The sequence below is a fragment of the Vidua chalybeata genome, chromosome 4 (genome assembly GCF_026979565.1).
Source record: "Vidua chalybeata isolate OUT-0048 chromosome 4, bVidCha1 merged haplotype, whole genome shotgun sequence".
Lineage (NCBI taxonomy): Eukaryota > Metazoa > Chordata > Aves > Passeriformes > Viduidae > Vidua > Vidua chalybeata.
Genome location: NC_071533.1, coordinates 69,856,976 through 69,927,430, shown reverse-complemented (window position 1 = coordinate 69,927,430; position 70,455 = coordinate 69,856,976). Strand labels below are relative to the sequence as shown.

The following is a 70,455-nucleotide window of genomic DNA, read 5'->3' as shown; positions in this document are numbered from 1 at the left end:
TGTCCCCAAGTTGGAACACAGATTTAGTGATCCTGTGACAGCCTTGCAGATTTGCAGCTGGAGAGTCTGAAGGCTGGAGGTGAAGGCACAAAACACAGGCTGAAATTTGGAGGGCAGGAAGAGATTTATACAGTACTTGGTGTCCGTCATTGCATTGGGAGCCTGAATCTCTCTGATGCCTCTGGGCATCATCAGTGAAGCCACAGCTGAGCAGAGCTGAAGGTGGCATTTCTTACATCCCAACTATTCCACTGGGACACCCCAGCTTCAGGTCCTTCTGTCCCTTAGGCTGACAAAAAATCATTTTGACTCAGCAGTCTACTTCATGTTTACCTTCCCAAGAGCTAAAAGGAGGCGTTTCTGCCCAAAACTCTCTGTGCTGCTCAGATCAGAAATGCCTGCAAGTTCCCAACCCATTAACCTTTGTGGCAGGGCTGGTGTGGGAGCTGCAAATCCAGCAATCAGCCTGTTCAGAGCTAAAGGACTTTATTGGGATTCAGAGGTGTGAGGTTCATAGGCCATTTTCATAACAGATGGAAATTTTGAGTAGCTGCACACTGCAGCAAATTATGTATTTAATTATAATCTATTACTGCATTTTCAAGTTGATTTTCAAGTCGATTTTAAAGTTGAGATATCAGAAGCCTTTGTAGAAGGAGAGGTGACCCAGTGTTCAAACTGCTGTGTGTTCCAGACCCATTTCATCTGGCAGCACAAAACACTCTGGAGGTTCTTCTGCTTTACCAGGATGTGGACACCATGAACTGAGGGTTCAGGAGTCCAGGATTCTTCACCCTGATCAGACCTTGACTTTTCTTCTCTTCAATTTGTACAATATGTTCTGCCAAGTGTCACTAAGGAATCACCTGAGATTGGTTTGATGAATTTTCTAATAGCAAGTTAAAACCATCCCTCGAGTCTACCCCAGTTTAGGTGTGCTGCTCAGTCCATGCCCAGGCAGGACATCTTGGGCTGAATGCCTGAAAAAAAATCCGCTTCCTCTCTGAGGCCACATTTTAGTTTTGGATCAAACCAAGTCACCAGATTGACAAGAGAGGTTTGTGTACGGCAGGAGGGACTCTGAATTGCTCTGAAATTGTGGTCCAAAGGCTGTCATGGTTTGTAGTTCTGACCTTTGCTACACACTGTGCTCCAAATCTGCTCTGCTTTGGTGCCTAAGTGAGACCCGGACCCTTTGGATGGGGAAGATGTCGGTGTGTGACAAGGGTGTGTGTGCACAGGGTTGCAAAAACGTTGATTCCTCACAAATTTGGCTGAACTGAGGTGGAGCTGAAGGATGGTCATGCCTCTCAAGATGGTGATTTCCTCTTGTTTTCTTTCAAAAGCCCAGAGAAGGATTTGTTTTCACACCTTAGCCAGAAGCCAGACCGCAGCACCCCGAGTCCTGCCAGGCCCTGCCAAGGCAGATGGTACTATTTGACCTTCTGCAGTCACTTCCATTTTCATCAGCAGCTTTGTAAATGTTTCTGGGCAAAGGGACATAATCTTCTTCTATGATACCTGCCAGGAAAATCCTCCTGGAGACAGCCCCACATTATGTGCCTGCTCCTAAGGCAGAGTCCATGCTGGGCTCTGCCTAAGGAAAGGGATGAGTCTGTCAGGTTGTGCATCCTGGTTCTTCCTGGGGAGCCTCCTCAGCTACTGATTTAACCAGACAAAGTCACTCCAAACATGGGGCTCCCAACCTCCCCAGCCTTTTCCTTTGGGCTTTTCTTACTGCGATGTAAACTGAATAACTCCTGCTTTATAAGGCAGCAGAAAGGCTTCAGCTACAGATGAATATACATGAAAGCTTGAGTGAAAAAGGTACTTCATGGTAAGCACTATTTAATATTTACATGCAAAGACTTTCCATCAGGATTAATTTCCATTACTTTGATCCCAAAATGGTTTGGGTTGGAAGGAGCTTAAAGACAATCCAGTTTCACCCCTTGCCATGGGCAGGGACACCTTGTGCTAGACCAGGCTGCTCCAAGCCTCATCCAACCTGGCTTTGAACACTTCCAGAGATGGGGCCATACTTCTGGCCATATGAAAGTCAGGAATGGAATCTAAATGTTGCCCAGGCTCAGAGGATGGGCTGAGATTTACTCCTGTGCTTGAGACACTGAAGAATCAATTCCCTGCTCCAGCTGTGGTCTGTGTTGAGAAGGTCTCTGCAGTGTCCCAGGTGTGTGTCCCACCTCTGGCTGGCTGCTTGCTTTGGTCTGAGTTTGTCCCTAAGGAGATGGAGGGGGAGGAAGACGACTTTTATCTTTCAACCCACTCACCCCTGGGACTGCTGTCTCTGCTGCTGAACCCAAACAGCAGCCAAAGGTCGCAGCCTCAGTCCTCAAATGTCCCAGAAGAGGAAGTGCTGTACATGCTGAAACTGTCTCCTCGACAAAACAGCAAGACCAAAGCTGCAGCTGGGGTTTAAACGGCCTGACCTTGAGTAACACAGGCTTGCCAGCATGAAGAGAAAGGTAAATGTGTGATTTGGGGCGGGAAGGCAATGGTGGGAGGGAAATATTTGGCTTCCAGAAGGGTAAATCTCTCTGGATCCTAGTGAGAATTTCTTCACTGCAAGAGTGGCCAATCATTGAAACAGGCTTCTCAGGAAAGTGGTGGCTTTCCTGGGAGTGCTCAAAAACATGTAGGTGAGGCTGCTGGGACATGGGTTAGTGCTGGGTTAAGAGTTGGACTCAATCTTAAAGGATTTTTCCAACTTAAATGACCCTGTGATTCTGTGGTGATGCTCCACATGGTGACAGCACAAGGAAAGGAGCCTAGGTGCCCTGCAGAGCACATCTGTGCCTCACATGGGCATTGCCAGGACCTCTGGGACAGCCAGGCTGGGTGGGGGCTGAGCTCCCAGCAGTGGATGTAGCTACTGGATCTGTCCTGGGGTCGGGAACTGATCCCTGGATTGAGACCAGCAACCTACTGGGCGTGGTGACAGCTGTGAGCTGCAGCTTGTAATGGGCACTGACACAATCCCTGATCATGGGGACGTGTCCTGGCACATGTTTGTCAGCTCTGGGCTCATGCTGGGGCTGAGGGGCTGCACACAGCCTGTGGCTTCATTCCATTCCTTCCTCATTAGGGCATCTTGGCTGAAAGCATTCGAGTTGAAGCCTGGCTCTTGCCAACCTCCCGGGCTCTCCAGCACCACCCCAGCATTCCTGCACCATCTGCCATGCCCATATGCCCAAGGTTTTGTCCAAGGGCACTCTGCACATACCCTGGACACCACTCCTGGGGGGGTTGAGGGCAGCCTCACAAGGTCTTTGAGCTGAAGGAATAACAGTAATTTCATTTTGCACCCAAAAAGAGCAGGTGACCCAGAAAAGACATGCAGCAATCCCAGTTCAGAGTGGACATGGTTAATCTATTCCAGGCAAGAATAGACAAGAGCCCAAAGCATTTAACCAGGAACTGCTTCCTGGGGAGGGTGACTGGCAGTGTGACCATAGTCCTGGTTAATGAGATCATTTGTAGCTGGTTCAAAAGGTGTGAAGGACCTGCTTGACCTTTTGCAGTGGAAAAAGTCCATGGCCTTGTTTTACACAGTGAAATGGGAAGGTCTGAGCCCTGGAGAAAGTAGCTACAGGCAGGAAATGTGACTGGACATATGGACAGGTGGCTGTGAGGACCTTGTTTGCAAAGAGAGGCTGGACCAGGGTAATGGACTGGCCTGGCCTGATTGGTTTGGGGGTTTCTGTGTGCTGTCTTGTGATGGGAGCAGTGGGAATAGGGGAAGGATAGGGATTTTTAAGAGTAAAAGTGCAAACGGATTTAGGTCTGTTTTGGTCGTTGGGTTACCTGACTGATGGGGCAGGGAAGCTCCCCACAGCACAGTCCAACAGCTTAGGGATAATGTGAATTGGGATGAGTTTGTAGGTGCTCCCGGGCCATGAACTGCCAAGATGATCTCATTATTTGACCAGGAGCTGCAGGAGAGACTTTTGGAGAAGTCTTGAGCTCATCAAGTCATCAGCCTGGGATCCTGACTGCAAATCAACAAGCCTGGCTCTCTGGGAGTATGGAGGAATTGGTTTGTGAGGAGCTCCTCACACCATCCCATGAACTGGCAGTCAGCTTCCTGACAGAAATTTGTCCTGTCCAGTGGTCACATGTCCCTGGCTGTGCTGTATCAGAAAATCAGCAAATGCAATGTGTTTTCCGTGAAATGCCCAGCATTCCACAAATCTGCACATTCTGGTGGGAAAAAAAAAAAATTATTTGCCTGGAAAATTCCAAAGCATCCTGACAGGCTCTGTGTGGTATTAAGAAACATGACAGCATTATGCTGTCCATCCCATCCCTTGGGTGTAACCTCATCCCAGACCTGAATAACCTGTCACTCTTGGAAAAAGCCTCTGGCTTTCTGCCCTGGCTCCCCTGTCCCCACTGAGCTTGTTTCCATGATTTCTGCCATGAACAGGGCTTTATCTTGGTCTCCTAAGGAAAGATAACTTTCGTGAGCACACTTTGCACAAGTATAGAAGATGCTTGGCTTCATCTGTGACCTTTGTTCTTTGCCTTCCCTTGAAGCATTTGATCAACTTCCACTGGATTTCATGGCAAGAGCCACAGATACAAGCTGGTGATTGACTTGCACCAGAGTGGGATCACAAGGCACAAATCCACATGGAATCATTAGGCATTGTCAGCTTTTGAACTATTGTTCATGCTGAACTATTGTTCTCTCTCCACTTCTCTTTTTGTCCCTGCAGAGATTGAAGGGGCCAAGGAAGGTGCATATGGCTGGAAAGAGGAATTTGCAGTGTTATCTCCTTTTTGCCTTCTATATGGGGTTTGTAGTAGCTCTCCCCAACCCAAAGTCAGGGTTGGGTCCCTCTGCTTTTCCCTCTGGATGTTTCTCTGCAGAGCAGAGCCCATGAAGCTGCTCTCCAGATTCTTCATCGGCCTCCAAAAGTCTCTGAGATTCAGCTGCTTTATAAAAGGACAATTTAATTTTTCATGTTAATGTAGTACTTTTGACTTGGCTGTCCAGAAGCCTACAATGTGGAAACAACAAACATTCCTGCTGTAAAATTCATGTGCTCCTCAAGGGATTGCAGGGAGGCTCCAGGAGCAACCTGCTCACATGTTTGGAAGTCATAAGTCAGCCCTTCAGCTGAAGGCTAGAAAATTCAATGGATTTTGGTGTGTATGAGACTCGATAAAATCTGGGTTTCTCCACTTATTGAGCAACTGCAAGGGTGGGGCTTAGGAAGGGTGATGTAGATTTGGACACTCCTGATGACAAGGTGTGAGGTGGCGATGTCCCTTGTCCTAGAAACATCCCAGGTGGACAAAATGCATCAACACAGAAATGAGATGTTTTCTGGCATCTGATAAAACCTGTGAGCTCTGGCATCCAGACCCTGCCCTGATTGTAAAATGGCCACAGCCACCACCAAAAGCAAGAGTCATGTGTTGTCCACACGTAGGCAGGATGCCTGGAATAACCTCCAGGAATCACGTCCTACAGGGATGTCCTTTGAGGATGGAGTCCACTCTGCTGGGAGTGTTTGGGCTGAACCACACCTCTTGTCCCACCTGCATCCTGCAGGAATGAGAGACTCTGTAATGGAGCAGCAAGCTCCGTGCTGCCAGCCAGGGGCATCCTTGGACAAATCCAGGTGCTGCCAAGCCACCCTCTGACCCTGCTCTTCTGGAGACACAACATCTCCTTGCACTCCTGGTTTGGAATAGGAGTTTCCTCCCCAGCCACCCAAATATGCAGCTGTGGTGCCAAAGAGGCTCTCACAACCTCCTGTGTGGCAGTGGTAGGCGTGGGGAAGGTGATGATGTCAAGGGTGGTTGCTGCAGCAACTCCAACATCAGGGTGTGTGCACCCTTTCCAAGAATGTGGCTGTGGGGTGGATGGATCCCCTTGGATGGGGTGGATGGAACACGGGGATCAAATCAATATTGAACCAGGAAAAGCAGGGGGAGGAGAAGTGTAGGAAAGAGCCACAAAAGGAATTTGAGGGGGACAATGGGAATCCATGGAGAACAGTATGACTGAAGGCCTGATCCTGCTGCTACGTGCCACCTCTGGGAGTGGCCACCAGCTGGCATTGACCACCAAACACTCAGTTTCTTGCTGAGTTGGTTTGACCAAGCAGGGAGACCCCAGTGATGGAGGGAAGGCCACAGGCTGCTCTTGCACCCCTGAGCTATGTCAAAAGCAGAATATAAACCTCTGTGTCATTAGAAGAGCTTTAATTTTAAAAAATCCAGGTGAGGGACCCTGGTCTCTGTCTGGGGGTTCATGGAGAGGATCCCATTGGAAGGCAGAGAAAGACCATGGAGCAGCAGAGACTGGTGCTCTCTTCTCCTGGCAGGTTTGAATTTCCAAGTGCAGAGTGTGGTGGGCACAGGACAGTCAGCACATGGTGATGGATAGCATGATTATGGATAGATGGCATTGTTATGGATTATTGTGTCTGCCCCATCCCTGGAAGTGTCCAAGGCCAGGTTGGACAGAGCTTGGAGCCACCTGGGATAGTGGAAGGTGTCTCTGCCCATGGCAGGGGTTTGGAACTAGGTGGCCTTTAAGGTGCCTTCCATCTTAAGCCATTCTGTGATTCTAAGATTCTGCGATTTCCTTGATGGTTTACCTCAGTGGCAGGTCTGCAGAAAGGTCTGGGTATCCAAAGGGATGAATCTTTAAGCTTCAGGACCCCACTGCACCCCCCTCTCCTGTGGGAAAAGCACCCTGGTTGCCCTTAATGTGGAAAGGTGTCAAAATTCTCTTTTGCACCTGAGGAAGAGCCAGGCACAGCACTTAAAAAGCTGCATAATTCAAGACGATCTCCAGGTTCTCCCCTGGACTGCAGCCCAGAGGTGCTTTGTCTGAATTTAGCAATGCTCTCTGATGTGTGGGATTTAGTAAAAAATAAGGGCATGTATCAAATTCCCTGAGTGCAACAAGGAGAGGGGTCAGCACGTTCCTGCTTCCCAACCTCACAGCTCAGTGCTGTGGAACAAGGATGTGTGTTGGAATGAGAGAGGTGGGCCAAAGGCCACCAGGCTCACCCTGATTTCAAATCCCTCCGTTCCCTTACAAGCCCAGGGAATCTCCAAAGGAATTCTCTGCCTCCCAAACACACAAGAGCAACAAACTGAAAGGCCTCTCTCTGAGTCTCTCCCACCTAAAAACTATTAGCCAGATAAGCCGAATATTCTTCTTTTAATTTAATTTTAATAGCCAAAACATACAATGCAGGCAACAGATCCGATGTTTCTTGGCTAGCAGGGATGATTAGATCTCTATAACTATATGCTACGAAGTGCTCCTGCTACAATAAATAAAGGTCAAAGGCAAGACACTTCCTGCTACTTTTGCTGACACGTGGCTGCCATTTAGTGATTCATAATCTCTACACACGGCTTGGCACACGCAAGGGATTTTTTTTTTTTTTTATAGGAGCTGTTTTCCACTTGTGCAAACACAACAAAGGATTTAAAGGGACCTGCTTTGAGCCACCTCCACCCGCAGCAAGATTCAGCGAAAGGTAACAAAGATGAGCAGGACCATGGGCTGAAGGTTGAGCTATGCACAAGTGGGAGCTGGTTCTCCGCTGGCTTTTAGGGGTCTTCGAGCTGAAAAAAGTTTAAAGCTATGCCTGGTTTTGATTTTTTTTAATAGTTTTTTTATTTCTGTATATCCCAGTGCCTTGTGGAACTGCATAAACACTGGGAATGTGGCAGATAAGAAATGCTGGGAGATAAGAAAACCTGATGGTGTTTGGGTAGGATTGTGGTGGGCTCTGGTCTTCTGGTCCCCAGGCTGGGACTTAGTTCTGACATGGACTCTGATGAGATAAATTTTATTATCTGGACAGAAAAAGGAAAAAATAGTACAGGAATCAAGTGTTTCGCCATGTTGGGTCTGACCTGTGGTTTGTACAATGTGTTGGTAGCAGGTGTACAGGGGCAATTGCAAAAAGATGTGAAATGCCCTTCATATTTAGGAAGAAAATTGGGCATAAGCTGCTTGCTTCATGCATCAGGCATTCTTAGTTCTGAAGAGTTAAGTTGTGTAAGGCTGTGGTTATTTTATTTGAGACAACTTTTTTTTGTTTTCTTTGGAAAATATCTGCAAGATTCAGACAAACCTGAAACGTCAGGACGTGGAGAGCTGCTGGGTATTTGGGTGTTTGTCCTGAATGCTGTGAAAAGGAATGACTTTTTAATGCACTCTCACAATTTCTCAGACTGCACTAAAAATCTGCCTCATCTCCCTTTTTGATTTGTTGCAATGAGCTCATAAGATGCTTCCAGCTGGAGGTGGACTGGGAGATGTGCATCTGTGAGCAAGTAATTCCATGAAGGATTGTCTGTTACCTTTGGTGGTCGGTCCACTTCATTTCCTTTTGGTAACTTTATTTTTCTACTGTGTATTCATGAAAAGTTCAGGGAAATGGTTTGAATTCTGTTGTTTGAGTGAATTCACCATGCAGTCATGGAACTGTAGAATCATGGAATGGTTTGGGTTGGAAAGGACCTTGAAGATCATCTTGTTCCAATCCCCTGCCATGTGCAGGGACACCTTTCACTAGCCCAGGTTGCTCCAAGCCCTGTCCAACCTGGCCTTGGGCACTTTCAGGGATGGGGCAGCCACAGCTTCTCTGGGCACCCTGTGCCAGGGCTCCCCACCCTCACAGGGAACAATTCCTTCCCAATATCCCATCTAAATCTTCCTTCTTTCAGTCGCTTTGGGGTTTGCATAACAGCCCAGCTCAGAGATTACTTCGTTGTGCAGCAGGAGCCAGTCCTTGCATGAGAGCCAACGGCTGAGGGGCACAGGAGAGAAAAAACTGGCTGGGGAAGGGGAATCTGAGTGGGAGCCGTGCAGTCCGTGGTCCTACTGACTGAATCACGCTGCTGATGTCATTTATTAGGGCAGTTTCCTGCTGAGGAACAGACTCAGCACCACACGGGTCTCCAGCCACTGCTGGCACGCTCTGGAGCCGTGACTCACCGGTGCTGTTTGCTGAGCTGAGTCACTTGCGTGGACAGAGACCTCACAGAAAATATTCCTTGGTGAACAAACTACTCCAGCATCTCAGTAAAAAAAAAAAAAAAAAAAAAAATCCAGGTTCCTTTCTGGCGTTCTTTGCCTGATGAAAGGAGAATTTTTCTCAGTGGAATATCTCTGCTCTGAGGTGGTGTCTGGGTGCAGAGTGACCTGTGTTCCTGTGTTTCCAGCTGGCAGAACAAAGGCAGGGATCGTGTTTGAAGGCTGTTTGTTCAGCATCCCAGTAACGAGACTTTGGGCACCTGGGAACTTTGGCAAGCAAGACCTGTTTTTTTTTTTTTGGTTTTTTTTTTTTTTGGTTTTTTTTTTTTTCTTTTTTTCCTTCTGAATTCTAAGGAAACAGAGGGGAAAAAAAAGAAAAAAAAGTTTAGGCTTTTTTTTCCTTTTCAACCAAAAAGGAAATTGTGCAAAGAGGGGGAAAAAGTTGTTCCAGGGCCGAATTATCACCTGCTCACTTTAATATTGGTTCAGATAAGTAAAAGGAGAACTGAAGGAGCACACAAAGGAGGTCTGGAAAAATCCCGTGTTCAAGGGACTGGGTAGTGAGGAAACAGCCAGCCAGTGTCTTGGCTCTGCGGGAACTCGTGGCCAGCAAATGAAATTAGTGGGATAACTCCATGAAGGTGGGTCCTCATGCAATGGGTAGCTGAACTGGAAACGTCTTTCTGAAGGATATTGTGGATACAAAAAGGTTCAAGAGGTAAATGGACAACTGGGATATGATGGATTTTACTGAGAGATATTTTCTGGGATTTACTAAGCAAATAAATCCTATCAGGCTCAGGACATCCCTTGAGGTGAATATAAAGAAGGCAAGGAGAGCTTTGGGGAGAAGTGTTTTGTGTGTTTGACTCTGTGGTAATTTACTTCTGGGGAACAAAGTTCTGAGAGTTCCTTGCATTTCAAGTTCCAACAGACTCAACCTCAAGCAACTGCTCGTGGCCACTGGTTTTATTTTTTTTCCCCATCACTTTAACCTGAGGCAGCAGGAAGGAAAATGAGCTTGGCCACTAAAGCCATGGTACTTTGCACCATGTAAGCAGAGTTGGGAACAGCATCCCTGGGCACAAGGGGCAGGAAAGTGTCCTTTAAAGGTTTGAGGTGCCTCAAATGAGAGCACTTTATGAGGATGCTCAGCTTTGCCTTACATTTTCTTTTCCAAGCCCCTTCCTACCTTCACCTGCAGCAGCCAAAGCAACTTCCCAGGCAAGCTGGAGCCTGAGCACTGTGGCTCTTTTTATTCTCCTGATGTGTCCCAGCAACACTGGGCAGCCAGCCTGGCATTTTGACTGAGATTTTAAAGGCTTGCTATTACTGATTTCTCTTTTTTCCATTTCTCTCCCAGCAACACTGGGTTATTTTACCTTTTTTTTTTTTTTTTTTTTCTTCTTTTGTTAAGCTCTTGTTTTGCCCTTCCTTTAGGGACTGGGACAAGGGACGTAGCTCCTCAAAAATTATTTGGGTGCAAGATCCCTGCTAGAACCCATCACCAGCTGTAGTGTGCTGCTACCTCTCTTCTTCCCCACCTCAGAGTCAGGCAAACACATTCTGCTCTTTTGAGATTATATCCTGGAGATCTGAATGTCACAGCAGGCTGTGCAGTTTAACACAGGAAACATTTGTGCCTGCTATTTAAGAGAAATAAGTTGCTCATGTTTCCCTGGGAACCAGCCCGTCAATCGAGCTCACTTGACTCCCCTGTTATTAAAATAAAATGTGAAAGAGTCAATGGATATATTTCAAGTTGTGGAAGGGCAAAAATGCTATCTGGGTGTATTTTGTATCCAAAATACGCATCCCTATGTAAAGAAGAAGTGTTTTTTCAGCTTTTTCAGTTGGATTGCTGTTCTTTCAGATTACTTTTGCTGGCAGTGTTGTGTTGTCACAGACAGAACTTGGAGCTGACTGTAAAAGAGCCCCCTGTAGCTCAGCAGTTGTTACATTACCAGGTTATACACAACACTTGCTCCCCAGACCCCCTGGCACTGCTTTTGTGGCTGTACCGAGCCTGTGTTCTTTATTACCCCTCTTAGGCCGGTCCTTCAGAGCTTTCCTCTCCACGCCAGGAGTGTTTCTCACCTCATTTTTTCGTGGCTTTATAGGAGGGTTTATCTTTAAGACCTGCCACTCGGCGAGGCGGCAGGTTATCCGTGGGGCAAGGCTATTTTTAGGGAGCGCAGTGCCAGGAAGGCTCACAGCTCTTGGCAGCGAACACGTGCGGAGCACAAAGGCAGCCTCTGTGCTCAGGGCTGCAGAACTGGGCACCCTCAGGAGCTGGGAGCCAGGCACGGGCAGGGAACAGGGCACAGCAGGAAAACGGAGCTGCTCTGGGCAGGGAGAAGGGCTGAGGCTGCTGTGGGCACCTCGGTGCCAAGGCAGAGGAGGGGAGGCAGGGGCTGCAGGGACTGGGATGGAAACAGGGGAGGTCCTCAGGATCATTCTCTGGCTTTTGCAAGTATCAGCCCTTGGCTTTTGAAGGGAAATATCCAAACCAGTAACATAATGCCTGGAAGAGACCTGAAACACCTGGCCAGTGCTGGAGGTCCACAATGGGATTAGGCTGCATTTTCCCACCGTGCTTTCCTCTACCTGCTGTGAGATAAAGGCAGGAGCTGCGCTGCTGTCAGTGGCAAAGCCTCCTCCCAGATTTCCACATCCAGCCCTGTTCCTTTGCACCTGCCAGATTTTCATTTCCTGGATTCTTTTTGCGTTCAGAATAGTTTAAGTGATTGTGCTTTTATGCAAACTGTGCTGAATTGGCGACAAAGGGGTGTAAGTGCTCATAGCTGCTTTCACAAGAAGGCATGTTGGGTGAGATAAAACTGGTTCTCCCGGGAACAGCTTGTGAAGGATGTGCTAGAGGTGCACAAAAAAGTCATAAGTTGCTGAGAATCCAGCTGGTCACTGTGTCACACAATATAAGGACATGAGAGCACTGAGGGCTGGAGCACCTCTCCTTCAAGGAGAGGCTGAGAGAGCTGAGGGTGTTCACCAGGAGAAGTCTCCAGTGAGAACTCAGAGCCCCTTCCAGTGCCTGAGGGGCTCCAGGAGAGCTGGAGAGGGACTGGGGACAAGGCATGGAGGGACAGGACACAGGGAATGGCTTCCCACTGCCAGAGGGCAGGGATGGATGGGATTTTGGGAAGAAATTCTTCCCTGTGAGGGTGGGGAGGCCCTGGCACAGGGTGCCCAGAGAAGCTGTGGCTGCCTCATCCTTGGAAATATCCAAGGCCAGGTGGGAAGGGGCTTGGAGTGACCTGGGCTAGTGGAAGGTGTCCCTGCCCATGGCAGAGGATTGAAACAGGATGATCTTTCAGGTCCCTACCAGTCCAAACCACTCCATGAATCTACGACTCCATGATGAATGGAAATAGCCAGCTCCATGCAAATTAAAGGATGTGCCACTGATATTATTCATTGATTCATTGTCAATATTTACCTGAAGAAAGCAGACCAGCTCATGGAAAAAAAAATCCAAAGAAGGTTATTAAATACAGAGGAACCATGCCTACTCCACAAAGCCCCTGAAAGAAAATAACTGGGAGCTGAGTGGTGAGTCCTGGTGAGACTCAGGTTGTTCCCTGGCCAGCACACAGGTGTGTGGAGAAGATAGTGCCAACTTTTTAATCTGCTTCCTGCCTGTGCTCCAGGGAAAGCATTTCCAATTTTCCTTATCCAAATGAAACCAAAAGGGCACTTTAGGTACAAGAACTCATGGAAATGGAATCATGAAGGATTTTTAAATTTAGCAGAGAGAAATTTGTGGTAAGAATAAGTAATTGGGATTGAAACTTGACAGATATAAGCCAGGAAGGGCAGCGCATTTCAAGTTTTCAGGGTGTGTGCTTGCTACCCCAATTTATTGAGGATTGCACATGGATTTTTTCCTATTGTTGAGACTGGATATTTTTCTAAGCAGCTATATCCTTCCAGAAATCCATGTAGGAAAGTGTTAAAGCCTGTAGCTCTCAGGATATTAGAAGAAATTACTGCTTGAGCAGTCTCATTCCAGAATTTGCCTTCCTAGAAGGGAATAAGGATGAACAAACATGGGAGGGGAATTTCTCCTCACCTGGACTAGTTTAATTTCTAACCACAAAGGTGAGCTGGGTGTTTGTTCTGTGTCCAGATTGTTCATCATCAGGGGGAAATATTTATGAGAGAGCTCCCTGTCACTTGGACAGCCTGTCAAATAGCAAAGGTCATTGTTACTCATTCCCATGAACTGCTGCAGCTACACTGGGATGACTGGAAGGTCACAAAGGTTTTTTTAGCAAAGGGCAGATTCTCTGAAGTGACTTTTGAAACAGCCTGTAGCCTGAATTTACTTTCAAAGGGAGGCTGCTGGGCTTTCGGGTTCCCTTTGTAGTCTTGGTAAAACCTTTAATTGACTTATTGTCAGGGGATTGTGAGGAAAAGGGGAAAAACACCACAAGAGGCGATACTGTTTGATCTCTGTCCTTCCTTGTTGTGCCTGTGAGCCACAGCCTTGCTTCAGATAAAATTTCTGGTGGGATTTTGTATTTATGTTAGAATGTTTCTGTCTCCTGCACCGGACGTGGGTTTGGTTTTTCTCCTGGGAATGTATGTTTTTGTTTGAGTGCTCAAGTGTTCCTCAAGTGGGTGAATGAATCATGGAAATTCTGTATTATGGACGGATGGAAAGATAATAAAGCATTATATGTGGGCCTTCGTGGTAAGTTTGCTTTGCAGGTAAAAGGGATTAGTCTTTCTCTAGTAAACAAACAGTGCAGAGGATGGAAAAGCCAGCTGGGCTTGTTTGGAGTTGCTGTAGTTATTTAACACAGGTAATTTTTTCAGGCCGTGTGTGGTGTCCTGCTTGGGGAAACACAAGCAGCTTTGTCACTGTGTGTCACCCTGCCCAGAGCAGGAGCCAAAATCAGTACCCAGGTACCCTCAGGATAATAATTCCTGGGTTAGAAAACTGGAAACCCCTCTTCTGACTTACAGATTTTCTGTTCAAGTTATATTTTAACTTCATGAGGGTTCTGCCAGATGTCAGTGTGCGAGTGTATCCCCCAAAAACTTGAGTCTAACTCATGAGGCTTTTTCACTGCAGACATGCTCGTAATGCCAAAGCCAAATGTTGGCAAGAGTGGGCAACCTCTGAAGCACAGCACACCCTGTGGCTCATATGAGGGGTCTTTGCACTGAGATTCCTGATTTCAAGTAGATAACAGCACTTTTCCCAACATTTTTAAATCTGAGGTTGAAAAATGCTGTGCAACAACAGTAAAAGGCAAAACATTTTTATGCCAAACATCAGGAATGTGGTGTTTTGGAGCACTGAGGGGTACTCTGGGCTGCCTGTTTTTATCTGCTATCCCTGCTCTCTTTTCCAGCCAGCTGGATCCTTATTTTTCTAAAAAAAGCTTCATGCCAGGCTTAATGCTCATCTCACTTGACAGTTCTAGGAATGGGGCATTATGTTGGTCAATAGGAATCTAGAGAACAATCACTTAATGGCCTTAAGTCATTATTTTGCTTGGCAGAAAATAATAAAAAAAAAAAAAAAGCAGCATCAGTCAATCCAATAGATCTCTTTGGCCAGACTTCAAACCTGAAATACAAACTCCAAACCCAGAAATACAACTTCACAGAGTGCCCAGGTACCCTCCCACCCTCCACGTGCCCACCATGAGCTCTCCTGATTTGTTTTCTGGAATTCCTTCCCCATCTGAAGGTGTGTGTTGAAGGACATGAGACCTGAGCTAGTTCTGTCCATTCTGTGGTGCAAAAAAACCCTTCCAAAAAGAGAGCTTCCAGGCAATCCTTCACTTTTCTTTCTTCACATTGATTATGTCTCTGGATTGCAGCTCTGGACAATCTTTTCAGGTGTGTTGCACGAGGTCTTTGTCCTCCCTGTTTTTTTAGGTTAGGCTCTCCAGGCTTTTACCATTTGCTTTACATTTCAGTCATAAACCTGTCCTTCAAGAGTGCTTCCCATGAAAGATGCTTTATTCACTGTGTGGTCTGCTTATAGAAAACAAATGTCAAAGGCATAAAAAATGCTGATTTTAGGATTTTATCAAATTTCCTTGGGACTACTGTCTGCAAAAGGCACCAGCCCCAGTCATGTCTGTCAATTACTCTTCCTTAATGCATTGAACACTGTATTAAACGTGGGCTTGCAAGATATTTTAGTTCTATTTTCCCACAGGTAATGGCATTTCTGTCTACCCTTAAAATGCCTCATAAGCATTCCTAGGGTTTAGGGCTGACTCTGTTGCCAAATCTAAACTGGAGAAAGAGGGTAGAGCCCAGGGGACTCCTAATACCCAGAGCTTTCTAGATTTAGTTCAAATCCTTCACATTGCAGCCAGGCGAGCTCAGAGCTGGTGCAGCCCTGCAGCGCAGTTGTTTATTTGCTGTGGAGGAAATAGAAGTGCCTTTCAGTAGGAATTGGCTCCCCAGCTTTCCCAGCTGCTGGATGACAAGCATCCCTCATGGTTCAGCTTTCCTGTGGGTACAGGGGCACCAGTCTGTCCTTCGTGGCTCCTCTTTGCCTAGGAACAAACACAGCCTGGAATTGAGGCAGCCCTGAGGGGCAGGTGTTGCTCTGTGAGAGATGCTGAGTACTCCAGGCAGGAAATCCTGGCTTCCCTTCCATCCTCTGCAGATAAGGATCTCTAAGCTGGACCATCAAACTGTCCCTATTTCCTTATCACCTCTGACTTTGTTCGGTCTGGTGGGAAAGGCTGCTCTTTCCAGCCTCGCTGCCAATTCCTCTCTTTCCAGATATATCTGGTTAGAACAGGGATATGGCTCATTTCCCTGAAGTCCTTTAATTTGCAAAGCTCTGCTTCCATCTGTAGGCTTGGTGGAGACCCAATGCTGAGGCTGTGAGGCAGGTGTGGGAGGGCAGAGTCCACCACCAGCCTGGCTCCTGGGGTGTGCTGGATGGGGACAGCCACCCTGACGGCTGGCAGGCTCACAAACCACATCCCAAACAGCGTGTGGCCATAGAATCATAGAATATTCTGAGTTGGAAGGGACCCAGAAGGACTAACCAGTCCAATTTCTGACCCCTCTGGCACATGACAACCCTAACAACCCCATCCTCTCCCTGGGAGCGTTGTCCACACTGTCCTGGAGCTCTGGCAGCTTTGGGGCTGTGCCCATTTCCTGGGGAGCCTGGTCAGTGCCCAGCACCCTCTGGGGGAAGAACCTTTTCCTAATATCCAACTAAACTCCACCTGAAACAGCTTCATGCCATTTTCTTGGGTCCTGTCAGTGGCCACCAGAGAGCAGAGATCAGAGCTGCCTCTCTACTTCCCTTCATAAGGAAGCTGCAGACCATGGTGATACCTCCCTTCAGTCTCCAGCTGAACAAACGAAAGGACCTCAGCCACCCCTTGTAAGGCTTTCCCTCTAGAGCCTTCCCAAATTTCATGCTGCTCCTTTGGATGCTCTCCAAATGCTTTATATCCTTTTTAGAGTGTCCCTTGTCCTACACTGATTGTCAAACCATTACAGTGGCTTCAGCATCTGGGTGCTTTGAGGGGCTTTGAAGGGTTTTAAGTCCTGTGGTGATGGCAGCACTGAAGGGCAGTCAGGGAAGCTCAAAGTCTGGAGAAAAACAACCTGCAAGCACTGCAAATATGAAATTGAAAAGTTTGCACAGTTGTCTGATACCTGATGGAAGCTGGGAACCCCAGATCCATGTTATTCTTGCTGTTTTCCCCAGATGTTTTGGCTGGCTCAGCAACCTCAGCCCAGCCGTGCAGGTGCAAACCTCTGGCAGGCGGCTGAGCGTGTTCTATAAAACCTTAAAACGCTTGAAGGCAGCGTGCAGACATGACTGATTTCCATCCAAGGCGCAGTCTTTCCTCCAGACTTTCCCTCCAGGCATCCAAAAGCAATTTCAGCCAGCATTTAATGGGAAGGCTGCGGGATGTCTGAGTGCTCCAGCTCCATGGTGGACCCGCATCCCGTGAGTTACACATTGCTCAATCCTGGTCACAAACTTTTTCTGGAAAGAAGCTGTAATTTAATAAAACATGTGTTTACAGGGCTGCTGCTTGGATAAAACCTGTGTTTATGGGGCTGCTGCTTGGAGAGGAGACTTTTACCCTGCAGTTGCATGAAAGGCATCAGATTCAGAAGGAACATCTTCCCTTTGCTTTAGGGCTCTGAGTGCCAGCTCCCAAACTGTGACACTGGAACTGGATTTTTTTGGCTTTCCCCTCCATTTGGAGGAAGTCTCCATGGCACAGGCTCTGTGCCCAGAGCCACTTAAGAGTATTCTTATTATACACAGAATTGCAGAATGGTTTGGGTTGGAACGAACATTAAAGATCATCTTGTTCCAATCCCCTGCCATGGGCAGGGGCACCTTCCACTAGACCAGGTTGCTCAGAGCTTTGTCCAAACTGATCTTGGACATTTCCAGGGATGGGGTATCCAATATACATTTAGTGTATATATATATATACACATACATGTATGAAACATATATATAGACACACACAAAATGTTTATTTTTTATAAATACAAATATAAATGTGTATTATAGTATATATGTAGTACATATATATATTATGTATACATATATTTAGATTGCATATACATTATATATTGTAGAGTGTGTATATATATATTGGAGAAGGCCCTTTGCTAGCTTTTAGGGGTCTTCAAGCAAAAAAAAAAGTTTAAAGCTACGCCTATTTTTGATTTTCTATAACTTTTTTTTTTAGTATATGATACTACCCTATGCAACTGCGTGAACACTGATATCAGTAAGCGGCAGAAACCAGATGGTGAGAGATAAGAAAGCAGGATGGTGTTTGGGTAGGACTTTGGAGGGCTGTGTTTTTCTGGACCACAGGCTGGGCTTTAATTGTGAGGTGGACTCTGAAGAGATTAATTTCATTGTCTGGACAGGAATAGGAAAAAAAAAAAAACTCGTGCAGGAATTAAGTTATTTTCCACAGTAGGTCCGCTCTGTAGTTTGGTGAACGCCCCCGAGCAGGAGTATCAAAGCAGCCTTGAAGTACAGCGGCAACAGCAAAAGGTGAAAAAGATCCGTCTCGCTTAGGAAGAAAATTAGGTTTAACACGCTTGCTTCACCAAACAGGCGCTGATATCCTTAGAGTTTCACGTTCAAGTCGCCCAAGCTCAGGAGCGGGGCGGAGGAGGCGGTGCACGAAGCGGAGGCGGAGAAGGGGAAAGAGGAGGAGGTGGAGGCGGGGGATGCTCGAGGCGGAGCCGGGGCGGGCCGCAGGGGAGGCGGCTGGAAAACAGGCCGGCGCTGGTTCTCGGCCCGCAGTGCCCGCAGCCGCCGCTCAGCCGCGCCGGGAGCCGCTCAGCCGCGGGAGGCAGCGAGGCGAGAGCCGGGCGGGCGCCCCGACCCCGACAGTCCCCTCCGGCACCGCACAGAGAGGTACGCGGCGGGCGGCGGCCCCGGTCCCCTCGGAGCGTCCCCTCGCAGGGTCCCCTCGGCCCCCTCAGCCGGCACCTGCGGCGGGAGGGCCGGTGCCGCCTCGGCGGGGCTGCCCGGCTCCGTCCCCCTCACGGAGCGCCCGGGCAGCGGCGGGGAGAGGGCGGGGGGCTTTGTCTGGGGGCACAGAACCGGCACCCGTCCCACACGCCCACCTCGCCAAGCCGCTCTAGGGGCCGTTCCCTGTGCCCCGTGCCACACACCTGCCCGAGGGGCCGTTCCCTGTGCCCCATCCCACAGTTTCACCTCCCCAAACTACTCCAGGGGACGTTCGCTGTGCCCCATCCCAAACAACACCCTCAGGGTTCAGCCCCGGTGCCCCCGTCCCAAACAACACCCTCAGGGTTCAGCTCGGTGCCCCGTCCCACACATGGTCCCTGGAGGGACCAGCCCTGTGCCCCGTCCCTGAGGGGCCCTCCTCCGTGCCCCATCCCACAATTTCACCTCGCCAAACTACTCCAGGGGTCGTTCGCTGTGCCCCATCCCACGCACCCCAAACCACCCAGGAATTTGCTGGCCCTCATTCCTCCGCCCCTTGACACCCCAGCCCAGGTGCAGAGCAGGTGTCATCCCCGCCGCTTTTTATGGGCACCGTGGGGGAAAGGATCGCGCTCTCGGCTAAGGGCAGAACACGCATGGTTGTGTTGGGATTTTGGGGTGGTTTGGGTGTGTTTTTTCCCCCCTCCCGTGTGTTGGTGTCGGTGAATCTCCCGCATGTGACACGAGTCCGCGCGTGCCTCCGCATTCCCCGCCTGGCGTTCCCGGTGATGACACCGAGAGGAGAGGTTAAGTGGGGAAGTCACCGTGCTGGGGATGTGAGTGACGAGCGGCGAAGGCTCGCCCCCAAGCTTGTTTGTGTTTCTGGTGTTTTCATGTTTATACAAAGCTGTTACAATACCGGGGGCTTGGCGGCTGACACCGGCGTTTTCAGTCGAATCCATCGACTTGTGTGGAATTGCTGCCTCTTTGAGATCGGTGTGGTAGATGAAGGATTAGTTCCGAACGCCGGGTAGTAAAATGCTCAAAGCCAATTGTCAGTTACGGAAACTCAAAACAAAGCTTTTATTTACATTCTCATCCCCGTACACAGAGCTGCTGTGCTGCATCGCTGCTCTGCTCATCCCAAAAAATGCTTTCTGTGGATTATAGACACGCTGTCTCAGACCTGGTGCCGGGACCAGCTGTAATTGCCTGATATATTAGGTGTAAACACTGGCTTTACATAAAAGTGAAACCATATGTATCGCCTAACACATGTCCATGCTGTGATCCTGCACAAACAGAGTCGAGCCCAGAGCCCTGTCCTTAGCTCACCCTGTTGATCCACGTTTCCCGTAGCCTGTACGACGCAGTCCTGTTCCCAGAGTTACCAGACAGGTTTAGTGGAGACCAAGAAATCAGCCCAGGAGCATTTCTTTGTATTGTGCAAGAATGCTGTTATGTTCTCAGTCCTTTACAGATGTTGTTTTATTGACTTAGTGATAACATTTTGCTCTCCTAGGTCCTTTTCCCTTTCCAGATTGTTAGGCCAGCACTTACTAATCTTTTATGGCACTGCTGTGGAACAAATGTGTTTTTTAGGGAGTAGTAAGCTCTGTGGTTTCAGCTGGCTTTGCCTCTAAAAAAAACCCAGCACTGCCTTTTCCTTGTGCCACTGTTGTGGAGTGGGTAGCCGGACTAGGAAGCCTGTTTGGATGACTACTGAGCTGGCAAAAAATCCAACAGGCTTGGGTCTGACTCAGTGCCTGGATCCTCAGCCATTGTGTGGCTGATCAAATGTTTACCTGGAATTCTTAGGGTTTGGAGCAGCATCCAGCTGGTATTTTGGCTAAACTGTGTGTGGAAGGGGGTGTAGAGGTCTGAGGCTTTAAATGCTAAAAAATCTGGCTGATGCTGGGTGCTGTGGTCGTTCATCCCTCTCCATCCTTTGGCTCCGTGGAACAGCGGCTCTGGAGCTGTTCTGCTTCGTGCCACGCTTCCCTGAAACGCTGGAACGTGTGGCTGGAGCCACAAACACGCTGCACGTGTCCTGGGATCCCGTGTCCTCAGCCCTGCTGCTGGCACTCGTGGTTGTCCCTCTCTGGTTTGAGCTGGAAGCGCTTTCTGTGGTGTCTCTGAAACTCGGTGTTTTTCTGGGATGGCGGAATCCCAGTTGACTTGGTGGCACTGGAGGGGTCGAGGTAGAGTTTGGAGAACTCTGTCAAATTGTTGACATTCCTTACAAACAGCAGGCATGGTTTCTGGGCTCCCTACAGCATCTAAGAGGTGTGATGGTGCTTTTACTGACCTCCACCTTAGCCAAGTAGTGTAATTTGGGTTTTTCTCACTCATCCATCCTCAAAAGCTATGGGACCCCTGCCCATCTCTGCCTCAGAAGCTTGGAGGAGTATTCCTGCATCTTGCTGCCAGCCTCAGGAGTGTATCTGCCTGTCTCTCAACCCCACTTCCATCATTTCATGGTTTTTGTTCCTGTCATATCACTGAAAACTAATCCCTTCTAATCAAATCTGAGGTTCTCCAACTAAATTCCTGCTGGCCCAAGTGAGTGTCTAAGGGAAAATTGTGATGCTGACTTCTGGAGTATGTGGAATTACTTTGTATGATTGGGTTATACAAAAAAAAAAAAAAAAAGAGAGAAATTATTTTCTCTTGTTTTTTTCAGAAGTATTAAAACACAGCCTGCTGTGTTTCCCAAATCTCACCGCTGTCTCCTTCTCTCAGTAATTGTAATTAACAGACCAGAAAATGGAAAAATGTAGAAATACCCTTTCCCACTGGCCGCAAACATTAGTCCTCTCCAGAAGTTAATGAAGTCATGTCTATGGAAATTAAAGAACTTATTTTTTGAAATTCTGTTGGTGAGCTAAAACATTGTGTTAGAGTGGTAAATAATAAATAAAAGAGCTGTAAAGATCTCCTCTTGGAATTGATGTGGGTGAAGAATGGATTTGAACTCTTCTTTCTCTGGAGAGTCTAAACCTCTGGCTCTAAGATGTAGCTGAGGGATCTGTCCTGCTCTGCTTGCGTGCAGAAACTGATCTAAGCACAGCAGTAACGTGGGAGGGAGATGGTAACCCACCATGAAAACAGGGAATAGAAGCATAACCATAAAAAATCCCAAATGCAACCAATTCATTGAATTATGGAATCCTAAGATACAAATAGTTTTACAAGTGACACTTCAAAGCCACCTTTATGGTGTTTCCAGACTGTGTTATCATCTTTGTTGTCTTCCTGTTGAGGGAACATGAACATTTTCAGCTACCTTGATTTTGTGTCCCATTTTCATTGGCTCTGTTGCTGTGTTGGCTTTGCTGTGTCCAGGCATTCCCTGCTCTGTGTTGAGGGCACATGGGTGTGTGCTCTGTAATAAATCTTGAGTTTATAGAAGTCACAGTGGAAATTGGTTGAAAAGCTCTCCTTTTTTTTTTTTTTTTTTTTTTTTTTTTTTTTAATAATCTAAAATTTCAGTGGTTTCTTCTTGTTTTAACAAAGATTCCAGAAATACCGTGGGTGGGAATATGAACCACTTGGAAAATAAATCTTCATGGCGACTCCAGTTACCACCATGAGTGTGGTGGCACCCGAGGAGCACATTGGTGTGGTGCAGGTGGTGTGTGGCTCTGCTCTGGGAAGTGGCTTTGGAGAAACCTCAGTTTGAGGTCCTGTTCTTGTGTTTCCATGAGAACCAGTGCCCTTGAGGGGCCCTGGGATAGGGTTGGGCTGCAGGCTGGAGGAACAGTGCAGGGCTGCACCAGGAGAAGAGAAAGCTCTGGGGATACCTTTGAGTGCCTAAAGGGGCTCCAACAGAGCTGGAGAGGGATTCTGGATAAGAGCCTGGAGTAACAGGACAAGAGGGAATGGATTCCCACTGACAGAGGGGACTTTTAGATTAGATATTAGGAAGGAGTTCTTTATTCAGACAGTGATGAAGCCCTGGCACAGAAACTGTGGTTGCCCCATCCCTGAAAGTGTCCAAGGCCAGGCTGGACAGGGCTTGGAGCAACCTGGGCTAGTGGAAGGTGTCCCTGCCCATGGCAGGGGGCAGGAATGAGATGATCTTTAAGGTCTCTTCCAACCCAAACCATTCTGTGATTCAGCCAGCAGCCCTGAGCTGTGGATAACCCAGCACACAGGGTTTTTATAACAATGTATTTGCTGTCTGAACCCAACAGCAGCATGACAAGGACGTTTGCTCTGGGAGATGTGCTCTATATTCCAGTGACCTTTTCTTCTGGAAATCTCTAAATACAGTGAATGTGGTGGTGTTTGGTGAATTTTAATCATGCCTTTGGTTTTAAGTGCAGTTTTGGTGTGACTTTTCATGGCGGCTTGAAGTTTTTGTTTTGTGACGTGTTGGGGCCAGGGCCGTGAGGTTGTGAGGATGGGATGGAAGGGAAGTTGTAAGGATGCAGCAGGAGTGGTTTGGCTCTGAGGAACGCCTGGGTTGCCCTGAAGGTGATGAGCTCAGCAGCAGGAATGTAATGCAAGAGGGGTGAAAAATCCCCTCCCTGCTTTTCCTGCTGGAGTTTGATCCCTGAGCTATTCTCGGGTAGTTCTCTGCTACCAGGCCCTGCTTTAAAGTCTCAGTGAAACAAGGCACTTATTGTTGGTGCTCTTTCATTCCAAGTGATGGTGGCTGGCAGCTTGCTGGGTCTGAGTGAGACAGATTTTGCAGCCCCAGAGTAGTGATTTACACAGGGTTGTTGTTGGATATTCCCTTTTTGGGGCAGTTTCCACATCATGCTGTAAGACCACGTTTCCCTCACTTCCTGAAGCAGAAGGATGGAGGGAGCACTGGGGGCCACAGAACAGATCAGTGGCAGAGAGTGAGGAGATCTCAGCTGTGGAGGGCCCTAAAGAGCTGAACTGACGTGAACTCAGGCAATTTCAGCTTGTAGGGGATTTTTGGTTTGGTAACTTTCATTTCTTTTATCCAACAGGTCTTTCAAGGGCTTCAAAGCCTTTATAATGGCTCGAAAAGTTCATTTAATTCCACTTTTAGTGTGTGTGTGTGTACTTACTGAGTTCAAAGGCAGGAACTACCTTTTAAGAAATAAAGAAAATACTTGTTTTCCTGGCTGGTGAAGTAGAAAACTAAATGGATGTAGATAACTGTTGAAGAATTGATACTTAGTTATTAACTTCTTCACCATTCATTATTCCTGATAATGCCAGATTGTCCTAAGTGTGTCCTCTAGACTGAGCTGAATGGCAGGGAATAGTGTAAGCTGCTGGCATGCTCGGAATGACTGAAACATTGGACAGGATATGGTGATGTTGGCACATTTTGAGAAGGGGGAAGAAAAAGCATGTTGGTTTTGGATCATTTGTGTCCTGAAGTACTTACTCAAGCTCCCTTGTAGCTGACGTAGGCAGAAAATGCCTTGTGCTAGGCGAAGCAGATAGTCCTAGCCTATTCCTAAACTGGGATTTGCATGGGAAAGGAGGAGTTTCTTTAATTTTTCAGGGCAGATGGGGAATGGATTTTCTCCCCAAAAGGTTGCACAGGTACAGCATTCAAGTGTGCTCATCTGATGTTTCTGTTGGACAGGTATTTAGTCTGAAACAAAAATTAAAACTTCTCCTGTCCCATGGGATGCATGTTCCAGGATATAGATGTAACCTCCTGCTTTTATCTCCAGTCTTCTTCTAACAGGATTTTCTCTTTTGAAATCAGTCATTGTTGTGATCCCAGAGGACTCTGCCAGGAAGATGTGCCCGGTAATCCTTTGGTTGATCTCCTGAAGCTCACGGACCCTTTGGGAAAGTCTGGCAAGCTGGCACGAGGGTTGTTTTGCAAGAGCCTGGCTTTAGGAGTGGAGCTGCCCTGAGATGTTTTCTCTGAGCTGTCCTGTCTCCGACTGCTTGTTTCCTCTCTTGCATAACTCTTTTCCAGCCATCAGAGCACAGGCTGACTTACACAGATTTAAGATGCTACTTCTAGGAAAAGGGGTCATCCCATTCCTGTGCATGTTCTGTTGTAACTGTGGGTGTGAGATCTTGGTCAGGGAGCCCTGGCAGAAGATTATTTTTTTATGGGCTTATTTTTTAGTTGGATCCAATCCCTGACCTGTCGCATGACTGATGCTGTCAGCACTACACGTACAGTCAGGGCTGTCCTTTAAGGACAGTACAAACTGGGATCTAAGTTTTCTGGGATTGCATAACTGTGCCCTCAGATGTGCCAGGGTGTACTGACAAACACACACACATGTGGTTATAGCTGGGATTTGCTCACAAAGACACTCACATGAGTATTTCTCCCTGGGACCACTTCTGTCACCTTCCTCCCTTGTTGTTCCATAGACAGAGCTTGGAGGTTGACTTTGGATTTTCAAGAATGAGCCAAGAGGATTGTGGGGGGGTACGCAAGGAAGCAAAAATTCTTAAAACCGCTTTGATAGGTCGAGCTTTAACCCTGAGATAAAGGTTGGTACTTCAGAGTTTACAGTTTACACTCTGCTGCTTGGATGCTCTGACCCCACGGGACACTTTGTGCCATTCATTAATGCTTGCAGGAGCATAAAGCCCTCCCAGCAGACTAAATTAAATGTCCTTTTCTAGTCGTGGGGAGCTCACACCATCGCTCCAGTGTCACAGTGGCATCTGGTGTCTCTGTTTGGGCTTTGTGAGAACTTGACAAAGGGCTGAGTGTGACCAACCGTGGGCTTTGGAGTGAAGCACCGGGTCATTAATCTTTTTGTTCCCTGATTCCCTTTGGGGTGGGCTCCAGGGCTGTGTGGTGGGCAGGGATCCAGTCCTGAAGATGTTACACATGAAAATATTCCAGGGAGGAGCAGAAGAAAAGCCTAAAGAGAAGAAAGAGAGAGCTGCTCAGACTGCAGGGTGAGATGGGAAGGGGACAAATGGGAGGGACAGTAGGGATGGGCTCCTGTTAATAACTGTCCCCATGCTGTGGGATGATGTCCCATGTGAGAGGGACTGTGTTGTTGGGAAGGCTGTGCTGGGGAGCTCCTCTTCCCGTGCCTGTTTTGTGAGTCCAGCTCTTTGTGTTGTCCCTGTATTGCTCCTCCAGGAATGCAGGGAGGAGGTACCATATGGGAACAGGCAGCTGCTGCACGTGGGATCTTACAGTGTTTCTCCAAGGTCTGATGGAAATATTAGGGAGGCTTGCATGCTTTGGGGCTGCTGCTGACGTGTTCTGTTGTCATATTTCTGCTACAAGCAAAGAGCTGCAGGGCCGGAAGGGACCTTAAGTTGTCTAATCTGACCTCCTGCCCCAAGGCTGGGTCAGATCTATCCAAACTTTCCCAGCAGATGTTTGTCCAAAGCAGTTGTTAAAAGTCTCCAGTGATGGACTTTCCTCATTGTCCCTGGGTGATCCTAGAAAGTCTGTCATTGTTCATGCCATTACCAAGATTTTCCTGGTTCCTGACTTTGATTTCTATGCAGCAGTTGAGAATTGCTGCCCTCTTGCCCTTTTGTTACTGTACAGAGTGAGCTATTCAGTCCTCTGGAGCTGCCTTTGGGAATCTCTGGGCCATGTCTTCCTTGAGCTGCAGCATCCAAAACTTCCCTGGAGAGCTGTGTCTGATACCTGCGTGTACTGAGCCAGCAAACACCATTTTGTGACTCTCAAGTAGACTTTTGGGGTGTGATGAATGCATTTTACTTCTGGACAAAGCGCTGGTGAAGTGTTTTGTCATGGAAGGTTTTATTACGGCTTTGTCTCGAACAGAGCACGTGCTTTTCTTGCTCAAGCGCTGTCTTTTCCACAGGGGTGTGTTGTCTGATCTCTGACTGTTCCAGAATAATTCCTTGCTGTTCTAAGGTGAAGGAAGTCCTTGCCAGCTGCCCTGACCAAAGCTTTCCCTGTGATTAGCTTGATTACAGCTCAGCCATTGTACTTTCCTGCTCTGACCTGGCAGCTGTAGCTCAGGAGTGACCTCCCCTTCTCCCTCCCTGCCGTGATTACACTCTGTGCATCTGATTTTGTACCTGCTGTCCCTTTGTTCCCCTGAAGGATTCAGCTATTCATGCATTTCTAAAGCTGGTAAAAAGTGGACGTGAAGATTATGCTGAGAGGTAGCACTCAAATATAAAACATGACAGAAAACAGATCAGCCAGTCCTAGAAGCATTATTTGCTAAGGTAAACTCCTTCACTTTATTTTTTTGGGGAAAAAAACCCCAAAACCTGCCTGTGTGTATTGTTCCAGACATTTTCCCTGGATCTATTAACACTTCTATTATACCTTTCAGTGGGAGAGAGTAGGATGTGTGTGTGAAAGGTTGGTCTGCACACAGAGGGCCTTTGTCCTGAGACAACTGAAGAAGCTCTCACCAAAATGAAAGCTGGTCTGGACAGGTCTGAAACATCTTTTGGCATCACCTTGTGTTTATTGCTGTGGGAAGAGCAGGTAGGGAGGAGCAGTCTGGCTTTTTTTTTGTTTGGATTATCACTATGTATCTTTGAATTCCTCAGTGTTCTTGCAGAGTTTTTGTATGATAACTTGTGTAATGTGAGTCCTCAGTTTCTCTTGTTCTCTTTCCAATTGCAGTGAAAGCTCTGGTGTTTCATTCCTTACTTTTTTTCTCTGCCAGTTGCAGACAGTGGGATCTTTAGTCATGTGGAAGGTATTTTATGGACAGCTTTAGAGTCTGAAGTACTTGCTAGCACTGAAGAGGTGTAAAGTGATGTAGACTCTTGGGCAAAATCCCTTTTCCAGTGTTCCTTGATAAAGATTTCTTAGAACTGAAGAGTAAGTGACGTGGCAAAGGAGATTTGAAGCTCTCTCATCTGACTGCCTGCTCCAGACAGGGCCAGGATCAAAGGTAGGTTTCTTGTGAACTTTTTTGGACTTTTTTTAGTCAAGAGTGGCAGGTTGATGCCATGCTTCGTGCTCTCATGGTGAGGAATATTTTGCTCCTGTCTGATCAGTATTTCCCTCACTGTCAGTAATTCGCATTGTTTCTTGTCCTTTGGTTTCTGCCATCCAGTCTGGCTCCATCTGCTCAGTAAACCTCAGTTAAGTAGTTGAAGACAGTAACTGGATCTCCCACTAGCCACCATTTCTTCTCCAAGTTCAACAACCCCTGTTCCCTCATTCCCTCTCACATCAAGTGTTCCAGTCTGTTGGCTGCTGCCTTTCCAGCTCAGTGATCCAAGCAAATTTGGATCGCAAGGGTCATGGAATCACAGAATGGTTTGGGTTGGAGGGGTCCATAAAGATCATCCAGTCCCACCCTCCTGCCATGGACAGGGACACCTCCCACTATCCCAGGCTGCTCCAAGCCCTGTCCAGCCTGGCCTTGGGCACTTCCAGGGATCCAGGGGCAGCCACAGCTTCTCTGGGCACCCTGTGCCAGGGCCTCCCCACCCTCACAGGGGAGAATTTCTTCCCAGTATCCCATCTATCCCTGCCCTCTGTCAGTTTAAAGCTGTGTGTTTCACCCATCCAGTCGGTATCTCCCCATTTTTCTATGTTGATAAGCCCTGGACTTTTGTTCTTTCCACCCATATTGATGGCTGTTATCTTGTTTCAAAACAGAGATTAAAGCCAGAGGTTTCAATTCAAGGGAACCAAACTCTAAATTTTCCTGCTGGATTTGGAAGGAGAGGTCTCCCCGCAGGCTGTGTCCTGCTTGCTTGCCTGCACTAGTCTGATCTTAGGAACATTTCTGGCTTAAATGGATCCAGCTAAATCTCACAACCTGGCGTTTTTTAATTTTGTTGTTCTCCACAAGGTACTCTCAGGTTTGCTGTTCTCAAAAGCACAGCAGTGAGCAGCTCAGGGCAAGACTTTGCAAGGCATAGCTGAGTGCTTTCCATGGCTCATCCCTTGGGCTTTGCCTTCATGCATCTGTGGAACATTGTTGAATGTCACCATTTTGCCCTGACCCTCTAAGAGCCTTTTCTGGAGCCTTGCTGAATAGATTTGGTCCCTGTTTTTTTATTTGTACCTGGGGCTTCTCTTTCTTAATTATCTCCCGATGTTGATATTGGACCAGTGCACGAAGATCATTTAGAAATTGAAATCTGTACACCTTGGTGCTTGCAAATCCTCCCAGCTGAATCATCTGTTGGGTTTATGGCCATACATTCCAGTCTGTCATCCCAACTGGTAATGAAAATATTACACAGCTCTTATGCCTGGCTAGACCCGCTTTCCAGTGCCCTCCCAATTAGATAACAAACCCTTGATAATTATGCTCCGAGAAGGATGTTGTCATGCAGCCATTTTATGGTGATTACATCTAATTCATGTTTTCTTAGGTGGGTCTTATGGGAATGTCATGTGGAACAGCATCAGAGCTAAAACAGATTGCATTTCTGATTCTCCTTATCAATCCTGTACATTTTTTCCTGGTGATGCACAGATACTTTATTGCTCCATAGATTTCTGATGCTAGAAGGAACCGTAGAGATGATGGGACCTGCCCACACTGAAAGTTCAGCTGAGCAAGTCATACCAGATTGATCAGAAGTTTTGTAATGGGACAGTTGTGACATGACAGCTCCAGCAGATCAAGAGGAAACAAACGTGATGTGTTTATGGATCCCAAACAAAATTAAACAATTACCTGGATCCAGCCTTTGGAGCAGCCTTTGAACGAATCCCAACCCTTTTTCTGCAAGGGCTGGGAACATAAAGAACGTGTCTAATCTGTGCTGATATCAGGCAGCAGTTATCAGTGCCTACGTGCTGTTACTCAGATCTCGTTAGCTGCCTAATTGGATAATAGGCAGGACACTTCACAACTGCATAAGTATATTAAGCTTAATCTGCTCTGGAGCAGGGAGGGGAAGATGTGCTCGGTGACAAATGGACACAAGAAGATGCCCAGTGGGGCGGGGGTGTAAATATGGGGCTGTGTCCCCATCACTTCAGTCCCAGTAACTTTCTGAGGCAGAGGTTCTGTGTGTCTGCAGCATTTACATCAGTGCTGGAGTCCAGAGCAGAGACTTTCAGACTTTACCCATGTTGGCCAGGCAACTTCACCTCCAAAAGCACAGTTGCTCTCATAGTTAAATCCCTTCCTAGTTTTTTTTAATAAAATGTGTGGTATAACTTAATATCTGTTTTTAAATCCAACATGATAGAACAGAGAGAAGCATCCTGTGTGCTTGTATGATACTGGACTTTGCAGCACATTCCTGGTCCTAAAGCTTGTTTCCAGCACATGCAGGTGCACAGACAGGATCAGAAGGCTTCCACAGTTCTGTACATGGAGAGGAGAAGCTGTTTGAATATCAAATATTCTTCCCTTTCTTTCCTGAAAAAATGCAGTTACTGCAGTTACCCAGTTTTAAACTTTTGGAGTGGGTTGCCTCTTTCCAAAGGTGCAATGAAACCTACGTCAGATTCTTATAGATGTGGGTATGAGCACATTTCATGAGTTGTCACCACCTGTTCTATTCTCAGGAGAAGGGATCTGCAAAGGACATTTCTGGGTGAAAAGATGCATCTGCTAAGGGGATCTTTAGCTCAAGGTAATGGGAGAGTGGCTGTGTGAATTGTGTCCTCACCCTTTTTTTTTTCTGGATTCCTTTGGGACTGGTGGAGTGTTTTCACAGAAACCCCAAATTGAGCCCAGCTTTTGGCCCTGTATCCAGTGTGAGGTGCCTACAGCTTTTCATTAATTTCTTAACCTCATAGGAAAAGTATCTTCACCTTGTGCTGTCCAGCATCTCTGCCTGTAGCCGGCAGGAAAGACAGGAGCCAACCTCTTAATCTGTAAGTGTCTTAAGCAAATGTAAACTCCATTAAGTGTGTTTATCACTGAGCAGCTCATTCCCAGCTGTGCAAAGCACCTCGTGGTTGGTTTGCATGGGATGTACAGAGGATTCTCTGCTGCTTTGTCCTGACATCTGTGTTTGTGACCAGCAAGGGTTAAGAGCGAGGCACTAAGGTTAAGCACTAAGGTGCTTGCCACAAAGGGTTAAGTGTGAGGGCACTGTTCTGCTGTACTGTGAATTTAAAGCCTGCTGACTTTCCCATGGAAAATGTCATTTAAAACCAGATCCCCTAAATCGCTTTTATTTTGGCTGAAGGGAAGACACCGTGGGGTGTTTGGTCCGTTTTGGTGTAGACAAACTCCCAGATGGAGGAACTAAAGAATGGTGATTGAATGCAGAAGAATTTCTGTGGTTATCCACACCTGATCTAGTGCCTGCACTAAAAGCGTGATCAGCAGGGAAAAATAGTATTTTTTTTCCAAAGGATAGCTCACATCTCAGCAGCCAAATTCTTGGGACAGGCTTTGGAGAGAGCCTGTGTCCTTGTTTTTCTTAGGTAGTCCCTCTGAGACCCTGGTGGGGGGCAGCTGCAGGTAACTCTTCCCTTCTTTTGCTTGTGCCTGGGTCATGATGCAGTTGGAGGCATCCAGAAGAAATGAAAGAGAGTGGGCTACTACAGATGGTCTCCCCAAAGTGCTGGATGTGTTGATAGCATGTTTTCTGTAGCTATACACACCAATATTGCCTTTATCTCCCATCCAAATCTGCTGGGTATTGATGTTCACTGAGTCTGTCATCAACTTGGAGTCAGGCTTGACTTCAACCTGTACTTATTAAAGAGTGAAGAAGGCTCTGTCATATGCAGTTGATAAGGGAATTTACAAATAAAAGTGCATATTAAACTGTCAGTAGCATTTTTTCCCCTCTTTATCTGGAGAAAAAAAAAATAATAGCATGGGTTGTTTTCTTTCTCCTGCATGGGCAATTTCTAGACGTGCACTCGCAGGATTGTTTTTCAAACCCAAGATAACCCTTAGGGTGGTCCTGTCTGGTCCCTGCCTGCTACAGATCAAAGCCACACCCAGACAGGCAGGAATCAAAAGCAGAACACCTGCTTGGTTGGTCTCTAGTGTGTTCTTTGCAGAAAGTTTTAAAAATGTGTTTTATCAGGACGGTGAGGTGGTGAGATTTGTGATGCTGTGGATTTGCCCTTGTGGCTGAGCATGGATGAGCTGTCCTTGCAGAGGGAGCCACAGTAGGATTGTGTCACTCTAGGTCTTCATTAGGGTCGCTAAGCACTATTTTAAGTTTCCTGAGCTTAAGTCACAGAAGATCTGATGTCTGGAGTCAAGGCCTGGCCCGTGACAGGCTGTCCTTTGGAAAGCTGTGCAAAGATCCTCGTGTCTCTCCAAAGCAGTGCCCTGTATTTCAGAAAGGAACATTGTGAGCGAGGAGAACAAGTTTCAGATCACATGTTCCCCAGCAAATACTGTCCTTTCGATAGGAAGACTTGTTGGAGAATGTTAATTGAGTCCCTTTTTAAATGAAGGAGGCTTTGCTTCCTTCCCAAGTTTTCAAAACAAATTTTCCAAATACAGTGCCTATGTTTCATTCAAGTGTAAATCCTTTCTCTTTAACCTGGAAGTTATCCCAGAAAAAAGCCTATCCATTCACTGCAGGACAGACCTTTGTGGTTGTAGAGGGAAAAAAAGAAGTGGATCAAACTGTCCAAACAGGAAGGGTATTAAGAAAAGCCTTTGCTCAGTGAGCAGAGCTCTCATTTCAGTTTAAATGGTGTCCTACAAATTCCACTTTACATCTCCATTGCTTTTGAAGCATCACACAATGGTTGAGGTGTCTGCTAAATTTAGAAATGACAATTTTTTCCCTGCCAACACGCCAGCCTAGCTGGAGGGATTTCAGCATGTAGTTATGGGATGGATGCAAGGGGGGATTTGAAATTTACTGGCTTGTTATCTCATCTGACTTGCACATAGCTCTGCCCTGGTAGGGATTTAATACCTTACACTGATGCCTTTTCTTTCAGAAGGCATTAATGGAAATGCTTTTCTGGCACAGCCAGGTGCTTGTGCTGTTTTACATTCGGTGGAGCTGAGGTACTGAAAGGGTCCAGCGTGGTGTGCTGAATAAAATGAGCTCCCACCTAAACACGTTGAAATTGTGCTTTCTTTTGAGCAAGTTATGGGTAGGATTGTCGCTCTTTTACTGCAGTCACATGGGGAGGCTGTGGAAGCAGAGATAAATCACAAGTGTCCCAATTCACAGTTTCTACTGTTTACCATATGACAAATCTTCCTGCTCTGTGAAAAATGTCTTAGATCTAAAATACATCTTTTTTTTTCTTTCCTCAGCCTGCGGAATTTAATTACTCTCTTTCTGAGCAACATTTTATCTCGGTTCTGTGAAGCTGTTTGAGGCACAATTTATGCAGAGGATCAATACTAAAGTAAACTTCCCTTTGTTTTGGTAAAAAGTCTTGATTGTCACAGAGAAGAAACATTTTGAGTTCAGGTGTGTTGGGAGAAATGAAAGGCACCTTGCAGCAGTGGTAATCCATCACTGGAGTGCATCCCACAGCACTCCAGGCTCCACTTTACCTGCAAGGCACTTAAAACCTCAAAGCACAAGAAGGCGACTGGAGGAGGTTTTCTGTTGGAATCTCCAGACAAAATTTCATCCTTGGGCTTTGTTTTGAAGTTTGCAACAAGATGGGAACAAAGGTGAAGGTGTCATTGTTGTGTTTTCATCTCTTTTCTCACCCACCCTTCTGTTTCTTTGGTGCTGTTTGACCTTTGAAGATCCCTTGCAGCCCCAACTGTTCTGTGATTCCATGATTCATGAGCTGTTTCTGCTCTCTGCTCCATTCTGCACTCAGGAGGAAAATCACTCAGCGGGGGGAATTGTTCCTGTCGCTGTACACCAAAAACGTGGCCCTGTATAGGAGATTTTCCATAGCAATACTGATTTCTTTTGGATATCTGTGGGTGACCTGAGTGCAGACAGTCTGTAGTGAGGAGATCTCTTTGCTTTTATACTGAAATATTTCTTATTGTCATACTCAAACCCATGGGGAAAATTCCCATCTTCTTCAAGGAAAGCTTTTGATGGGACCAGACAGCCAATCTGCCAGCCATAACCCAGCCTTCAGGATCTCAGGACTTGCTTCCCAACCTGAATTCCCCTGCCCTGGGCTCTGTGCTGCTCCGGGGCGTGTTTGTGCAGACAGCAGGATGGAGAAGGCTGCGTGAATCGCAGCGTGCCGAGGCCAGCCCTGGGTACGTGTCTGCTGCCTCAAAGCTGGAACATGTGGTTTGTTTAATGCTCCAGCAAAGCACGAGCCCAGGGAAAGTCTCTTTGATACAGCTGCACCTGGAGAGACATATTTTTCCTGGAGTCACGTCTAGTCTGTTCCAGGCTGAAGTCGATCCAGTTACTGTGGGAGTAAATCCATGCGGTGTTTGGCTTTTCTAATTCTGGTTCTCTTCCCATAGTGTTGCTGTTGGATTTAATGATTTTCCCTGTGGCTTGAATGGTAAAGATGTGGTAACTGCTTGGGGATGAATTAAAATCAAAGATTCAGTGTGGGTGTTGCTTTCAAAAAGAGAAGAAATAATGCTATTTTGAGAGCTGTGCTGCTATTTCAGGGCAGTTTGGTAGGTCTGGGTTCTGAGAAGTGGTGAGGAAAAATAATTGCTTTTGGCTATCATGTCTCTTATGGTGTGTCCTGAAATGATCCTCATGTACACATAGAGCTGGAACCAGTACTGAGCCTCTCTGCATGGGGATTTGTTCCCTGTCTCACCCTCCTGGTACAGAGGATGGGAGGAGCAGAAAAGATTCCTGTTGAAATTTTGCTCCCAAGCTTGCTGCAACGAATTTAAAACCCCAAACCACAGCAAATTCCCAAGTGTAATATGGACACCAGTGTTTATTTGACTGAGACACGATTGTGTTCTGAGTTGTGCAAACACAGGCATATTTCCTACTTAATTAAGGCTCGTTTTATGAATTAAGATTCCCAAACAATTGGAGAAAGAAGGAGGGTGGAAGAGATAAGATCTCAAGGTTGTGCAGATGGGATAGGGTACTGCTCTTTTTGGCAGCTGAAATATGACTTCTGCAGGAAACTTGTTTGCAGCATTGTTCTATTAATTATGCCAATGTTTTTAGCTTATAACATTTTTTTTCTGTAGTTTACTGTCTGTCTTTCCTTCCTTTTACAGTCCTGGAACACCAAGCTTTGCTTCTGCCAGGAGTGTAGGAGTGGCAGATACCTCCCAATGCTCAGTGTGGTTGAGGAGCTCGAAATAGGGGTCAGCAGAGCTGGAAATAGGGAAAAAATTCCCACTGTGGGTCCACCAGAGCCTGGCAAGCTCGCAAAGACACAGGAAAAGGCAGACCAGTTTGGGACTGGTTGTTGCTTGTCATGTTTGGTTAAACATGTTCCTGAGCTGTCAACCCTTTGTCCTGTCAGGCTGACAGAGCCAAACTGCACCTTGATGCACTGCTTTAGGTTCTGGCCAGCTGTTGCTAGATCCCTGGTGGTCCCTGGATTTGGAGACCAAAGGCACTGGAATTCTTGGCTAGATCATAATTTTTGTCACCAGGGTTAAGATGGGAGTATTCTGTTCACTGCAGCAGGTTGAGTACAACTGGTGTCCCCCTGTTCTTCAGCTTCTCCTGGCTGAAGGAGGAGAGTGTTGTGGCAGTAACAGCTGTCTCTGTGATGTGTAGATATTCTGGGATGCATTCTGGGTAGGTGGGACCTTCTACCTATCTGCAGCCTTCCAAACAAGGGGATGCTGACGTGCCAACTACAGCATGTACTTTTTCAGTCTGCAGAGGATTTGCAGAGCAGTGGATGTACTGGATTTGGACATGCCAAAGCTGTTCTTTTTGTCACTGCAGTGGAACTTCTTTCAGCTGTGTAATACCGTAGCCTCAGGCACAAGAACCACAGCGTTGCAGTTCTGCTCATGCTGCATGCAGTGGCAGGAGAAGCTCTGTAGCCCAGACTATGTTCTCAGCCCATTTCTCTGGGAATCACCTGGGGATGATGATGGTCTCCAGAGGGAGTTTGTGATGGTGGAGAGAATCCTCTAGTCCTTCATTTTATCCCCACACTGTAAATCAAGATGCTGCCCCACTCACCAAGGTGTGCTCCTGGTAGCAGCTCCCATCCCAGCCCCTCGGAGCTGCCAGAGCCTGCCACGTTCTCACGGTACCCTTCAGCCAGAGGAACACAATTATTTCCATTTCTTTTTCCTCAGATGAGGAGGATTTGAAAAACACATAATGGTGCATTTTATCAGCGAGTTTTAAATGGTGTGATTCATCCCCTATGACGTTCTTTGGTTTATTTTTTTGGATATCCATACAGTTCTGTCAGTGCCAAGCACTGTAAGGAAGTGCCTCGTGGCAGACAACCTGCTCTGCCCATATGTTCCCTTTAAAAAAAAAAAAAACCCAGCTCATAATAGGAAGTCTTTATACTGCATGCCAAGACGCTTGGGGCTTGTTAAATATATTCTACTTGTCAACAACTACCCAATTTAAAAAGTAGCCTTGGTGTGAATCAGCTTTGAACAAGTTCATTTGACTCAAGGGATATTTGCAGGCATTAAAACAAGTTGGATCACAGTGGTAAAAATGTGCAGTGGTTTCCTGATCAAAAGCACTATCCAGTGACTTTTTTTTTGTTTTGTTTTGTATTAATCTCTTTCAGACCTTCAAAAGTGCAGAGATTTTCCCAGTTGGTGATTTTGGAGGGTGAAGGAGGTTTATTGGGGCAAGTGTTTCTGGGGTCCACTCAGAGTGTTGCTGGAAAATCAAGTGGCAAAGGAGGTGCCTGGTGCCTCCAAAGTAGCAGGAAATCTTATTTGGAACTTGTTCCACCATCGTCGTTGATTGAGAGTTAATTATAAAATGTCAAATGTCATGGTTAAGGGTCTTTTTCAGCCTGAGTGGATCTCTGAGTGCTGTGGTTTATTCTCTTCCTCCCCCCCTGCATTCTTCCTGGATGATGGTGTTACAGTGGAAAGAGGCAAAGGAGATGGCTGTCCTGGATTGTACTTGCAAAAAAATACCATTTCTCAGAACAATTTTTTTTGTTGTTGTTGAAGAACTCAAACATTTCTGCTTCAGTTTCTGGGCCAGCAGTGCAGGACCACAGAGGGGTGCTGTGGTGGCAGCCTGTATTCTGCATAAGGTGTGATGGCCTCAGCTTTAATATCCACCAGCTTTGGGCTTCTTCTCTTTCATAACTTTTGGAGTAGTTCACAGAGTTTGTTATTTGTTCTGTGTGCACTAAAGAAGCACAGCTTCTTCCCAGCTTGGGAAGAGGAGACAATTTAGTATGGCCCCTTCCCTGTCTCTCCTGAGATGAGGGGAGGGGATATTCCTGCAAGTGAGGGGGTAAATGAAGTTAAGGCTTGGTAAGGTCAACTTGTAAGAGACCTGAATTTGGATAGGCAAAGGTTAATGCTGTATTTCCCTGTCTCTTTTGGGATGTGTCCAGAGGAAGAAGAGCATGGAGCCAGCCTGAAAGTCCCTGTTGTCTTCAAAAAACCAATGCTGAGGAGGTTTGGGAGTTAGCTGCAGGTTTGGTGTGTGGGAAAAACGGGAAGCGTTTTGGCACGCTGGTGTCCCAGAGTACACGTGGTGCATCATTAATGCCTTTCCTTCCTTGATGTCTGATCCAGCCTGAACTCCCTGTGTGTCAGTCACTGGGGTGGGTCAGTAATTTGTAAATGGAGCTGGTGATGCTGATGTAAGATCAGCATTTTCAGCGCCTTGAGCCATGCTTGATGGCTTGGGCTTTTACAGGGATAAATTGTAGTGGATGGTAGCATTTATCTTCAATTCCAACTTGTTTTTGTCTCACAGCCACCCCTGTAAATTCCAGCAGCTCTCAGGAAATCAAACCACTTTATTTCAGAGTCTGCCTGTGGAAATGCAAGGCAGGACACAAGTTGCTTGTTGGCACAGGAGTGCTGGCTTGTTTTTGGGAGTCTGTGTTCCTTGTAGCACTGTGGTGAGAAAGATGAGGCTGGTCATCTTTCCATCATGAGGGCTGGTGGGCAGAGATGAGGCGTGCAGGATAAATGGTGTGGGATGCAGTAGAGAGGGTGCTGCAGAGATGATGGAGATGTTCCACTCAAAACCTCCTTGAGACCAGGCAGGATTGCTCACTCAGGCTCACGTGTCCCCGTGCAGCATCTGCAAGGCTCTTTGCTCTGGTCAGGCAGGAAGAGGTGATGGGGGGGATGGAGTCTCACTGATAGGAAAAGCAGGGATTTTACATCTGTCTCCCTTGTTTCAAGTATTGGAAAACACTGTGTTCAAGGAGATCATGCTGGTGATGGTCCTACTTGGAGCAGCAGGTTGGAGCAGAGCCTTTCTGACCCACACTTCAGTTGCTGTGAGCTGTCAGAACAGGTCTCTGCCCACACCTGGCAGCTGCCTGCAAAAGAGGGGAGCAGAACTGGGGCCAAGTGACTCCTTCCAACTGCTGCATCCACCTGGCAAACCTGTTCACACTAAAACCCTGGCTTGGGTAAAACCTGAGCACAAGGCTGACAAGGAAGTGCCACTCTGCAGGTGGTGTCAGCCCAGGAGCTGGAGGTGAGCTGCCAGCACGTGCAGGTGTAACACGAGTTCACCTTGATCCCAGTGGTGCTATACCTGTGTCAGTGACACAGGTTTATGAGCTTGGGAAGGGCTCTGGCATGTACAGAGAAGGCTGTGGACCATCAGCCTGCTCCTGCAGCTCTGCAGGTAGCTGAGTAAATGAGGTGTGTCTGCTTCTAGTGCAGTAAAGCTCCCGTGGAGCCACAGATGCAGCTGGCCCGGGCTGGTGTTTGCACAACACCTGCACAGAGGCAGCTTGGAACAGCAGGCTGGTGTCACCCCGTGTCTGACTGACGTGGAGAACTTGGGATCAATTAATAACACTTCTGAAAGGGTGTAAGTGCTGATTTTGAAAAGGGTTGTGAGTTTGGCATACAGCCTGCTGGGTTAAAAAGGAGGGAGAAGGAAAAAAGAGACACATCTTCCAGTTTGACATGTTTGCAGCGTGGAGAGCTTGGAAAGAGCATCTTGAAATAACAGGCAGTAAGGATTAATGTGCTTGTGTCTGAGAAGACTGATGAAAGGGGGAAGGAGGGAGAAGTTACAAAATGCTTGCTTGTTGTGCCAGGAGCTGTGGAGAACCACAGCTCACAGCGTTGGGAGGCACTGACAGGCAGTGCTGGAGCCAGCCCAGAAATCCCTTCCACTTCAGTTCTGTATCTGCTTAGAGATGTGATGTGTCCTGACCTGTGCTCAGGGAACAGCCTGAGTCTGAAACCTGCAAGGATGTTCAAGGAGATAAAATTGCTCCAACCAGAATAATCCTTCCAAGCACTTCTCCCTCAGCTTAGGGAAAAAGGTGCATTAGAGATGATGACTGGAAATTTTGTTATTGCAGTTCCTTAGGTGAGGGTTCTGCACTACAATCATGCTCAGTACAAGGAGTGCTGGGCTGTGTAATGAGATAATGGCCTAACAAGTGCAGTGTCTTTACTTCTGCTGAATAAGTCACCTTTCTCTTTCTGTGTGGTGGAGCTTTTGCCTTCAGGCTCAACTAACAGTGCTTTCAGATAAACACTTCTCCTTATGCAGCTGATGAAATAATAGAGGTTATTACATCTATTGAAAAAAGGCTTTTGAAACTCTGGATCAAAAAGTTTGCTGGTATTATTATTATTTTTTTTTTTTTTTTACAGTTTTCATCATGGTAGATTCCCAAGGTGCAAAGGCCACAAAATTTTGTTTTGCAATTCAAACCTGACCATCTCCATTGAATTGGCAGGATAATTCCCAGCACCACAACCCGGTCTTCTGCTGGGACTGGAGTGTAAATGTTTATGACAGATTGGATCCTGAGTTGAAAGCTTCAACCGGTATCCTCTCTGTCTTTAGAGAAAAGTATTTCAACAGCTGATGAGTGTCATTGTTAAAATTAGATATTTTATTTTTGTTGTGATTTTTTTTCTAGCTTCTGCTCTTGGTTTCTCAATCTCACTTTGTGACTGCTTAGATTGAATTAATTTGGTGTCAGATTTTCTCTGCAAACACTTTCAGGCTGTGATGACAAACCTGTATTATAAACACATGTGTATGCAGTGCCCCTTCTTGTGTTGATAGTGTTTTGAATTGCTGCACTTAAAATAATGAGGAAATAGTAGTGTGTTTATTTCTTGTGCTTCCATTTAGTCTTTCAGCTGACTCTTGTTGCTTTTATCCAAGTTCCTTTCAAACACATGCAATATCATTGCTTAGCTTTCTGATTAGGGGTGATGCTTAATTTTCATCAAATAAAAACCTACAGGGAATAAAGTGATTCTGGTAAATTTTTCTGCTGGTCTGTGCAGTCAGCAGGGAATTTGTTTGTGTTGATGATGCATTTCTCACCCTCCAGACTGGCTGTTACACTTGTTAGTGTGAAGGCTGTCGATTCAACACAAATTAAGAGCACCCAGAAAGGTCAGGTGACCTTTAAAAACTGTCTGTAAGCTCCATTCCAGCTCAGCCATCCTGAGACAGGAATGCCAGAGGTCAGCAGGATGGATCTCTCCTCCTCTCCATGCCCTCAAAGGCTGTGGGCAGCAAATGCCAGCTGAACACCTGAAATAGTGACAGGGGTGAGATGGATCCCTCTGGGATGACCATGAATTTGGTCTGGGAATGCCAGCAGTCCCAGCTCATGGGTAAATGACAGCCTGCTGTGTGATAGAGTCTGAAGGAAGGTCACTTTTTAAAGATTAACCAATCCTGGTGGAAAACCCCAAACAAACCCCCAGATCCCGACCAACGTTCAGCCAAGCCTTCAAGCACACAAGCCTTGTTTTCAGAGCATTGCCTTGCCCGAGTCTTTGTGTCACCAGGGCTACAACAATACTGCCACAGGAGAAGTTGGGTGAGCTAAGAATAGCAGATTTCCTTGAGAAATGCTTTTGTTTATTTTGCTTTCCTATTTTAAAATAGTTGGAGCCATAGCAACCTTTTTCTGAGGGGTCCTAGAAGAATTGCCTGGTCACAGATTATTGTTGTAATAAGGAGGGCAGTTGTGAACTGCCTTAATTCTCTGGCTTCTTCCTTGTGACCTGCAAGGTTTTGCTGGCAAAATAATGGGAAAAAAAATTGTGAAGTTGTTTTTTTAAAGGTGTTTTTTTAAAGGTGTTTGTTTGGGGTTTTTTTGAAGGAAGGAAATGGACAGGAGTGAGAGGATGAATGGAAGGTAATTTCTCCCAAGGAGTCAGGGACAGAATGGTGATAGAGACTGAGAAAAGGGGCGAGCCTGGAAGTACAAGTGATTAAAATATCCTAAGTGAGGCACTTACAAGCACAAGAGCTAAGAGGATCGAAGCTGTACATTTTAGACAAAAGGAAGATTTGTATTTGGATATTTTCTTCTTGTGGGTAACCAGTGCCTCTTGGCTGTCTCACAGGAATGCTGTAAGCAAGACAAAGCAGGGGAATTTTACTTTGAATGAAGCTGTGATTTAGTGCAACCCTTACTCTTAGGTGTACACCAAGCAAAATTACAGTCTGAGAGAGATTCACAGTACAGCAGCCAACACACTTCTTACCCTGTGATTAAAAGAGAAAAGAAAAAAAGAAAAAAAGAACCAAAATAAAAGAGAAACAAGCCTTTTTGGCAATCAAGAAGAAGTAAAAGGCCAAACTGTCTTTGTGTCAGAGGACCTGGTAATATCCACTGGCTCAAGAGCCCTGACTGGTGGCTTGGCAAGTGCTGAAGGGAGAGCACTGCACACAATGGGTGACAGAAAAAGAGGACACAGTCTCAAGTTGTGCCAAGTGAAATACAGGTTGGATATCAGGAAAAGGTTTTTTATGGAAAAAGTGATAAAGTATTGGAATTCTCTGCCCAGGGAGGTGGTGGAGTCACCATTTTAACAAAGCCTGGATGTGGCACTGGGTGCCAGGGTTTAGTTGAGGTGTTGGGGCTGGGTTGGACTTGATGGTCTTGAAGGTCTCTTCCAACCTGGTCATTCTGTGAATTCTGTTTTATGTGCTTGTCTCACTCATGAGCCTACCAGAGGGAATAATTTATACGGAAATAAAGTGTAGTGGGTGTTTTCTACATTTATATCACCTGTTCATTCCACTCTGGAATGTGGATCCTGGTTGGAAAGCTCAAGCTTTTGCTGAATTTTAATTGCCTTTCCCTGCTGGTCATATGGTACAGGTTGTTGGCTAATTAAGGGTGGTTTCCAAATCAGGGTTCTGTACACACAAAATACCCTGCTTTCTCATCTGTCTAGACAGGCCATCTAATCCAGTATTAAAATGCTGAAACAGGAGGGAAAACATTTTCTTGGCGCTTTCATGTGAAGAATTCACAGGAGCTTGCCAAAGCCAGGATGAGGAAAGCTGTGCTTAAAGAGCTGAGCTAAAACCCTTTAATTTCTACTGGATATAGATGGGAGAAAAGATGCTCCTTTACTGTGGCAATGAAAATACATGGATCAAAGGAGAACAGGAGTTCTCCTTGTTCTCCTTGTCAGGAGAACAAGAAGGGGAGAGGGCTGTAGAATGTCTGTGGGAAGGAATTCTCCCCTTCTGGTCTGCCCTAGTGAGACCCCACCTGCAGTGCTGGGACCCCCAACAACAGAAGGACCTGGAGCTGCTGGAGCCAGTCCAGAGGAGGCCATGGAGATGCTCCAAGGGCTGGAGCCCCTCTGCTCTGGAGCCAGGCTGGGAGAGCTGGGAATGTTCACCTGGAGAAGAGAAGCTCACCAGGGAGAGCTCTGAGCCCCTTCTAGGGCCTAAAGGGGGCTTACAAAAAAGACAGAGAGTGAATTTTTACACAGGCAGACAGTGAGGGGACAAGGAGGAAACAGTTTTAAACTAGAGAGAGCTTTAGATTGGACATTAGGATGAAGATCTTCCCTGTGAGGGTGGGAAGGCCCTGGCACAGGGTGCCCAGAGCAGCTGTGGCTGCCCCTGGATCCCTGGAAGTGTCCAAGGCCAGGTTGGACAGGGCTTGGAGCAGCCTGGGCTACTGGAAGCTGGCCCTGCCCATGGCAGGGGTGGGAATGGGATAAGCTGGAAGGTCCCATCCGTCAGAATTCTGTGATCTACCTTCTGTTGGGCTGTGGCCGTTGGAAGCTGCTGCAGTGGCAGTTGGAACTGAGGCAGGGCCAGCTGGGACAAGCTGCAGTGGCAGAATCAGAGTTTGCACACACTGTGCAAATCCCTCTTGCAGGTGAGTCCACAGAAGGGCGGATTGAGCTGAAGCTGTTTCAGTTGAAGCCAAACATTTTCAAAGGAGTTGTCAGAGCTCCAGTGGGACCACTCTCCTCTTCAAACCACTGCCTAAATCCATGCTGACTGCAGTCTGGTGTCAGCTCCCTTACAGAGAGTGGATATTGCTTGGTCAATATACATAAATTGTCTAAAATCCTGGAGAAAAAGGGACTCTCCAAATGAAACTGCTTAATTGTGCTTCATTAGTTCCTGTGATGATTTACTGCAGTAGGCCAGCAGTGTTTTAAGTCGACCCTTCTGGTGATGGAAGAGAGGAATAGGGATCTTTGTTAGTGGCCAAATGTTGGGAGAATTGAGGAAGAACTCAGAATGGATATCCAGCAGCTTGGCAACAGGTAGAGGCAGCACACTATGAGCTCCTTGGATGTCTCTGTTTGGGGAGGGAGGAGGGGGAGGCAAGGAATTGTGTGTGTGCTTTATCCAGATCACTGGGCATCAGCTGATTCCAGGGCTGATAAGTTCTGGACTGTGTGTTTATCCTTTGCAAGTTGGGACTCGTGTCCAGCTCAGGTCTGGAAGGGTAGGAATCTCTGCACCCTGTTCTTTGTGCTCCTGAGGACAGGTGTGAACCACCCAGAACCAGGTAAGTACACACTGGCTTTTGTGAATAAAGACATCCCGCACTGCTCATCCCTGATCAGGGTTGAAACTTAACCATGGGCTCAGGCCATGGTCCCACCTACTAAAATGATGTGATGGGACTTGAGAAATAAGGGTAGATAGCAGTAAAAAGGTGTCTTGTTGGAGTTGGCAAAGGAAAACAGGGTCCTGCTTGGAGGAGCAGTTGAATATATTGGTAGATGGAGATTTGGGTAGATCTGGACTAGTCAGGACTGGTGTGGGTTTGAACCTCTCATCTAAGCCTGAGGCTGACCCTGATGTGGCAGGACAGTGTTGGCTCCAAGGGCTGCATTTTGTGAAATTTTGGAGTGGCCCTTGTTGACTTCCACACTTGAAACATTTTCCTGTCTGTCCTATTTCTGTAATGGCTGGCTTGAGATCCAATGTCCTTGCTTTGAGCTAAATCCTTTTTACCTCCTCTCCTACTTAGAGGATCTGAAATTCAGGCTTTGTGGTTGCCACAGTGGCAAAGTGCAGCTTCATTGCTGGGTTGTGGAGCTTGTCAGCACTGGGGACGTGGTTCTCTTTCTTTTAGAAGTCTTCACCACAAAATTACCACTTTTAGAGGTTATATAAAAAGATGGGCGTTTGAAACTCCTTTGATTTGTTTGGAAATAGTCTACATGGCATGAAAGGGTGGAGATTTCTGGAGTTCTTGGTGCTCCAGGCTAAAAAGTTGTTTTGCATCCCAGCTTGACCTCAGTTATCCTTTCTGTGCATCCCATGTTGAAGGCTGGGTCTAACCAAGTTTTTCTGTTCTGCTGGACTTCTTCATTTTTGATCCTTTTAACTGCAGAGGATAAGCTCAATCTGAGCTCCCTGAACACACCTGTCCCCTTCCTCCTACAGGTTCCTTAGAAAGAGAGCTTGGACGGCATGCAAAGTTGTGAAATATCTGCAGACAGCACGGATGATCCTCTTAGTAGTGGCCTACGGAGAAAGCGACAGCCTCGAATAGTCGTGATCGGTGCTGGGCTCGCGGGCCTGTCGGCAGCCAAGGCGCTCCTGGAAAGCGGATTCACGGATGTAACAGTCCTCGAGGCGACCGACCGCATCGGGGGCCGCGTGCAGAGCGTCCAACTCGGTGAGAGCAGCTGTGGCAATCCTTAAAATCAGGGGGTTTTGGGCAAGTTGCAAAAGGCAGGCCTCGGAGGCAGCAGAGCTAAGCAGTGGCCATAAGATTTGCCAGCAGAAAAATTATACAAGAAGTAAAGAGTAAGGACAAACAGAACAATGGTCAGTGTATTAACACTTGGATAGAATAACTCCCTAAGCTACAGAAAAGTATATCTAGCAAGATATTAGGAACTTCTAAGCTTAATAATGGAGCTCTGTGCATTGTATCTTAAGGCTTACAAGCAGGTATTGTACTTGAAATAAGTGAGCATTGTTTTAACCAAAGGTACACGTACTTATAGTGGTTGGATAGAACTACTGTCAATATGCTTTTGCTTTGTGTGATTGGGCAAAAAGCTTTTAAAGTGAGTTGTAACATTGAGTTCTTTGTCTGCTGCCTGGGATGTGAGCTGCTGGCAACTTCCCATTGTCATAACCATGTAATGAGGCTGATGCTGGAAAATAAACAGCTCGAGATGCATTCCTCAGCAGTCCTGTCCCGTTGGTGATTTGTACATAGAGCCATGGCTGGGGATAAGCAGTGCCTGCAGAGGGCTGCTGGTGGGGTTTGTGTGGCCATGAGCTCAAATGAACCTTGGAAATGGGGTTGTGTGCATGTGTGAAATGGTTTGGGGTGTGGCGGTGTCAGGAGAGTAAATATTTAAATCCTTGGGCACCTCTCGGGATGGGTGAGTGGTTCTGTGCTGTCTCCTGCCTCAGCTGTGACCCAGGGCTGCTCCAAACCTGTGTTCCCATGAAGTGAAAGATTTGGGGATTGTTTTCTCTCGCACAGGAGGAGCTCCGTGTAACAGGTCTGTGATTGAGTGACTGTACGCAGACGGCTTCCACCCAAGTTTTCCAGCTTCACTCTTTCCCAGGAGCAGCCAGTAAATCTCCAGGCTGTTTCTCAGGCATTAGAGCCCTTGGAAAGGGGGAACCCCGAGCTGTTCCACTTCACAAACAACCCCATTAATTTCCCTAGAATTAATTTACTGTGTAGGGCGCTACCCACTGGGAATCAGGCTGCTGGAAAAACATCTTCAATGTATCCTTTTATCCTGATTTTCAGCTTTCCTACCTGGGCAGCCTCCTTTCTTAGAGTGTAATAAAGGTGCAGACTCTGAATATTTGAATGCCAGGTCAATTTAAAAATCTCTACAGGCAAAATTCCTGGAACAAACATTGTCCTTTGCAGCACAGGAGTCACTGAAGCTTTTCCTGCTATCCAGAGGGACATTGCCTGTCTCTTCTCTGCAGGAGGCATAAAGCTCTCTGCTTTTCCTGAATTGCTTTCCTGATTTCAATTAACTAATTCTAGTTCTGGTCTCACTCTGGATATTACTTTTGCCCTCTTGCTGCCCTGCTTTCTTTTTATTTTTTTAGGTGCTTACATCACTTAGTGTGTTTTGCTTGATAAACTCACTACAGTAAATAAACAGCAACCTCCTGTGAACTTGCAGAAGGGAAACCAATGGAAAGGCAGTCAGAAAAATCTAATCTCCAGGGGTTTGAGTAGGGCACTTTACATTCTGCTGAGACTTGGCATAGAGGTTAGGATGGGAAGTGTGTCCTTTACACACAATCCACAGTATTAAAAATATCCTGGATCATGCCTGTGAGAGGAGGGAAGTGTGAAAGAGCTGAAATCTTTGGGGAGCAACAGATCATTCTCCCAGGGTACCTGTGAAATAGTTCTGGTGTTTTAGTACCAACGCTGATTCTCTTCTCCTTGCCCACCTTCACCAGTAACTCACATCTTTGCCTTTGCTGGGAATCCACCTCCTCCTCATTAACACCTCTTAATTACCAGGAAAGGAGAGCAGGTGTTTCAGTCTGGAGGCAATCTCAGAGTTTGTAGATGTAACTGTTAGTTGCAGAGCAGAGGCTGGCATCCAAAGTCTTAGTCTTTTATTATTTTTTTAAAACTCCAAACTGTCTTTTCTTATCTTTCTCTTATCTTCTTATCTGCCAGCTCTCAAGGTTGCCCTGTGTGGGTATGGGCTGCAGTTCTCTGCCAAGGTGGATCCATGTCTGGCCTCTCCTGTCTGCACACTTGACTAAAGATCTGATTTAAATTTCAGCAGAGCTACTAATTAGGAAGAAATTCTTCCCTGTGAGGGTTGGGAGGCCCTGGAACAGGTTGCCCAGAGAAGCTGTGACTGCCCCTGGATCCCTGGAAGTGTCCAAAGCCAGGGCTTGGAGCAACCTGGGCTAGTGGAAGGTGTCCCTGCCCATGGCAGGGAGTGGGAACAAGATGATCTCTTAGGTCCCTTCCAAACCCCAAACCATTCTGGCACTGTGGCACCTTCTCAGGGTTATATCTGAATCCATCCTCCTCACTGAGCCATGTCTTGTAGGGGACAGTATTTTCCCTCAAGTGCACAGACTGTTGCTTTTCAGGCCAGGGGTGTAATTTGGATATTCAGGGGTTTGGGTCTAGCACAGGTGAGGGAGAGGGTTTGTGTCTTTGTGCATTGTTTGTTTCCTGCACATGACCTATAACATCTGAATCCACTGCAGCTATTTCACAATTACCCAAGAAATGGTCAGGATTGCAAAGGGAAATGTGAAAGTTGCCATCCCTATCCAGGAGACTTGATCTACAATCTGTGTTTCTCTGCTTTGTTGTTGTTGTATGGTATGATTCATTCCAAATAGATTAATTTTGAACCTAAAATCCTTTAAGGCCCTGAAAGTAAATTGGCTGTCTCTGTTTAAAAGAATTTTATTTAATTTTACACTTTAAAGTAACTAATCATTTAACTTACACCTGGTGAGAGCTGGCTTATCTGGTAGTGATGATAGTAAGCATGAATATTACAGGCAAGAATTAGTTTTTAATTTGTTGGTATTTGATTATGTTCCACACAGCTCAACAGGAGAACTTGGAACACATCATCACTGTCACCAAGCAGTAAGGCAGCAGCAGGACCTGCTGGCAAATTGTTTTCTTTGAAAAATCAGGTGTCTCAGCAGGATTTCTGTGCAGCAGAGACCAAGCTCCTGCCCTAGAGCAGGAGGCAGCATTCCTGCTGCTGCTTGGCACAGCCTGACTTGCAGGAGGATTGCATTAACCAGGGAGCTGCCACTTGCAATATTGATGAGCTCTCTACCTTTGGCTGCCAGGGTTCAGTCATTTCCACCTGGCTGGGTGCTCTGGGGTGTGTTGGAGTCAGTGGCACCTGAAGTGTTCAGGTCTGTGTGTCGCTGCTGCTCTCTGGTGCAGGTGCTGTGGTGTAGAAACCTCCTGCTGTACTGCAGGTTTTGAAGGGCAGTCAGCACAGTTCTCACTGACAAAGGGGCTGCTTGGGAAATGAGATCTGTGGAGCTTCCCTCAGAGGCAGGGGCTCAGCCAGGGAACAGCGTTCCTTGGAGCTTTCACCCTTTAAACCTGACTGCAGCACAGCTCAGTGCTGCAGTGCCTCTGTCTGAGCATACATTTACATGTTAAACAGCAAATGATAGCTGGGAACTGCACCATCCTTTCTTCATCAAGCAGGATCCTATTAATTACCCTGCTTAAATCAGGCATTCCCACACTGCTGCAGCGGTGCTGGGAGATGCCCAGCTCTGTCAGACTTTAAACTAGCTTTGGCCTTCTGAGAATCTGTCAAAATATGGGGGATACATGACCCAAGCTTATTTTTAGCACCTCCTTTCAGCTGCTGAGCCTCCCCCTGAGCTCTCAGCCCAGTCTGGCAGTGCTGGATTTGGGGGGGCAAAAGCCCTGGTGCAAATCCTGATAGTTGTGAGGGATGGGGCGAGTGGGGCTGACCAAACTCTTTGTGTTTTTCAAGTAGAGAGAGTACAGGTGATGAAAATAAAATGCTTTCGCTGTTTAGCCTAACAGTGCCTCTTTCTAAAGAACCTAATCTATAAATCTCCAAAGGCATAAGTAATGAAATACAGCCTGTTTACTCATTTGGGGAATGGAAATGCATGTTTAATTGCAGTTAATCTGAGGTGTATTTGTAAATAACAACCATTTTTAGTCACATGACAAGGTTCAGTATTCAGGCCAATGTTGCAATCCACATTTTCCTACATCTCCCTGCTGGCAACAACTGAGAAGGGCTGAATTTCTCCTTAAATATCAAAGGTGTGTCACTGTGAGGGATCCTTATTGCAACATCCCATCCTTCTGGCAATACCCAAACCTGAATCCCAAAGGACCAGTTTGAAGAATGCTGGCATTGTGTCTAACAGAGAAAAACTCCCTTAAGGGATGTTCAAACATGTGCAGTCCTTGGGCAGTTCTGCTTTTGCACATTGGATTCAGGGCTGAGCGTGAGAAGCTTCCAGGAAAACAGGCTTCCATAACCAGTTTGCTTGGCTTCCTCTCCTGCAGGGCATGCCACTTTTGAGCTGGGAGCCACGTGGATTCATGGTTCACATGGAAACCCAGTCTATCATCTAGCAGAAGACAATGGTTTGCTTGAAGAGACCACTGACAGCGAGAGGAGCGTTGGGCGGATCAGTCTTTACTCCAAGAATGGGGTGGCTTATCACCTCACCAACAGCGGGCAGAGGATCCCGAAAGATGTGGTTGAAGAATTCAGTGATTTATACAACGAGGTTGGTGTCCAGCTGCTTTGTCAAGTGGTAGATTTGTCTGGAGCACTGAGACCCCTTGGCAGTTAGAACATTCCAGGGTGAAGGTAGAAAACCAGTGGTGTCTTTAATTTCTTTGCAAAAAAAAATTGACGCTAAGTTTTCTCTCATCTGCTTCACTGCACCCCATTTCTCTGATGTGGGATTAACTCTCTGTGGTGAGGAAGAAAAATCTTTCCATGATAGTAATCCATTTAATCACTTCCAGCAACTATTTCTGGGGAGATCCAGTAATTTGCTGGGGAGATCCAGTAATTAATCCAGTGCTTAATTAAAAGAGTAGTGGAAGGATCAAATTGCTAAACAAAGTAGAAGGCAAAACCTTAGCAACAACCAGCTAAATATTGTATCCCTGTGACTTTTTATTGGTTATAAATACTATGAAATGCTGTGTGGTGTGCCAAAGTCAGTGCAGTTTTGTAGGAATTGTGAGAAGGAAGGAAGGAAAGGAACATCTTTTTCTGGGAGATTCATACCAGCAATGGATTTCAGTTGAAGGTTATTTAAACTTTTGCTTGCCAAAGTTAATTATGATTATTCCCCACATTTTTTTTAATGTCACTTGTGAAGTACATTTAGAGGGGTCAGTGCAGACTGCCTGGCCCTCCAGGTAATATGATCTCTCAGTGGGTTGTAGAAAATGGAGCAAAACATGAGTATTTTCATCAGGCTGTAGCCGTGCCTAAAACCTTCAGATTTTCATCTGACAGCAAACTTCAGTATTTGACTCTTGGCTGAACACTCACTAGATTCAGGTTACTCTTGCATACTTTGTTTAAAAATATGTCTGGGAGCATTAGAAAAGTCACTGTAGCCTGTAAAGAATTACCAAGAATTGGGTGGGGAGCAGAAAAATGGATTTTTTTTTTTTCTTTTGAGAAGATTTTTGGCATTGTCCTGTGTTTCTGAACTGGAGTCAGTGATAGGATGGCACAAAATCATTTCAGTTTCAGAGAGGAGTAGTAGGAATTTCAAAGAAATCTCATTTTGGGAAGGATTTGTCAACCTGTGGATGACGTCTTGGACAAATACAGATGGATATAATTGATCTGAACAATTTTTCATATTGCTGGATTTAAAAAATGAATGAGACTTTTTCCAGGCAGGAAAAAAAAGACAGGTAAGATGTGTGTGGAGGAAGATTAACAGCAACTGGGGCCAGAAGGAGTAAATGAAAATACTGCAGTGTGCAGCATTATTTATGTAAATGGAACACTGCCAAACTGTGTGCAGGGCTTGGTGATCATCCTGGAAGATGATAGGAAAATCTCCAGCAAAGGGAGGGCAGACTCCAAAATGAGAAGGGAATACAAAGATGAGAGCCACTTAGCTTTGAGATAAACCCAGTAAGATAAAGGCCATAACAAGTTACCAGTGTTTTAGAAATGATTAATTTGGTAAATCTACCTTTTCTTTTAAAGGGGAGAGAAAGGGGCAGCCAGTGACATGAGAGAACAGCACATTAAAAGTTAATCTTCTTTACACAACACCTAATTAGCTTATCATTGCCACAGGATATCTTTATCACTAGGAGACAGAAAAGGCTTTCACATTTATGGCTTGTAAAAATGTCTGCAGCCACTCGTGGTGATAAAAAATACTTTAGGGACAGCTGGAGCCAAGCAGGGGACATCAGCCAGCCCCTTAATTGCTCTTGCTGGGAGAGGCTTTCTCTGCCTTCCTCCGAAGCCTGCTGGAATTTCTTGCAGGAGCAGCTCATGCTTTTGTTGAGTTGCTTGTCCCAGCCTCTTCAGGGTGCTAAGCTGGAGGGTCTGCACTGATTTGAGACATTTGGCTGTGGTTTATTCCCTGCTCTGCCTAGGAAAAGTGGGAATTCAGGCAAGCTATGTAATCTCATCAAAACAGCCAGTTTAAATGGCTGTAGGAAATACAAGTGCCCTGGAGGGAGGGCAGCCAGGAGCAGGCGTGTGGCTTTGGGGACATTTTCCTCTGGCTTGAAGTGCAGAGGGTGTTCCACACTTGCTGAGTCTGGCAGGGGCATTTCTGCTTTGTGTTTTGGGGTGTCCCCCACTTCCCCAGCATTACTGTGAGAGTGGTGAGAACCTGGCACAGGCTGCCCAGAGAAAGCTGTGGCTGCCCCTGGATCCCTGGGAGTGTCCAAGGCCAGGTTGGATGTGGCTTGGATCAATTTGGTCTAATGGAAGATGTCCCTGCCCATGGCAGGGCAGTTGGAGCAATACAATCCTCAATGTCCCTTCCAACCCATGTGATTCTGTGAGGGGTTTTTTTGCATGTTCATTAGAGGTTATTTAATCTTTTTTTTTTTTTTTTTTTTTTTTTTTTGGCCAAAGGTCTGTTGCCTTAAGTGGTGGTGAAATGAACGCTGGGGAGGAACAGCAGGAATTTTCAGTTCTGCATCTCTGTTTTTTTTTTTTTTTTTTTTTTTAGGGAGGTGGATTTTATGATAGGTTTTGTTAAAGTATTTCGAAATCGTCCAGGATAAAAAGTCATCTTACAGATCACTAAATCCTGAGGTCAGGGTCGGGGTCTCACAGGAGCTCCTAGGCCTTCCTCAGGTTTTTATCAGCAATCCCACCATCATGTCATCTCATCCCTTCAGAGGAAGCTGAGACAGCAAAGGCTGTGACACACCCTGTCCTGAGCTGAAAAGAAAGACCCCCCCACAAAACAGCCAGCAACCCATGATGGATGCAGAGCCTAATCAGGGATGTAGGACTGGCATGATCAGTGGAAAATGTATCCCTGAATGAGCAGGGCTAAATTTGTCACCCTTCCAAGGGCCTGCCCTCCGTGCACAGCTGGCTCGCTCCCCCTCGCTCACACCCTGCCTGGCTTTGCTTGCAGCTGCTGCTGGGGCTCCAGCCTGTGCCTTCAGCTCTGCTTCTCCAGCTGGGTCTCTCTAGCCCCGGTTATCTTGTCATCTGGACATCAAATTCTAGGGAATTCAAAGTGCAGGGGGTCTCCCTTGAGTTTCATTGGCCCACGTGCAGTCTCTGAAACTGCATTTTAGCAAGGCGAGGTCTCTCTGTGATGAATTTTCCTGGAGTGAAAAGCAAAGCACCCCTGTACCTCCAGAGCTTTGCCTCACTAATTCATCTGGAAAGTCCTTAGGCTTTTTCCAGGCACTTATCCAATCTTTTTTGGCTGGCTTCTTCTACCTCAATACAAGTTTTGCTGCATTTTTGTTTGCAGTAGCCTGCATTTTTAATAGCTGTAGGGATGTCTCACAGGAGCCTTTGTTTGCTTATGAGGAAGCAGAGCAGTCAGAGTGCTTGAAGACTGCTCAGCTCTTCGTTTCTGCAGCAGGGACTGTGCTGGGGTCAGTCAGGATCTGTCATGAGCTTTTGACACAGGTGACCTGAATTCTTCTTGTGGAAGGAGGGCAATGCCTTCAAGGAAGGTCTCCAGTCCTGCAGAGCATCCACCTGGATTCCCAACCACACATTGCCAAGGGAAACACCATGAGACAGGGCAGGACTTTTAGGATTGTCCTTCTTAGACCGTGTGCTGTGTGGAGCTGGCACTGCTCAGGGTCATTGTCACTCCATTTGGTCAGTCTCCAAAAGGAGAGAGGCACCTGGGAGGTTCCCCAGGGTGTGATGCCCACATAATGTATTTGTAATCTTCCCACCTTCTTCTCCATTCCTAGGATAACTGGGGGAATCCTGGGGCTGGGAGAGCATTTTAGCTCTTTTTGCTTATACATCTGCATGGCTCTCAGGAAAATGACCAGAGTGGGAGGTCTGAGGGTAATGTCTGCACCTTTGAGGTCTGTGTGTGTGATTAACTCCTCAGAAAGTGTGAACAGGGACAGTTTATCTCAGAGTTGTTCCTCTGTCCCTGCTAAGTCCTCATTTCCCTTTCCAGAGAGATGTTTAAAGCCGATTCCCAGGTATTAGTGAACAGTGGGAAGTGGTGAGCTGGACAGGTTAAATGCAGCTGAAAAATCACAGTCCATCACCAGCCTGATTCAGGAGAAGTGCCTGCTTTTACTTCAGCTTTTCAGCAAGGATGTGGTCCCTGAAGAGCTGCTTCCCAGGAACCCTCCCTTTAACAATCAGCTAATTAATGGCCTTGTTATCTGTCAGCTTTCTCCTGTGTGCTGCAACAGCTTCTGGGGAGGGATGCAGCCAAAGAATGACAACGTTTTCCATCCTCCTCACCCCCACCCCGTGCTGGGCTTCCTGCCATCCCCAATTAAGCTCCAGTGCCTTGCCTTGCAGTTATCATGGAAAGCAGGACCAAAGGGCCACCGAGAGTCACCGTTCCCTCCCTGCCTCTATTGCACTGGCAGATGTCTGGCCTGGGAACAGCACAGCCCTATCTCCATCAGGGCTTTTTACTGGACAGGGATTAAGTCACAGCAGTTTTTAAGCCAAGTGAGCAAAAGACAATGCTGGGCATCGTCACCGGCGCTGACAGGAAGGAGTGTGGATGGGGATGTGCTTTCCTGACCTCCTTCAGTGTGGAGAAACTTCTTTATTTAGCTTTGTTCTTCCTAAGAAACTGCCTTTTCCTGTGGTGGAGGAGCACGTAGGTAGTAAACAAACACGTGGAGGAGGAAGCCTGTAGGTAACAGAGGGGACATCCCTGCTGGAATCCACGTTCCCTGCACAGACCCTGGTTGTGGCATGCCCCAAAGCTGTTCAGAGAGAAGACAGAAGATGGAAGCTGAAGTGAAACTGTTTTAGGACTGTGGACATTCAGTTAACTCGTTTTAATTTCTTACCTTCAACCCCCTCTGTCTTGCAGACCCAGGGAGCTGTGGTTGTTCAGCATGGAGGAGAGAAGGCTCCAGGGAGACCTTCCAGCATCTTCCAGAGCCTAAAGGGGCTCCAATAGAGCTGGAGAGGGGCTTTTGACAAGGGATGGAGGGACAGGACAAGGGGAATGGCTTCTCTCTGAGAGAGGGCAGGGTTAGATGGGATGTTGGGGAAGAATTGTTCCCTGTGAGGGTGGTGAGGCCCTGGAATGGATTTCCCAGGGAAGCTGTGGTTGTCCCTGGATCCCTGGAAGTGTCCAAGGCCAGGTTGGATGGGGCTTGGAGCAACCTGGGCTGGTGGAAGGTGTCCACCCCATGCCAGGGGGTGGCACTGGATGGGCTTTAAGGTCCCTTCCAACCCAAACCATTCCATGATTCTGTGAATTCCCTGGAGAATTGTGTATAAGCCTTCAGAATGAGGGAAGGAAAACTGCATAGAAGAGAATCTCTGTCTTTTACTTCTGTTTTTTCAGAGAGGCTTCTAGGGCCACTTGTTCTGTCCCAGATCAGGGGAACTTTAGAGTGAGACATGTTTAGGTCATCCTGCTGGGATGTGAGACTGCCAGTGGTAAGAGATGGGAGTTGATGCAGTCTGTCCTTTGGTTTTGCTCTCTGCTTGTACCAGGTGTGTGATAATAGAAAAGCAAAGATTGTCTGGACTGTCTGTGGTGTAGCTCTCCTTGCTGGGCATGGAGCAGGGAGATTTTGAAGGGTTAACTAGAAAATCAGCAGAATCTTTTGGGTCATTTTTGTTGTTACCTTTCCCCAGGATCTTTGAGGGAAAGCCCATTTCTACTCTTTCAGGAACCCTGCTGCTGAAATGCTGAAATTATTGGAGGAGTATGGGTTTTCAGATACTACAGTTGCCTGTTCCCAGTGACTCCAGGGATGGTCCCATAGGAATGACAATGCTTTCCCCATCTGGGGAGGGAAAGCCTGGATAATTCCAACTCCAGACTGCACAATTTTGCTCCTGCTTCATTGGAAATCTACCTTAAATGAGGTGTCCTAGTGAAGCTTTTCCATAGCTTCTTACACAGGATGTATTTGCTGCTCATATTCATTAAAACATACATTTTAAGCATCTTTTTCATTCATTTATTCTGACCATATATCTCTCAATGTAGGACCTGCTATTTCTCCTTTTGCTTCTTGCCTACAACAGCTTTGCCTCCTGTTCTTCCTCAGATGGTTCAGCACCCCCAAGAATCAGAATATCCTGAGTTGGAAGTGACTTAGGAGGATCATCAAGTTCAGCCCCTGGGCCTGCACAGGAAAACCCCCAAAATCACACCTTGTGTCCCAGGGTGTTGTCCAAATGCTTTTTGAACTTGAAAAGCAAGGAAATAACAGGAGAAATAAGAAATCCTGATGGGATTAAATTTACCTGCTGTCTGATCAATGGGATGGCACCTCCAGGAAAGGCTTTCCTTGATGGTTACAGCACAGAGAACTTGTGCTTTCCTGCTCTGCTCCCTGTGGGGCAGTGAAGAATATAATGGTTAACGAAAACATAGTCAAGCTCACTTCTCCTGTGGGCCAAGTGGTGGCTGGGTTTTAGCAGGGCTTTGCTTGTCCTGTGAGTTTGTTATCTGCTTACAGAGCTCAATCAGCTTATGAAAGCCGAGCTGATTGTGCTGACGCAAGGTCTGTGCAGCCCGGACCTGCTGCAAGTGCTTGTGGCCTCAGAAATCCAGGGACCTGAGAACCAGGGGATGCTGGAACTGCCAAAGTTTCCTTTGCTGGAAGTCTTTGTTTCATACAGGACGTTGGGCCCCACCTTTCTTGTCTGAGAATCTCCTTGGAATGGCCGTGTCCCAGGCAGTGTCTGCAATTCTCTTCTGTCTTTACCAGTCCCACTCATTTTCCTTGTGATTGTTTCTTCTCTGTTTTTATTGTTTATTTCACCCCCCTTTTTTTTTATCCTTTCATTTTTTTTCTTCAATTTCCTCCTCATCCCTTACTTGTCAACTCACCTTCCTCCATTTGCTCACAGACCTCCTCTCTCTCACTCCTACCACTGCAATGTGTTTATCCTCCTCCCTTTCCTCTTCTTCCCTCTATTTTGCCTCCTCAAATTCACTTTATTCCTAAAACCCAAGATAAAATCAAGCTCTTGGGGAGAATTGGAATGAGAAGAACATAAACCATGGTGGATTAGCCCTATCAGCAGGGAATGGAAAGCTCCAGGAGCTTTTTGAAGGCAAGGCTGCCACAGTTTTTTTACCAGCTTTGTACCAGATATTTACTGTAGACTTCATCTTCTTGACATATCCAAATCATCTGTCTCCAAAAAATGATCATAAAGTGTAATCAAAGCATCTTTGACAGGAAAAACTCCCCAAGCAGGGATATCCCCTGTGCTTGTAAGAGTATTGTTCACCCTGTGGCATGATGTGAATGGGAAGGGGACACATTCTGGACAAACAAATCATTAATGGGATGTGCTACATTTCTGAGAGGCATCTTTTGAAAGCTTTCCTGTGTTAAAAGATTCCTCTTGAGTTTTTTGTTTTTGTTTTTTTTTTTTTTTTTTTTTTTTTTTGGGTGTTTTTTCCATAGAAAGGAAGAGCCATGATGCAATTGCAGGCTCTTCTGACAATATTGTAGATAGAAATACAAGTTTTTTCCAGGCAGCCACAGGCAGGGAGCTGAGGTGGATGATGTTTCCTTGCCTTTACATAGCTTGTATGGAAAAGTGGGGTTAAAAATATCTTCAAAGGAGGAAGGAGTATCTTCAAAGGAGAACAATTTGTTACAAGGGATTTTTACTCTGGCTCCTGGTGAGAGGCTCTAGGGATGTCACTGTTTTCCATGGGTTTCTACCTGTCCTGTGCTCAAGTAAAATGTGTGTGCATACAGAATTCCTCTGCTGTTTGTCCCTTCCTGATTCCATGGGATGTTGGAATCCAAAATGCAGGGAATTCTCAGAACTTTAGGCCTGTAAGCCAAAGATTAGAATTAAACACAGGATTTGATCTGAGACCTTGGAAAAGGCTTCCAAACTTAAGTACTTGAAGCGAGAATATGGATTTATAGTTCAAAGCAGAAACACGTTAAGCTAAAAAGAAGAAAGTTTAGAGTTTTAGAATTTAAGATACAGAAAAAATAAAAGTAGTTACAAAGGTAAACAAGAAGTTTAGAATACAATACTGTAGGTTTACGTATCATAACGTAATTAACTAAGAAAGCTTACACTGTAGCATAAGTCCATAAAACAAAATATTTAAGGATTGAGTAAAAAACATAAATATCCTTATTAACAGTGTTTTATTAATCAATAAATCCTTAAAAGGTCTTATAACTAGAGGTCTTGTGACCTTCTAAACCATGCAGTAAAGATGTGAGCCAAGCTCACCCTTCCTCTTGATGTAGAAGATAAGAAAAATAAATCACATCATCTAAAACCTCAAAAATCTCATCTCTAACTCATTCAAAATTCCTTTAAAAATCCCCATAAATGGGACAGCAGAAAAACAGCTGTGAAACTGAATTCACCCACTCTGGTGGATTCCTTCTAAATAATGGAGAGGGTGGAAGGGCTGCTATCAAACCTGGGACACGGAGGTGGGAGAAGAGCCGGTGCTTTTTATCCGATGTGAGGGAGGACGTGGGTTCTGCTGGGAGGAGGAGCTGATCCGAATGCTCTGGGTTGGGACAGGTGAAGGATCATCCTGCTGGGGATCCCATCCTCGTGTCCTCTCTCTGGCAGGTCTATAACCTGACTCAGGAGTTCTTCCAACGAGGTAAACCAGTCAATGCTGAGAGCCAGAACAGCGTGGGCGTTTTCACACGGGACGTCGTGCGCAAACGCGTCAAGGCCGACCCGGATGACACGGAGGCCGTCAAGAGGCTGAAACTGGCCATGATCCAGCAGTACCTGAAGGTCGGTGTGCACATCATTGGGGTGTTTTGTTTTGGCTTAAACTAGGAGCAAACAAATCCTCAACCTCAGGCACCTGGCTGAGCCCTGCCCAGCCCTGGAAATTGCTTTCTGTGCTCTCTTGCAGTTTGTGTTTCTGTTGACAACTTTCCCTCCTGTTGCAGATCCAAAGATAGTGGATCTGCAAGGAATAATGCCTTTACCTTTTTTTTTTTCTTACCTTAAAACCCCAATTGTCTTAATAGAAGAGGCTTTCCTAGGCCTTGTTAAATTTTCTGATGTGATTTAGATTTTTTTTGCCACCTAAAGCTACTCTATTTTCAGGTTCTTTTAGTAATGTCTTATCTTATGACTTACACCTGCACCCCCAGATCTTGCCTGAGTGTTTTTTACCTCTCAGAGACCAGAAGAAATGTAACTTTGATGCTAGTAATTTGCTGAAGAAATCCCCAGAAAGCATTTTGAAGGTAAAGCAATAAAAGCCAAGATAGACTGTATAAAACCAGCTTTTCACACAGCTTCCATAGTTCTTTTTATCTCCTTGGTGACTTGGCTAAATGAGTTCTCAGTGAGATGAAGCACTGCATCAAGCACTCCACGAGTAAAGTGTATCAGTCATTTTTATTTCAATTAGAATGACTTAAAAGCTTCTGAAATGAGGCAGGGGAGGCAAGCAGCACTTTGTCATGTGCTCACTTTTTTCAGGTGGGAAGCTAAACCAAAGAGGAATAAAGATCTAAAGAGTCTCACAGGAGATTTGAGATAAAGCTGAGGTTTGAACCCTGGTGTCCTCCTGAGCCTGATATCTCAGCATCCTCACCCAAAACCTTTTATCACAGGGTGTCTCTGCAGCTGCCACGTAAAACTCATTAATTGTGTTACCCATATAGTAGCACCCATGCAGACAGGGTTAAGTTATTGGATGTAGCTCTGGGTTTCCTGGTGGTTTTTCCTGTGCTTGCTCCTGGTTGCCACATTCAGAGCTGTTTCTGCAAGTCTTGCAAATCCCTTCTCATGCAAATACCTGAGAACAACAAAGCTTCTCATACTTAAGACTATCAAATGACAGAGTGGGGATTAACCTGTCTTGGGTTAGAGTCTTGGTAGTTGCTTGTTTTTCCCCCCTGGCATTTTGCCTTCATGGTTGAAAGAATCAAACAGCCACCAGTGTTTAACTTCATAATGAGGAGAGGAATGTCCTGCTGGAGCATCCAGGCAGGATGAGGATCCTGCTGTGTGCCACGGGTTTTGTGTTGTGTGACCCTGGGGGAGGTCTGGGAAGTGTTTGGGGAGGGTGGAACTACAGCACAGTCCCCACTGGAGTCAACAGGCAGTGACCAGGACAGGGCAGGCACCTGTTGGTCCCTGCAGGCACAGGAGCAGCCTGGGAGCTGCTGGTACAACCCTGACTCGTTCGCTTTGTCCCAGCACAGAGATTCCTGCCCTGCACCAGGGTGCTCCGCAGGGAGACTGTCTAGGCTTGTCAGGCTTCCAAGCACAGTCATTAAAGTGGAAAGGTCTGGAAAATAGGTCAAAGGACGAGGTAAGGAATTGTAATATTCCTTAAAATGCTTAGAGAATTACAGTGTGCGAGCGATTGTGACTCTGGTGATGTGAAGATTTTAAGATCACTGTGTCCCGTGCATCAGGATTATCATTAGAAGCTTATCACAAGACAGGCCAAACATCCTGCCTTTGTTTCAGGGATTGTTGGGAGCTACAGCTATGCTTAATACTCCTACAGACATTAACCAACAGGTTAATGGATCTAAAGCTTTGGTAATCACATCAAACACACGTGGCTCACATCTTGGCATTTCCCTTTTCCGTCTCCTTCAGTTCCTCCTGTGCAGGGTCCTCTCACCTCTGGCACATTGTTAGCTGGCTGATTGCTGACTGTTTGACAGCACGCTGAAAGCTGCAGACAGCAGAAAGAGCTGCCAGAAGTTTTTTGTGGCTCCTCGTGGGAACGTTTATTAGCGTTGGAATGAACATCTGATTAACATAGCTCCAGGTTCTGCTGTAGGAGCACCAGGCAGCAGGTCCCTGGCCACTGCAGAGGGTTTTAAAGGATAGAGAACAGAACTTTAACCCAGAATTGTGCAGAAGCAAAGACATAATGGAATTCTAGGTTCACAGAATGGTTTGGGTTGGAAGGGACCTGATGGACCATCCAGTTCCATCTCCTGCCATGGGCAGGGCACCTTCCGCTAGCCCAGGTTGCTCCAAGTCCCATCCAAACAGGCTTTGAAAACACTTCCAGGGCTGTGGCAGCCACAGTTTCTCTGGGCAAGCTGTGCAGGGCCTTACCACCCTCACAAGGAAGAATTTATTCCTCATATCTAATTTAATTCGGCCATCAGTTTAAAGCCATAATTTCCTGTCACTCCATGGCCTTGTCCAAAGTCCCTCTCCAGCTCTTTCGTAGCACCTTTTGGTACTGAAAGGTGTCAGGAGGTCTTGCCAGAGATTTCTCTTCTCCAGGCTGAACAGCCCCAGCTCTCAATTTGTCTTCAGATCAGAGGGGCTCCGGCCCTCTGGTCTCTGAACTCTGGACGATGGAACTCCAACTCTTTACCATGACAAAATGGTTTCTCTGGTTGCAAGAAAGGCTGAGGATTGATTTTTGTCAGATCCTATGGCCAAGCACTTCTTTACTAGCAAAACTAATCTGGTTTCAGAGTGGAATTCACCACTCTCATCTCATGCAGCTCCTCTGTGCCCTCGCAGAGCTGTGCTGCGGCTAAAGGAGTTGCTCTGTGGCAATGTTGCTTTTGTGTTGCTTTTCCTTAGGTAGAGAGTTGTGAGAGCAGCTCCCACAGCATGGATGAAGTCTCGCTGAGTGAATTTGGGGAATGGACCGAAATCCCCGGGGCTCATCACGTCATTCCTTGTGGTTTCATTAAAATCGTGGAGATTCTGGCCCGCTCCATTCCCAAGTCTGTCATTCAGCTCCGCAAGCCGGTCAAGTGCATCCACTGGAACCAGTCGGTCAGCAAGGAGATTGAGAGGGTGGCTGACCACAACAGTGACCTCCCCGAGGAGAACAAGGGCTCCAATGTCTTCGTAGAGTGCGAGGACTGTGAGTTCATCCCAGCTGACCACGTCATTGTGACTGTGTCCCTGGGAGTCTTGAAGAAGCGCCACGAGAGCCTGTTCCACCCCCGCCTGCCTGAGGAGAAGGTGATGGCCATTGAGAAACTGGGAATCAATACCACTGACAAGATCTTCCTGGAGTTTGAAGAGCCTTTCTGGAGCTCTGAGTGCAACAGCATCCAGTTTGTCTGGGAAGACGAGGCGGAGAGCGAGAGCTTGACTTATCCCGAGGAGCTGTGGTACAAGAAGATCTGCAGCTTTGATGTGCTGTACCCACCCGAGAGGTACGGCCACGTCCTCAGTGGCTGGATCTGTGGAGAAGAGGCTTTGATTATGGAGAAGTGTGATGATGAAACTGTGGCAGAAACCTGCACCGAAATGCTGCGTAAATTTACAGGTCAGCCGTGCTCTGGTGGGAGAGGGAGCGTGGGGCTGGGGAATCAAAAAACCACGAGGAAGGAAATGCTTTAAAGTCATTTTTAGTTCTTTGGCATTTTGTGTCCCTTTGAATGTGCGTGTGCTTCCAGTATAGCTCCTTCTTGGGTGTGCCTGGGAGCTATTTATACAGAGGGGCTGATAAACCGGCTCAGGAAGTGATGGGCAGAAGTGCTGGAGGATTCCACATCCTCTGCTTTATTGAATCACAAATAACTCTTCAGCAGCTGAAGCTGTCGGGCTCTGAGGGCTGATCTCAGCTGTGGAGAGCAGCACGGCCCCTTCAGAAATTGAACCTGTTTAAATCAGCTGAGGTGTGGTTGAATCACACCCATGATTTCCATTCAGTATCAGATTGATGGAAATAATCTCAAAGACCTAAATTTCAAAAAAATCATTGATCTTGAGAGTTTCCATTTTCTGGGTGCATAACTGAAACCTTCCTGGACTTCACAGATTTCATGTTCTGTGATCACACATCACTTTAAGGGCAGCAGTTGGACTGAGGCAAATCTTAGATGTATTACACTGAGAAAATCCAAATGAAATCACTTAAAGCAATAATACTTGGATGCTGGGCTTTAGTGTGTCCACAGTCACTTCTCTAGAGGTCACACACCTTCCCAGGAAAAGGGATTTCTTGTATCTGAGAGTCTTTGACATCCTCTGATGGGAGACACTGTGCAAGTGCAGGTGTAAGATAGTAACACTGAAAGAAATAGTGGTGGAATTAATAGCAGTTTTGAAATAAGGGTTTTGAATTTATACAGAATTACAAGCAGTTATAAGAGGAGCATCCTCCAAGATTAGATGTAGTTTATGCTATTTTACAGATGGCTTCTGTGATTAAATTATTTATATTTCCTGCTAGCTGGTGTTAGCCCAATCTCAGCCCTCAGTGGGTTTCCAACCCTACCTCCTGTCCATGGAGCTCCAGCTAACTGGTGAAATTTGCCTTCACAAGTGCAGCTTTCCCCTGTCCTTACTGACCATTTGCTACCCACAACATGGAGATCCAGAGTCACAGAACCAGAGAATATCCTGAGCTGGAAGGGGCCCATCAGGGTCATCATGCCCTGCTGCTGGCCCTGCTCAGGACACTCCAACAATCCCTTTCTGCCTCAGAGCATTGTCCAAATGCTTCTTGGGCTCAGTCAGGCTTGGTGCTCTGACCATTCCTTGGGGAGCCTGTTCCAGCACCTCTGGGTGAAGAACCTTTTTCCTGAAAGGGCCCTGGAATCTGAGGACTACAGCCAAAAGAGGTTTTACCACTCTCTGCAGGAGCTGTAGGGTAGAGACTCTGGATTGAAAAGCTCTGATTCAGTGCCCAAGCCTGCGTCCTTGTTTCAGCTGTGCCTCCTGAGCTGTTGGTGTTCAGGGGTGTTGGGCGTCCCCATATCCTGTGTTACACCAGTCCCCATGTGCCATCTTTTCCCTGACCCCAGCAGGGAACTGCTGCTCTACACAAGCTAAGCAGGAGGCTCTTCTCTCACAGGCCAAGTTGTGGCAGTGCTGAATGTACAAACAACCTTGTTTGTTGCAGCTTTTCTTGCTTAAGGCCTATTAAAAAAAATAAATCCAAAACCCACTTCAGTTCATCAGTGGGAATTTGGCTCTTTGGATCTGTTGTAGTTTGGCACGTGGGAGTTTGCTCTCCCTCTTCCTTCTTGGGCTTTTTCACAGTTACTGTTTATGTGTGTTGGATGTTCCTCTCCTCCCAGCATGGAAATATGTGGCTCTGGGCCCTGGGTCTGTGCTGCAGTTGCTGTTCCAGCTGATGCTGCACCTGGTCACTGTCCATCAGGCTCTTCCACACAGCTAATCCCAGGTTATCTCTCCTTGGAGAATTCCAGACTGGATTTACCAGGGCCTTGCCCTGCAGTGAACATTTTGTGCATCAGCTGAGAAGTGGCCTTGCAGCTGCTCAAAACTGTGAGAGGAAAACCTGTTCTTGGAGCACCCATTACCCAACATGACTGTTCCACTTTCTGCCCCCAATCTGCTTGTTGGTAGAAAACCTTTTCACAGCTCTTGCAGGATTCCCTGGCTAAGGGGGCTGGGTTTATCCTGTTTTCCTTGCTCCTGTTTTCCCTAGAGGTTCCCAGAAGGAGCAATGGCTGATCTGGGCCAGGTGCCAGGCTGGCTGAAATAACAGAAGTGTGCTCAGCTCTCCGTGCACCTCCCTTCTTCCCTGCTGATCTGTTCCAGGGGAGTGTGAGAGGGGATTAGACCATGATACACCTACAGCCACTTCTGAGCACGGCTGCACTCCTCTGGTCCAATAAGCACCACCAAACCCAGCTTTGGAAGCTTTTCCCACCACTCAAGGTGACACAGGTCAGCTAACCAAGTTAGGAAACTAGTCCTGCTAGGATCCTGACCTCCATGGAAAGCCTGGATCTTCCATAAGGCAGCTCAGATCTTCCACACCTCACCTCACAGTGTTCTGTGACATCTTCTGAAGCAGCTTTTCTCTACTGAGTGTAGAGGAAGCTTTCTATTCAGTAATGAAGCAGATATTTTGAGCCTTTTAATGTTCGCTTTGGCTTTTGTGGCTTTTGTGTTCTGGGTATGAAATGCCCCATGCTCTTATTCTTCTGAGAAAGAATTCGTGCATTTCCAGGTAGGTTCCCATCTTTCACTGTGTTTTCCCAGTCTGTTGCTTGTGGTGGCCTTTCCTTTAGCTTCAGAGTATGTTATACCAGTTTTAAGTTAAATCTATTCTTTTAGGCTCACACTGAGAATCTCTCTGAGAATTGACCTTGAATTTTCCTCTCAGGTCGGCATTGGGGATTATCTGGCTTTGCTGTGAAAAGCTCTGAGGATTGTTCTAACCTAAGAACCATCAGCAATTACTGCTTTTCACAACTGGATGGTGAAAAGCAGTGTCCTCCAAATCTGATTAAATGGAATACCTCCGAGCAATTAGGAGCCTTGCTCTGCCTTCTTTGTTGGATAAGCTCCCAGAGTAGGAAGCCAGAGGCTCCCTGCTGAAGGGATCACTGGAGCCTGGCAGGCTGCAGCTGGAGATGCCCTGAGTTTTCCTCCCTGTCCTCCAGCTATTTCTCTGGAGGGGAACAGATCTGCTTTAGGTTCTGCATCACATCTCCCCGTCCCATGTGGGTGTCTGGGGTAGCCACTCTGGTGGTTGTAGTCACTGGTGTGGGGGCAGTACTACAGATCTCCCTTGGTGGAATCTTACATCCTGCTCTCAGGTAGGCAGATAAATTTGGGTGCCTAAATTTAGATTGGTGAGTTGATTTTATGGTAATTCAGTCAGCCCCATAACCAATAAACCTCTGTATCCACACCCCCCAGGAGCTGAAGAAAAATGGGATTGTGTGAGGCACAGGGAGTTGTCTTCCATAGCTTCTAAAGTGGAAATCTGTGGCATGAAGATACATGCCTTCCTGTTTTAGTGAAGGCAAACATCCTTTCTTTAGCCATTTAATCTCTCTTTGGATGGTGGAAACTGAGAAGTTTCCACATCTGTGTTGTTACTTTTATCTGTAGACAAAGGCTGTTCACCCTGTTTAAAAGCAGAATGAGAAAGTCCACTGAAGTATGTTCCTTGAAGGACTCTGGCTCTCAGTCTTTGTAGTTTCTGTCTTCAAGCAACAGCTCAGAATCAGAGCCTGTGCTATGTGCTCCTGTCTGACCTTCAACCAAAACCCCCCTCTGAGTCTCCTGATTTTCCTCTTGCAAACAGCTGCTTGCATTAAAAGGTGCAGAATTGCAGAGTGCAGGGGCACAGTTGCTGCACAGTGGACACTTGGGTCTTGCTAACGTGGCCTGGTGTGCTGGAGACTCTGGAAGGAGCTCATGAGAATGGATGTGGATATGGAAACATGCACCAGCTATGGAAGAGGCTCCACCAGGCCACTGCAGAGACTCCTTTTATTTAAAAACCCCTCGTGTGCTGTTTTTGTGCAGTGCAGTGGGATGGGTGGCTCCCTTGGCCCTGCTGGGGAGTGTTCTCTGACAGCTTCCATGGTTCTGTTCTCCTGGGCTTTCCCACAGCCCTCAAAAACAAAACACGATAACTTATTTCCCTGTCACATCTGAGAGCTCCCAGTTCTCAGACTCCCTTGGGCTTTCCACTTCCAGGCATTTCTGCTTTGAAGAGTCTTGCAGGAACATGTTTTAGAGGCCTTTGTTATGCAAAACTGTTACTCCTGAAACAACATTGCTTAGTAGGATGTGTTTTGTTTGTGGGATATATTTATTTGCTAGTCTGTGCCATATTTTGATCTGGGGCCTGGTTTTAAAGTGTTTACAGAGTACTCTGGGCAGGCCATGCTCTGCTTTGTTCCAGCCCCTTATTCCATAGCTCTGGCTGACAGGATACTCCTGAAAGCAGAAGCTGAACCAGGACCTGCTCTTGATTTTAAGGAATTGAAGGCACAGCTAAATAATAGTTTATGAAAGCTAAATAATGCAGTGCCTAACCAGTGTTTACATTTGGGTGTCTCCCTCAACTGGGATGAAGAAAGTGGGGGAATTTGGGTTGTCTCATGGCAGGCTGAACATCTTGAGTTGTCGCAGAGTCAGGGTCTGAAGCAGGCATAATATGTGAACATCTCAAAACTCCTCCTTTTTGTGCTGACAATCTTCTGGAATCACAGAATTACTAAAGTTGGAAAAACTCTTTAAGATTGTGGATCCCAACCATTCCCCCAGCACTGCCAAGGCCACCACTGACACATGTCCCCAGGTGCCACATCCACACGGCTTTTAAATCCCTTCAGGGGTGGTGACTCCTCCATCACTGTCCTGGGCAGCTCTGCCAGGGCTGGACAACCCTTTCCATGAAGAATGGTTTGGGTTGGAGGGGACCTTTATGATCATCCAGTTCCAGTCCCCTTGCTGTGGAAGATTTAGACTCAACCCAAGCAGCTGAACCTTGCCTGGATATATGATGTTGCCTCCTGCAGAAGGAATTTCTCCTCTTTGGAATTCTCCATGTCCCCCTGTTCCTCTCCTGCCATGCCAGATACGATCACAGGACTCCAACAAAAGCAGTGACACTGAGATGATCCAAAACCAGCCTAGCAAGAGGATCTCCAGAGTGTCGCTCTCCCTGCTTGTACCTGAGGCTCTTGTGCCACCAGCTGGTGGGCTGCAGTCCTGGATCTCATGTTCTCCAAAGTCTTTGGGATGGGGATAGTGGCTGATGACCCTGCTGTGGGTGCATTCTTCACCTCTAGGTCCTACATCCTCTTAGCAGTGGAAATCCTACGGCGATCTAGCAATCCTACTTCCAGCCTCAAAAGCCTCCTTTCCGTGCCTTGTGCATTAAATAAATAGAGTCTCCTGGATTTTAGCTTGATTTGGGGGGCAACTGTATGGGAAGCTGTTGGAACGAGTTAATATAGGTTTTGAGAACTTTCTGACAGGTTTTTCAATGCCCCCACATAATTAAGATTTGCCTTCTTTCCTCTTTGGAGTCACATCTCTCTCACAAGGCTACCTAAACATCCAGTTTACACTGGGCACTCAAATACCTAAATTTTGGTGAGATCAATCACATACTTGATTACCACCAGGCCCCCACTGCAAATGTGACCAGAAGATGCTTTGTATTTCCAAACCAGACTGTGTCCAAGGTTCCCTGAAGCTCACCAGTGTTTTAGGAACCTAAACACGTTAATAATGATCCTTTCCAAAACAAATCACAGAATCATTTAAGTAGGAAAAGACCTCCAAGGTCATGGAGTCCAACCTGTGACCAATTCCTCACCTTATCAAGCAGGCCACGGCACTTAGTGCCTCATCCAGGTGTTCCTTGGACAGCTCCAGGTGTTGTTCCTTGGACACCACCCAAGTGGGACTCCCCCACCTCCCTGGAAAATGGAATAGCTGAGATGAAAAGGGAAGCAATTTCTGTTATATAAAGAGTTAAACTCAATAATGAAAGAGAGATCTGGTTTGGGGGCTCTGCTAGGATGGATGCTGAATAAATAAGATGGAATCCCTGCCACCCACACCTTGCTCAGGCACTGCCCTCTTCCCTTTTGGACACGGTCTGACTTTTTGCCTTCCGCTTTCCACCCAGGGAATCCAAACATTCCGAAACCTCGCCGGATCCTGCGGTCCTCGTGGGGCAGCAATCCCTACTTCCGTGGATCCTACTCCTACACCCAGGTTGGGTCCAGTGGGGCCGACGTCGAGAAACTGGCGAAACCACTGCCTTACGCTGAGAGCTCCAAAACTCCTGTGAGTATGGCCCAGATGGGGCCTGGGGCAGCAAAACTGACAGGACACTGGGCAGCAGGTTTTTGGGGAGAGAGGTTGAAAGAGAAAATCCTTGCTTAGGCCTTCAGTAGGGTGTTTCCCCCTGTTTTTTTTTTTTTTTTTTTTTGGTACAAATGATGCCTCTATGGACAAATATGATGTGTGTAGGATTTTACCTCTTTAACGTTTGGAATGCCAGTGTCTCAGGGATTCCCTCATCTCTCCCTGAATTTATCAAGAGCTGCTCATGTGTGTGTGTTCGTTTAATGACCATCAGCCCTGTTGTCCAGTTCAGAATCCCTCAGGAAAGCACGTGCTAATTTGTTTTAAAGATTATTATTATTATGACCCTGCTAATGTCTAGGTCTGAATGTGTCAGGGATGCATATTAGGAAATCTTCCTGTGCTGGCAGTGCATGCTGAGGGAGGCCCAGTCCTTGGCAGGGGATGATGAATTTTATCCCCAGGCACTGAATTTCTGAATTTAGCAAGGAAAGCTGGAGCACACATGGAGGTGGTTACAGAGCTCAGGAGCACATTAAGCCAAACTCACCCCATCACTCAGGGTTATGTGTCCAAATCCAAAGGCTGATGAAAATGCAGCCTTCAAGCAGCTGCCCAGTCCATTTCCTCCACCACAGCCTGGCCCTGAAATAATTTTATTCAGTGCAGAAATCTACTTAGGAAAACCTAGCAGGAGTTTTAGGAATCTCTCTGGGTAGTTCCCAGGAAAATCCTCCCAAAAATTCCTGCCTCAAATCCAAGTTGCAGTTCTAGCAAGCACCTCACTATTGGTGTAAGAGGTAAAATGCTGTGTCTCACCCTCTGGGTTTTGAGACATGGCTGTTACTCTTCTGAAGTTGCTGTCCAGAAGAAGAATTCCCTTAATGCCTAAAGGCTGAAGTGTAATTTAGGGGAGCAAAGGGAGGAGATGCAGGTTTGTTCAGGTCTTTGGAACTGGCATCTTGTGGTGCATCTCGTGGGGCTTTTGAGAACCAGCACTCCAAAACAGATGAAAACCCCTGGATCCCTGGAAGTGCCCCAGGAGAGGCTTGGAGCAACCTGGGCTAGAGGAAATGTCCCTGCCCGTGGCAGGGATGATCTTTCAGGTCCCTTCCAACCCAAACCGTCCTGTGTGGGTGGGCACAGAAAGTTTGTCTCCTTTTAGCCTCCCACCTGCTCCCTGTAAGCTGTGCTGATCTGTGCCCCTTGTGCTGTGCCCTGCAGCCCATGCAGGTGATGTTTTCGGGGGAGGCCACTCACAGGAAGTATTACTCCACCACCCACGGTGCTGTGCTCTCGGGGCAGAGGGAGGCTGCTCGGCTCATCGAGATGTACCAGGACCTGCTGCAGTGCCCGACCTGAGGGAGCCCTGCCTGGCCACCACCACCACCTCCCAAATCCTCCTGCAGGTGTGTGGAGGGGTTCTGTTTTATTTCAGTTCGCAGTAGAACAGCCTTTTATCTTTTCTATTAAAAAAATTAAAAAAAAAAAAATAAAAAGCCCTAATTGTTAAAAATGTTAGTCATCAATAGCTTCATTTCCACTTGCTGTATTGTTAACAGGGAAGGGTGCTCCTTTTGGTCTGGTAAACTGTTTATCTGTCATTTTAATTCTAATTTCACTTTTGGTGCCTATCATGTTCGTTTTGTTTCTTTTTTCTTTCTGTATTGTAAGTGCCTTCTATACTAAAATAAATGTTGTAATAAAAAGACTGGGTGCTGTGGTACTTCCTGGACACTTCACTTGGTAACTTCCAACTATTTTATTCCATATTACAAAACCAGGATTTTTTCTCATCCTATAAAATTTGGAGTAGGAGGAAAACAGGTTGAAAATAGGTCAGAAACACGTTACACAAATGGTGTTTGTATGGAGATTTCCTCTGCCAGCAATACAATCCTGACCAAAAAGGGTCTGGTTAGGGCAGAGCTGACAGCACTGTGGTCACTGTGGTCACTGCCCCGAGGCTGCCAGAGCTCATGGAGGGTTTGGACAATGCTCTCAGCACAGGGTGGGATTCTTGGGATGCCCTGTGCAGGATCAGGAGTGGGATTTGATGATTCTTGTGGGTCCCTCCCGGCTCAGGGTGTTCTTTTGTTGCCTTATGCTTTAATTGTGTGTCCTCCAGTGTAACAGGAGCACTTCTCCCTTCCAGGCAGCCCCTGGACTGTGCAGATGTGTGTCACTAAGTCCAGATGTTAGTGACTCCCAAGGGTTTGTCTGCATCATGTGGAAATTGCCTTCAGGAATGAGAAAAGACTTTTTTTTTTTTTTTTTTTTTTTACTTCCTCAGAGAGATAAATCATGTTCTTCTTTAAAGTCAAGTGAACACAATGTAGCCATCAGCATAGTTTAAAGATATCTAAACAGTTTCCAAAAATAAAAGTTTTCAGGGTGAAGACCATGGGCGTTTAGCCACTGCCTTATCTCCCTGCATTCCATTTCTCCATCTGGGTGGCTGCTGGCCAGAGCTGCGTGTGAGGAGTGAGGGATGTGTCTGCTCTGGCATCTGCTGCCCCATATGAAGCCTCCCTTCCCTCTGTGTGTGTGTGGGGTGGGAGTTGTGTTGATAAATGAGTTACAGAGGGGAGGAAAAGGGACAGAGAGAGGGAAAAATCTCCCTCCAGAGGGTGAGTCAGTGCATCCCAAGATAAATGTCTGCAGAGGAGGCACCAGCTCTGTCTGGTTCTCTCCAAACTCAGCTGAGCTGTGCTGATTCCCTGCTGTAGTGTGGAGGTGGGATGCCTTCCTGGCTGCTGGAGAGCTGGGAAGGCTGGTGGTATGTTGAATTTATTGCTGTTTTTCTCCCATTTTATCTCTTTTCATGCTGTTACTGAGTTGAAAAGAAGCTGGGCTGCAGGAGGAGAGTGTAGCACACTTGATTGAGAAGAGATAAAAACTCTGTCCAGCTTCAATCACTCAGAGCTCAGCCTCAAGGAGCCAGAGCTGATTTCCCAGCAGCCAGATCTGTTGCAAAGTGGAATCTGAGGAGAAAACCAAATCCTTTGGGCATGTAAGGCTATGACACAAGAAAAAAACAAGGTGTTGCTTTTTCTCTTCAGTGAAAGAAATTCTCAGTGAAAGGGTGGTCAGACACTGGAAGGGGCTGCCCAGGGAGGTGGTGGAGTCCCCATCCC

General features: G+C 46.6%; 1 protein-coding gene across 2 annotated transcripts; it reads left to right on the top strand.

The window, feature by feature from the left end:
* The first annotated feature begins 18,310 nt into the window (after positions 1-18,310).
* On the top strand, positions 18,311-69,029 carry SMOX (spermine oxidase). 2 transcript variants are annotated; one of them, XM_053939943.1, is made up of 7 exons: positions 18,311-18,461; positions 44,046-44,280; positions 48,661-48,887; positions 57,380-57,553; positions 60,344-61,043; positions 67,137-67,297; positions 68,543-69,029. In XM_053939943.1, the coding sequence occupies exons 2-7, from the start codon at positions 44,073-44,075 to the stop codon at positions 68,678-68,680; spliced, it is 1,608 nt and encodes a 535-aa protein (XP_053795918.1). In that variant the 5' UTR covers positions 18,311-18,461; positions 44,046-44,072; the 3' UTR covers positions 68,681-69,029. The 2 variants fall into 2 exon arrangements, with proteins under 2 accessions (XP_053795918.1, XP_053795919.1); XM_053939944.1 differs by lacking the exon at positions 18,311-18,461 and adding an exon at positions 42,422-42,513.
* Positions 69,030-70,455: the final 1,426 nt, after the last annotated feature.

What these genes read in the sequence shown, in the direction of transcription:
- SMOX (XM_053939943.1), top strand. Translation starts at nt 44,073, where the DNA reads ATGCAAAGTTGTGAAATATCTGCAGACAGCACGGATGATCCTCTTAGT. An exon ending in CGTGCAGAGCGTCCAACTCG is followed by an intron (nt 44,281 to 48,660) that starts GTGAGAGCAGCT and finishes CCTCTCCTGCAG; the next exon opens with GGCATGCCACTTTTGAGCTG. An exon ending in CTGAGAGCTCCAAAACTCCT is followed by an intron (nt 67,298 to 68,542) that starts GTGAGTATGGCC and finishes TGTGCCCTGCAG; the next exon opens with CCCATGCAGGTGATGTTTTC.